The following is a 72089-nucleotide window of genomic DNA, read 5'->3' as shown; positions in this document are numbered from 1 at the left end:
GCAGGCTGCCTCAACGACATCCTCGTTATGCTTTTCCAGTGCCTTACGAGTAGCAGTAGTGTTACTTTCAAGCTCAGTAGGGATTGGGCCATCTAAGATATATAGCTTTTTCGCCATCTTGAGAACTATTCTCAGATTTCGGTGCCATTCGAGAAAGTTGGTGTTATTCAGTTTTTCCTTTTCAAGTATAGACTTGAGAACGAAGGAGTTGTTTTCATTAGACATCTGTTACATAAGCAGAGAGATTTTAATTAGTATTTTCGATGTATATTTCCTTATTTAATTAGTGACCCATTACAGTAATTAGAACAAGGAATGAGAATCTGGCTATGTCAGTAGTAAAGGAAGCTGTGGCATGCACTTTAGTAAGTGACTAGGCAGACTGACAACGAGTGTCAATTGTGAGAATTGCACAACTCTCGAGTATGAGGCCGCTAAGACAACTCTTGTCTATGCATTGATACGTTTAGACTCATCTATGCCGACTTTCTACTTTTGAGACAGCTGGAGCATGTGGTGAGAAAAGAAAAAGTAATAGTCGTCCTAAAAGAGGTACGTGTGGAAGGGTCGGATGTGTCAACGAAACCCTTGCACCTTGGAAGGATATGCTAGACATCAAGTGTGGTGTTGTGGCTCCAAACACTGATGGTTCACTTTTACGTTCCAAGTGTAGCTTGTGATAGGATGGCACAGACTATTGATTTTAATTATGGGTTAATTTAATATTTACCAAATGGGTCGTCAGAGCCAATTTTAGTACATATTTAGTCGTAACATCTTGGTGAACCCTTTCATCTCTCAGGACACTTAATTTTAAATAACCTATTAAAACTAAGTTTGTCGCGACTTATATAACCATATAAAAGTTAATAGTTTTAAAACTATTAAGTTATGAGTTTTAGAAAGTAAAAAACTTGTTAAATTTCAAAAACTCTAATGGTTATTATTTATTTTAAAATAAGCTATTTGTTTTATAACAAAGGAAAATTGGTATTTAATAAACCAACCTTTGCCCAGTTGGTAAATAATAATCCAACCTACAGAATTGGTATATAATAATCCTACCTATCAATATGTTGGTACTCAATGAACCTCCGTTAGTTTTTTTTAACTGAAGTTAGTTTTTAAGTTTTATTTATTACACAAACAGTCCCTGTAGTTGTAATTTACTAGTTTTAACTATGAGTTAATAGCCAAAATGGTCCCTGAGGTTATTAGCCACATCACCGCCACCACCACCGCCACCACCACCGCCACCAACACCACCGCCACAACACCGCCACCACCGCACCGCCACCACCACCACCACCATCGCCACAGCACCTCCACCACCGTAACCATCGCCACATCACCACCGCCACCACCGCACCGCCACCACCACCACCACCGTCGCTAGAGCTGTTGGATCTGTGATGTTTTTGGTCAGTCATCGTCTGTTGCTGCATCTGAATTCAAACCCCTTAGGCGTCGATGATCAAAGACAGAGATGGTGGTGGTGGCGGTGCGGTGGTGGTGGTGGTGGCGGTGCGGTGGTGGTGGTGGCGGTGCTGTGGCGATGGTAGTGGTGGTGGTGGTGGCGGCGGTGCGGTGGTGGTGGTGGCGGCGGCGGCGGTGGTAGTGGTGGTGGTGGTGGCGGTGGTGGTGGTGGCGGTGGTGGTGGTGGCGGTGGCGGTGGTGGTGGTGGTGGCGGTGGCGGTGCTGTGGCTATTAACCTCAGGGACCATTTTGGCTATTAACTCATAGTTAAAACTAGTAAATTACAACTACAGGGACTGTTTATGTAATAAATAAAACTTAAAAACTAACTTCAGTTAAAAAAAACTAACGGAGGTTCATTGAGTACCAACATATTGATAGGTAGGATTATTATATACCAATTCTGTAGGTTGGATTATTATTTACCAACTGGGAAAAGGTTGGTTTATTAAATACCAATTTTCCTATAACAAATATTTACAAGTTGTAAATCAACTTAGAACTTGTTATAACTGATTGTGAACATTTTAAAACACCTTTTAAAAGTTTGGTATTAGGTTGGTATGTTACATAACAACTTATATGATAAAAGCGACCATAATAGAAAAAATAAATATGTAAATCTTTAGGACATTTCGTTTGATCTTGCTAGAGCCAAATAGCAAGACCAAACTGGGTCACGGGGTAACAAACAACCACAAGGATGGACCTAGTGCATCTAGTTGTCATTAGCACCTCCTTGATTCCTGTAATGTCTTCTGTTTTGTCTTCGGGTCTTCAACTTTATATTATAATATAAAATATAACAAAATTGAAACTCTAATCTATTACAACTTTGAGCCACAAAGTGGGCCAAAACCATAAAACAAAACAATAACAAAAATACAAGTACAAGGTCGGCCAGATTTACATATTCAACATAATCATATTGAAGTGAGCAATCTTTTGGTCAAACAAAACAAATAAAACTTTTTACCAAATAACTTTTTGCCCAAGAAATATTTAGATCTGAAACTTTAAACAAGTTAAAGTTTGAGATCTATAACCGGTTAAAAGGACTGGTTCCGATTTGCATGTTGTAAACCTGGCTCTGATACCACTGTTGTGATTCATTGGTGTCAATTTTACTTTTTATCAAAACGGGTTTGACATATTTTATTAATTAAATATATAATTAATAAAAACGCAATGGAATAAATATAAATAATTAACACCAAAAATGAATCAAACAGGATCATGGTTACAAACATGCAAATACGAAATATAAAATAACTAATCTACCCTGAGATTAAATATACCTTGTGGTTAATAATTAACCGTGTGAGACACCAAGGTACAACGAACTAGTGCTAGACACGAACACGAACCGAGCGGCATAGCTTGCCGGTCGTAATAACACAAAACCACAAAAGGGGGCGGCACTTTATTTATTCTGTGAGTGGCGGCACCTTTTCTTCTTTTTGTGATGATCTCACAAAACAAAAAGGATTTCTTTTGATTTGGTTTCTGCTTATGGCAGAAGTGTGTACCAAATTAGATGTAATTAAAACAATATACATGATAGTATATATTGAGGTTAACTACAATAACCCTAATTATCTCTTAGGGGCTGTTTGGTAGCCTCTTAATGATCATTCAGATGCTACATCTTAATGGTTTAAAACCTCTGAATGAATAAAAGGTAACCTCAAGTCTGAATGGTTAAGAGGTAACCTCTGAATGGTAAATCATCACATGTCACATTCTTCTACCTTCTCATTGGTAAAATTCTTAATGGTTCCATTAAGATGTAGCCTCTTAATGACCATTCAGAGGCTACCAAACAGCCCCTTAGGCCACTAAAGCCCAACACGTCTACTACAAGCCCAAATGCGATACGAAGCCCGAAAAACAAAGTTTAATTAAATAAGTAATTAAACATTATATTATTTATAACCCGTATAAATAATAAATTCCGTTTCTCGTGGATATATAATTATTCTAGAGAATTATATATTTCGTTCCGTTAATTGTTCGTGATCACCAGTTAATCGAGTTAAGTGGATTTAATGTTCGTTGCCCAAGATGTAACTCTTACGGGTCATAGCTCGGTCAGCAGCGTTGGCTTATCGAACCGGTACATATAAATCCAACACATGTTCGCTGCTACTTCTCCAAGTCAAATAATTTTAATCTTGAAAATAGATTCCATGATCTTTTCAAACAATTTTGAAGTAATCTACTTCTTATACAAATCCATGTAACAGAAACAAATAAAGTGTGATTCAGTGGTCAGGTGGTAATTTGACTTGATAAATGCATAGGTTGTATAGTGCATGTAATCACCATAAATGCACTGAACATCAACGTTTGTCTTATGAGAAGTCTTGTGTGCACTGGAGACATCATTGAAAGGCCTTACACGTATCAAAACATAAACCCCATAAAGAAATGCTAAAGAACTGGTATACGTAGCACACACTAAATGTTTGATAAAAGACAAAATTTTCGTTCATGCGTAAACACAAATAGTTGGCGTGCATGTTATAATCCAAAACTTGAAAGGCCAAAGCTATAACAAACGTTCATTCACTATTCAACAACTAACCAGTTGTCGTGCAAGCTGTAATCCAATCCATCAAAGAATTACAAAAATAAAACACTTTTGAGTCAAGCAAATAAAAAAACAGTTGGAGTGCATACACTAACCCAATCCCCTAAAGGCAAAATCAAGATATTTCAACTCTCATGCATCAGAGAACGTTCAATTAGAACCTACCTCCAACAAACAAATTAAGAAAGCACTAAAAAGATCAAGAACATACCACTGGCTAAACCAACAAAAAGCGGTAAAAAACACATTATGTGCGATTGACCGAAGAAGAAGAAGAAGCGGATGACGGGGAATTTCAAGCGATTCGTTGGGTCAAAGTCGAGCATTCATTAATGATCTTCTTCAGTTAGTGGAATTATTAAGAGAAACAGAGGCCAAGGGACTAAAGTGTATTTTAGTGGAATTATTAAGGGTTGCCAGTGGAAAAGCCACCGACATTCCTATTTAAGATAGTACTAGCAATAAGACTTGCGCGCATTGCGGCGCGAGTACAGTGCAAACGTCGAATGGATTAGTCCAAACTGTACCCCGAAAACGAGTGTTGGTGCATATTTGTGACAACAGCTTAGATTTGGTCTTTGGATATCTTGTAATTAGTTTAACGATAAACGGTTAGCGGGTTTAGCTTTGTATTAGTGAGATTATAGAGTTTGGGCTAAACTAAACCCATTTGGGTCAAGGTGAAACGAATTGGGCTTGCCCATGTTGCAAACCCTAGCCCAAATAGTAAACCTTGTGTTATATAAACAAGGTTAGGGTTTAGGGTTTAAGTTAGTCAGTCAATAAGCCAAAACAGAGTTTGTGAGAATTTCGTGAGAGCATTACTAGCTTGGACGAAATTAGGGTTAGGGATCTTGATTGATTGTAATTCTTATTTGATAGATAATCAATAAAGATCCGGTTTGAAAGTGAATTGTTGTTTCTGTTTCTACACGTTTTCTGCTAATTCTGATCAAGAGGATTCCGCACTCTTGATTGGAAAGACGATTCTGTGAAGATCCATAACATCAAGGGGACTTACAATTGGTATCAGAGCGTTAGGCTCTTGAAGAAGGCTCGGTTCAGAATTTGTTGCTGCAGAAAAGGGAGGATTTTCGGTTTGTTTTGAAAATTTTCGAAAATTTTGAGTTTTGTTCTTGGGATTTTCGAATTTTTTGGCCTGTTTGATCTGTTTGCATATTTAATTTTGCTGTTTAAGTGTTTCTGATTTCAGGTTTGGTTGACTTTTGAAGGATTTTGGCAAGAAAGTCTTGAAGATTCGAAGATTGTTCTTCGTGTTCTTCGTGTTTTCTTCAAAAAAATTGGCTGATTTGGTGTTTAATTTTGCAGGAAACTGTTAGAAGAATCTGGAAAATCTTTAGAAATTTCGAACAGATTGAGTTTCCAAAATTTTCTAGCAAATTTGCTGAATTCGGATAAATACTCTGACAGACCAGCAAATTTAACCTCGGTGACCGGTGAAATTAAATTTCCCAATCATCTGATCCAGCGTATTTAACTTCGGTGACCGGCGAAATTAAATCCAAAGGCGACTTTGGTAACCGTATAATTTTCCTCAGCGAAATTATTACGGTGATCGGTGAAATTAACCGTCGTGCCAGCGAAATTGACTTGCCAGCGAAGTTATCTAGAGAAATTAACCAGCAAAATTAATTTGATCAGCTAGCATATTTATTCCAGCGAATTTAAAAATCTAGCATATTTATAATTCCTCTACCAGCGAAATTAACTTGGTTTGCCAGAAAATTTAGCGTGACACGGTGAAATTAACTTGGTTTGCCAGCAAAATTAGCGTGACACGGTGAAATTAACTTGGTTTGCCAGCATAATTAGCGAGACACGGTGAAATTAAGTTGGTTTGCCAGCAAAATTAAAAGGTGGAGTGGAGTAACTAGATACGCATAGAGGAATTAATGTTTTCGTGAATAGAAAGTGATCCATAGCTCGTTTGACGAAACCGTCTACACCGTTGGACTCGGTTGATTTTTAGGACCAAAAAAAAAAAAAAAACTCTGGAAAATCCCGAAATCGGTTTTTGACATTATATATCATTGGACTCATCTTTTCGAGACGATTCTAAAGGTGTAATTTGGTAACCACTGTTTTCGGAAATATTTTGTACGGTTTTCTCAGTCTGCAACGTTTAAAACGTCGAACATGACCAACTTGAATGCTCCAAAGATGATGAAGGTGGAGAATTATCTTACATGGAAGGACAACTTCAAATCCTTCATTAAATCTCAGGATGCACGAATGTGGATATGTATTGAAGATGGGTACATAAACCCAGTACATGATTTTGAGGGCAGACGACGTAGAACAGACTACGTGAACATGAATGAGGCTGATAAGAAAGTGTATGAAGCTGAAAAGAGAGCTTTAGCTGCAATAAAGTCATCCTTACCTGATAGCATCAAGTATACCTTCACAAAGTACACAAATTCAAAGGATATGTGGGATGCATTACAAAAGCGATATCAGGGAAATGAATGCGCCACTCAGGCCTTCATGGCAGAGATAGTGCCAGTTGATGAGGCTGAAACTAGTGTGAGTGATGCTGAATCTCAAGTGGAGAATGCTGAAGCAAAAGTGGATGCTGAAGTAGAGAAAGAGAGTGAAGCTGAACAGGTTGTTGCTGATCAAACCACAGAAGTTCATGAGAAAGAGGTACAATCTAATTCTGTGTGTTTGAGGTGTCGTGAACTACAGGGTGAGGTTGACAGGTTGTCAACTCAAAATCAAAGTCTGGTGAGTGAGATGTCTAGTATAAAAGAGTCAAACTTTTTTGCTAAAAGAAATGAATCTCTATACTTGAAGAAGATAAAAGGTTATGAAAGTGAAATCGAAGCCTTAACATGCAAATTAAACGAAAAACTTCAATTAATAGACTTAGCTCACGAAATGATGGCTGAGAAAACAAAAGAGATTTATGAAAAATGCAAAGAGTTGTCAGATGCACAACTCAAAATCATTGAACTTGAAGAAATTAAGTCAATTCAGAGATTCGTCTTTTGTTATGAAACACATGATGGGTGGGTTAAAGAAGAGTAATGACAAGACTAGTGTGGGATATAATGAAGTCCCACCTCCTCTTAGTCATGACTATTCTTTCCTCCCGGATGAAAATGAGCTAGCAGCCTGTATGTCAACTGCACCAAGTAGTTTCGCATCTACATCAAGTCAAGGTGAAGGGTCTGAGAGTGGTGATGCTAAGAAGAACAATAACAGGGAATCTTTGAAAAAGAAATATTCACCTCCTAAGAGCAAAAATCAAACTTTTGTTAAAAAGATTAATTTTGTTCAAGGTAGTGATATGAAAAATGAAACCGCTGTTATTGAAAAAGAATCAAATGTAGAGTTTGCTAAAAATAAAAACAAAGAAAAATCTGAATCAAAGCAAACTGAACAAAATTCTTCCAAGGCATCATCACCATCTGATAAGGGATCTACCTTAGAGACTCCTGCTAAGAAGTCTTTGAAAAGGAGATCGTGCTTCCGGTGTCACATAAAGGGACATGTAGCTAGCTGCTGTCCTAACAAAAATGTTGAAGCACAAATGAGTGACAAACAGAAAGGGAAATTACCAGAGAAGAGTGGTGATAGTGAGGAGAAAGGTTCAAATTCTCCAAAGAAATCGGCTCCTAAGCAAACACAAAATGTTGCTGTTGGTGTAGATAAGGCTGGAACAGGAACTCCACAAGTTCCACGTTTTCAAAGAAATCAACAAAGATTTCAGCCTAGATCTCCACCAGGCAGATATCAGAGACCTAGAAGCAGTTCACCTAGAATGAACAATTTTAATTCAAATAATTTCAGAGGTCAAAGTCAATATCAAAATCGATACCAAAATTATGGTGGTCGAACTTTTTATAACAATGGCTTTCGAAATTATAACAATCAAGCTTCTTGGAATCAAAATTTAAGGTTTCAAAATCAAATTTTCCAAAGGTCTTGTCCAAATGTATATAGGAACCCTCAGGACCAAAGGCCTAGTGGAAATCAAAATCAAATTCCAACAGGTCTGAGATCCAAGACTCCAGTTAGGAGTAATGGATATTGGATGGATGTTCCGGTGGTTGGTGAATTTGGACGACCCAAGACCATTAAGGCTTGGGTCCCCCAATCTAACTAATTTTTTAAGTTAGTGTGTGCAGGAGCTGCTAAGGAGGATTATCAACTTATGTTGATAGTGGCTGCTCTAGGCACATGACGGGGGGTGTGAGATTGATGATTTATATATATTAAATGATTTAAATTTGAAGTTCAAAGTGTTGAGTCGACACAGAAGAAAACCTGGCAGATCTTTATACTAAAGCATTTGACAGGGCTCGCTTTGAACATTTAGTCGAACTCAACGGGATGAGGAATCCTGAATAACTGGTTTTTCATAAGAATTTTTTTAAATAGTTTACTGCTTTTCTTAAAAAATCAAAAACACAAAAAAATTGAAAAAATAAAAAACATAAAAAAAAATAGAAAATCAAAAATGAGTTATCACTGTGTGAAAAGAAGAAATGATAGTACATCAGCAAGTTAGACTGTCACACTGAAATTGAACCTAAATTGCTTAAGTGTGATAGCAGCTTCATCATATGATGTACCAGTAGGCGAAAAGCATGAACTAATCAACTTACCAATGTGATATAAACTTAAGTGAACTGAATATGAGTGGGGAACACATTAGTGGTGTATGGTTTAATGACCTTAATTCTTGCGTTCATAGATTGCCAAAATCTGAAGTTTTGGGTCTTTATACTGTTATTTCATCTAGGGATATCTTGGCTGTCTGTCTGTTAGAACTAAAATTGTACATGACCCCAGGAAAGATAGTCACTTGGAATTAGCTCATTTCTATTTGAATGTCTGTATATTTCCCGATACACACAATTTTGATCTGATTCTGAAATCTTCTCTGAAAAAAGTCGTGTACCTCCTCTGCTGCATCCAGATATATGCTGACCTGGAGGTGCTAGGCAACGACAGCTTCTGCTGCATCCAGATACATGCTGACCTAGCTGTACGTTGTCGCGCTATAGATCTAATACACCCGAAAGAGGCCCTCAAGTGCCCAAAAGAAACCCAAGAAACCTATATCAAATTGAGAAAATCTCATTTGATTTGTATATTATACCATCTCTACTAAAGATCTATTCTGTTCTCTTCTCAACCTATTCCCAGTTAAGATTTCAGAAATCTGGATTGGACTTGTGAAATATGTGGTAGGGAAGATACTTGCATGATAGAGTGTGTTGTTTATATTTCCAGGATTTGATTTGTATTTATTTGGGTGTTCATAGTTAAGAAATCAAAACATGATAACACATATTATATGCAGATCTAGACACCGTCATGATATCTTAAAGGATGACATCAGTATACTCACCTACTACGATGAATCTTTGTGCATACCTTGATCGCGGGGGTATATCCTGAAGTGGGACACACTAATATATCAGTAATTAAAATTACCTTAACGTATCATATGGTAATGGTACTTTAAATGTTCATGCATTTTGTTTACATGGACAAACATACTGGTAATCGTCTTGAACTGCTTTTCACGAAAAATTAAATAAAGAATTATCTAAATTTTGTGAAACAGTTTGATTGTGCTGATATGATCTTCTTACCAGTGATTCTCACAAAAATAGAGTGTTTATTGCTTTTATATTTACTTGCTTTCAGAAAAATATAAAAAAAAATCCAAAAATAGTGTCATTTTCTGTTTAAAATTCTTAACGTACGGAAAACTGTTATTCATGGAGGAATTGTTACCGATAGGGGGAGACGGTGTTGTAAAGTGAGTTCAAAATTTTCAATCAGGCAGGTTCTTGTGTGTTGAACAAAAAGTTTTGCGTGTTGGTGATGAAATTGAAAATGCTTAATCTGTCATACAGTTTAACTAATCTCTTGAAAAATAATCATTTATTTAACTTATGTTAAAAAATTCTTATGGTTTTTCGAGATGTTTATTTTATAGTATACAGATTGAAGCCGTTTGTTGCTGAGAAGTTGCTGTGAAGTGTGAAGATGAGAGTTTGATTGGATGCATGGTAGAACCTCCTTTCTATAGTGTAGACAAGATTGAAGAGTGTGAAGATTGCTGTGCAAATGCTAAACTGGAGTTTACTCAAGTGCTAACATGTTGAAGATTTGGTGATTGGATGCATCAGCTTAGGGGGAGTCTGTTGCTGACAGAAGCTATTGAAGCTGAAGCTATCCAAAGACCAAAGACAGTGCAAGACTACTTGAAGATTGCAAGAAGACTGAAGACAAAGTTTTTATGAAGCTATTGTCAAGGGGGAGTTTGTTGGTGCATGTTTGTGACAACAGCTTAGATTTGGTCTTTGGATATCTTGTAATTAGTTAAACGATAAACAGTTAGCGGGTTTAGCTTTGTAATAGTTAGTTGTAATGTTTGGGCTAACTAAACCCAAAGGTTTGGGTGATGGGGGGCGAATTGGGCCTGTCCAATTCGCAGCCCAGGAGTCTTTAACCTAGCCCAGTTGTAAACCTTGTGTTATATAAACAAGGTTAGGCTTTAGGGTTTAGGTTAGTCAGTCAATCAGCCAAAACAGAGTTTGTGAGAATTTCGTGAGAGCATTACTAGCTTGGACGAAATTAGGGTTAGGGATCTTGATTGATTGTAATTCTTGTTTGATAGATAATCAATAAAGATCCGGTTTGAAAGTGAATTGTTGTTTCTGTTTCTACACGTTTTCTGCTAATTCTGATCAAGAGGATTCCGCACTCTTGATTGGAAAGACGATTCTGTGAAGATCCATAACATCAAGGGGACTTACAATTCTTGTTTGACAGAAGCTATTGAAGCTGAAGCTATCCAAAGACCAAAGACAGTGCAAGACTACTTGAAGATTGCAAGAAGACCGAAGACAAAATTTTGACAAAGTTTTGACTCAAGACAAAGTTTTTATGAAGCTATTGTCAAGGGGGAGTTTGTTGGTGCATGTTTGTGACAACAGCTTAGATTTGGTCTTTGGATATCTTGTAATTAGTTAAACGATAAACAGTTAGCGGGTTTAGCTTTGTAATAGTTAGTTGTAATGTTTGGGCTAACTAAACCCAAAGGTTTGGGTGATGGGGGGCGAATTGGGCCTGTCCAATTCGCAGCCCAGGAGTCTTTAACCTAGCCCAGTTGTAAACCTTGTGTTATATAAACAAGGTTAGGCTTTAGGGTTTAGGTTAGTCAGTCAATCAGCCAAAACAGAGTTTGTGAGAATTTCGTGAGAGCATTACTAGCTTGGACGAAATTAGGGTTAGGGATCTTGATTGATTGTAATTCTTGTTTGATAGATAATCAATAAAGATCCGATTTGAAAGTGAATTGTTGTTTCTGTTTCTACACGTTTTCTGCTAATTCTGATCAAGAGGATTCCGCACTCTTGATTGGAAAGACGATTCTGTGAAGATCCATAACATCAAGGGGACTTACAATTGGTATCAGAGCATTAGGCTCTTGAAGAGGCTCGGTTCAGAATTGGCTGCTACAGAAAACTAGGGTTTTGAAGGATTTCGAATTTTTTGGATATTGTTCTTGAGATTTTCGAAAATTTTAGGGTATTTTGATCTTGTTTGGTATTTAATTTTGCTGTTTAAGTGTTTTTGGTTGCAGGTTTGGTTGACTTTTGAAGGATTTTGGCAAGAAAGTCTTGAAGATCCGAAGATTGTTCTTCGTGTTCTTCGTGTTCTTCGTATTTTCTTCAAAAAGTTTGGCTGATTTGGTGTTTAATTTTGCAGGAAACTGTTAGAAGAATCTGGAAAATCTTTAGAAATTTCGAACAGATTGAGTTTCCAAAATTTTCTTGCAAATTTGCTGAATTCGGATAAATACTCTGACAGACCAGCAAATTTAACCTCGGTGACTGGTGAAATTAAATTTCCCAATCATCTGATCCAGCGTATTTAACTTCGGTGACCGGCGAAATTAAATCCAAAGGCGACTTTGGTAACCGTATAATTTTCCTCAGCGAAATTATTACGGTGATCGGTGAAATTAACCGTCGTGCCAGCGAAATTGACTTGCCAGCGAAGTTATCTAGAGAAATTAACCAGCAAAATTAATTTGATCAGCTAGCATATTTATTCCAGCGAATTTAAAAATCTAGCATATTTATAATTCCTCTACCAGCGAAATTAACTTGGTTTGCCAGAAAATTTAGCGTGACACGGTGAAATTAACTTGGTTTGCCAGCAAAATTAGCGTGACACGGTGAAATTAACTTGGTTTGCCAGCATAATTAGCGAGACACGGTGAAATTAAGTTGGTTTGCCAGCAAAATTAAAAGGTGGAGTGGAGTAACTAGATACGCATAGAGGAATTAACGTTTTCGTGAATAGAAAGTGATCCATAGCTCGTTTGACGAAACCGTCTACACCGTTGGACTCGGTTGATTTTTAGGACCAAAAAAAAAAAAAAACTCTGGAAAATCCCGAAATCGGTTTTTGACATTATATATCATTGGACTCGTCTTTTCGAGACGATTCTAAAGGTGTAATTTGGTAACCACTGTTTTCGGAAATATTTTGTACGGTTTTCTCAGTCTGCAACGTTTAAAACGTCGAACATGACCAACTTGAATGCTCAAAAGATGATGAAGGTGGAGAATTATCTTACATGGAAGGACAACTTCAAATCCTTCATTAAATCTCAGGATGCACGAATGTGGATATGTATTGAAGATGGGTACATAAACCCAGTACATGATTTTGAGGGCAGACGACATAGAACAGACTATGTGAACATGAATGAGGCTGATAAGAAAGTGTATGAAGCTGAAAAGAGAGCTTTAGCTGCAATAAAGTCATCCTTACCTGATAGCATCAAGCATACCTTCACAAAGTACACAAATTCAAAGGATATGTGGGATGCATTACAAAAGCGATATCAGGGAAATGAATGCACAGAGATAGTGCCAGTTGATGAGGCTGAAACTAGTGTGAGTGATGCTGAATCTCAAGTGGAGAATGCTGAAGCAAAAGTGGATGCTGAAGTAGAGAAAGAGAGTGAAGCTGAACAGGTTGTTGCTGATCAAACCACAGAAGTTCATGAGAAAGAGGTACAATCTAATTCTGTGTGTTTGAGGTGTCGTGAACTACAGGGTGAGGTTGACAGGTTGTCAACTCAAAATCAAAGTCTGGTGAGTGAGATGTCTAGTATAAAAGAGTCAAACTTTTTTGCTAAAAGAAATGAATCTCTATACTTGAAGAAGATAAAAGGTTATGAAAGTGAAATCGAAGCCTTAACATGCAAATTAAACGAAAAACTTCAAGTAATAGACTTAGCTCACGAAATGATGGCTGAGAAAACAAAAGAGAATTCTGAAAAATGCAAAGAATTGTCAGATGCACAACTCAAAATCATTGAACTTGAACAGAAATTAAGTCAATTCAGAGATTCGTCTTTTGTTATGAAACACATGATGGGTGGGTTAAAGAAGAGTAATGACAAGACTAGTGTGAGATATAATGAAGTCCCACCTCCTCTTAGTCATGACTATTCTTTCCTCCCTGATGAAGATGAGCTAGCAGCCTATATGTCAACTGCACCAAGTAGTTTCGGATCTACATCAAGTCAAGGTGAGGGGTCTGAGAGTGGTGATGCTAAGAAGAACAATAACAGGGAATCTTTGAAAAAGAAAAATTCACCTCCAAAGGGCAAAAATCAAACTTTTGTTAAAAAGATTAATTTTGTTCAAGTAAGTGATATGAAAAATGAAACTGCTGTTATTGAAAAAGAATCAAATGTAGAGTTTGTTAAAAATAAGAACAAAGAAAAATCTGAAATTAAGCAAACTGAACAAAATTCTTCAAAGGCATCATCACCATCTGATAAGGGATCTACCTCAGAGACTCCTGCTAAGAAGTCTTTGAAAAGGAGATCGTGCTTCCGGTGTCACGTAAAGGGACATGTAGCTAGCTGCTGTCCTAACAAAAATAGTGAAGCACAAATGAGTGACAAACAGAGAGGGAAATTACTAGAGAAGAGTGGTGATAGTGAGGAGAAATGTTCAAATTCTCCAAAGAAATCTGCTCCTAAGCAACCACAAAATGTTGCTGTTGGTGTAGATAGGGCTGAAAAAGGAACTCCACAAGTTCCTCGTTTTCAAAGAAATCAACCCAGATTTCAGCCTAGATCTCCACCAGGCAGATATCAGAGACCTAGAAGCAGTTCACCTAGAATGAACAATTTTAATGGTAATACAAGTAATTTCAGAAGTCAAAGTCAATATCAAAATCGATACCAAAATAATGGTGGTCGAACTTTTTATAACAATGGCTTTAGAAATTATAACAATCAAGCTTTTTGGAATCAAAATTTAAGGTTTCAAAATCAAAATTTCCAAAGGTCAAATTGTCCAAATGTATATAGGAACCCTCAGGACCAAAGACCTAGTGGAAATTCAAACCCATTTCCATCAACAGGTCTAAGATCCAAGACTCCAGTTAGGAGTAATGGATATTGGATGGATGTTCTGGTGGTTGGTGAATTTGGACGACCCAAGACCATTAAGGCTTGGGTCCCTCAATCTAACTAATTTCTTAAGTTAGTGTGTGCAGGAGCTGCTAAGGAGGATTATCAACTTATGTTGATAGTGGCTGCTTCAGGCACATGACGGGGGATGTGAGATTGTTGATATATATGTATATTAAATGATTTAAATTGAAGTTCAAAGTGTTGAGTCGACACAGAAGATAACCTGGCAGATCTTTATACTAAAGCATTTGACAGGGCTCGCTTTGAACATTTAGTCGAACTCAACGGGATGAGGAATCCTGAATAACTGGTTTTTCATTAGAATTTTGTAAATAGTTTACTACTTTTCTTAAAAATCAAAAACAAAAAAAATTGAAAAATCAAAAACATAAAACAAAATAGAAAAATCAAAAATGAGTTATCACTGTGTGAAAAGGAGAAATGATAGTACATCAGCAAGTTAGACTGTCACACTGAACTTGAACTATAAATTTGCTTAAGTGTGTTAGCAGCTTCATTATATGATGTACCAGTAGGCAAAAGCATGAAATAATAATCAACTTACCAATGTGATATAAACATAAATGAACTGAATATGAGTGGGGAACACATCAGTGGTGTATGGTTTAATGACCTTAATTCTTGCGTTGATAGATTGCCAAAATCTGAAGTTTTGGGTCTTTATACTGTTATTTTATCTAGGGATATCTTGGCTGTCTGTCTGTTAGAACTAAAATTGTACATGACCCCAGGAAAGATAGTCACTTGGAATTAGCTCATTTCTATTTGAATGTCTGTATATTTCCCGATACACACAATTTTGATCTGATTCTGAAATCTTCTCTGAAAAAAGTCGCGTACCTCCTCTGATGCATCCAGATATATGCTGACCTGGAGGTGCTAGGCAACGACAGCTTCTTCTGCATCCAGATACATGCTGACCTAGCTGTACGTTGTCGCACTATAGATCTAATACACCCGAAAGAGGCCCTCAAGTGCCCAAAAGAAACCCAAGAAACCTATATCAAACTGAGAAAATCTCATTTGATCTGTATATTATACCATCTCTACTAAAGATCTATTCTGTTCTCTTCTCAACCTATTCCCAGTTAAGATTTCAGAAATCTGGATTGGACTTGTGAAAATATGTGGTAGGGAAGATACTTGCATGATAGAGTGTGTTGTTTATATTTCCAGGATTTGATTTGTATTTATTTGGGTGTTCATGGTTACGAAATCAAAACATAATATTATATGCAGACCTAGATACAGTCAGGATATCTTAAAGGATGACATTAGTATACTCACCTACTACGATGAATCTTTGTGCATACCTTGATCGTGGGGGTATATCCTGAAGTGGGACACGCTTGTATTTCATAAAATAAAATTACCTTAACGTATCATATGGTAATGGTACTTGAAATGTTCATGCATTTTGTTTAAGAGGACAAACATACTGGTAATCTTCTTGAACTGCTTTTCATGAAAAATTAAATAAAGAATTATATGATTGTGTGAAACAGTTTGCTTGTGCTGATATGATAGTACATCAGCAAGTTAGACTGTCACACTGAAATTGAACCTAAATTGCTTAAGTGTGATAGCAGCTTCATCATATGATGTACTAGTAGGCGAAAAGCATGAACTAATCAACTTACCAATGTGATATAAACTTAAATGAACTGAATATGAGTGGGGAACACATTAGTGGTGTATGGTTTAATGACCTTAATTCTTGCGTTCATAGATTGCCAAAATCTGAAGTTTTGGGTCTTTATACTGTTATTTCATCTAGGGATATCTTGGATGTCTGTCTGTTAGAACTAAAATTGTACATGACCCCAGGAAAGATAGTCACTTGGAATTAGCTCATTTCTATTTGAATGTCTGTATATTTCCCGATACACACAATTTTGATCTGATTCTGAAATCTTCTCTGAAAAAAGTCGTGTACCTCCTCTGCTGCATCCAGATATATGCTGACCTGGAGGTGCTAGGCAACGACAGCTTCTGCTGCATCCAGATACATGCTGACCTAGCTGTACGTTGTCGCACTATAGATCTAATACACCCGAAAGAGGCCCTCAAGTGCCCAAAAGAAACCCAAGAAACCTATATCAAACTGAGAAAATCTCATTTGATCTGTATATTATACCATCTCTACTAAAGATCTATTCTGTTCTCTTCTCAACCTATTCCCAGTTAAGATTTCAGAACTCTGGATTGGACTTGTGAAATATGTGGTAGGGAAGATACTTGCATGATAGAGTGTGCTGTTTATATTTCCAGGATTTGATTTGTATTTATTTGGGTGTTCATAGTTAAGCAATCAAAACATGATAAAACAGATTATAAGCAGACCTAGACACAGTCAGGATATCTTAAAGGATGACATCAGTATACTCACCTACTACGATGAATCTTTGTGCATACCTTGATCGTGGGGGTATATCCTGAAGTGGGACACGCTAATATTTCAGTAAATAAAATTACTTTAACGTATCATACGGTAATGGTACTTGAAATGTTCATGCATTTTGTTTAGGTGGACAAACATACTGGTAATCGTCTTGAACTGCTTTTCACGAAAAATTGAATAAAGAATTATCTAATTGTGTGAAACAGTTTGATTGTGCTGATATGATATTCTTACCAGTGATTCTCACAAAAATAGAGTGTTTATTGTTTTTGTTATTTACTTGCTTTCAGAAAAATATAAAAATCCAAAAATAGTGTCATTTTCTGTTTAAAATTCTTAACGTACGGAAAACTATTATTCTTGGAGGAATTGTTACTGAAAGGGGAGACGGTGTTAGAAAGTGAGTTCAATTTTTTTTTTCAATCAAGCAGGTTCTTCTGTGTTGAATAAAAAGTTTTGCGTGTTGGTGATAAGTTGAAAAAGCTTAATCTGTTATATAGTTTAACTGTCTCTTGAAAAATAATAATTTATTTAACTTTGTTGAAAAATTCTTATGGTTTCTCGAGATGTTTGTTTTATAGTAAATAGATTGAAGCAGTTTGTTGCTGAGAAGTTGCTGTGAAGTGTGAAGATGAGAGTTTGATTGGATGCATGGTAGAACCTCCTTTCTATATTGCAGACAAGATTGAAGAGTTTGAAGATTGCTGTGCAAATGCTGAACTGGAGTTTACTCAAACGCTAACGTGTTGAAGTTTTGGTGATTGGATGCATCAGCTTAGGGGGAGTCTGTTGCTGACAGAAGCTGTTGAAGCTGAAGCTATCCAAAGACCAAAGACAGTGCAAGGTTTCTTGAAGATTGCAAGAAGACTGAAGACAAAGTTTTGACTCAAGACAAAGTTTTTATGAAGCTATTGTCAAGGGGGAGTTTGTTGGTGCATATTTGTGACAACAGCTTAGATTTGGTCTTTGGATATCTTGTAATTAGTTTAACGATAAACGGTTAGCGGGTTTAGCTTTGTATTAGTGAGATTATAGAGTTTGGGCTAAACTAAACCCATTTGGGTCAAGGGGAAACGAATTGGGCTTGCCCATGTTGCAAACCCTAGCCCAAATAGTAAACCTTGTGTTATATAAACAAGGTTAGGCTTTAGGGTTTAAGTTAGTCAGTCAATCAGCCAAAACAGAGTTTGTGAGAATTTCGTGAGAGCATTACTAGCTTGGACGAAATTAGGGTTAGGGATCTTGATTGATTGTAATTCTTGTTTGATAGATAATCAATAAAGATCCGGTTTGAAAGTGAATTGTTGTTTCTGTTTCTACACGTTTTCTGCTAATTCTGATCAAGAGGATTCCGCACTCTTGATTGGAAAGACAATTCTGTGAAGATCCATAACATCAAGGGGACTTACAACGGGTTTGGTAATCAAACCACGTTAATACTAAAAGACGGGTAAAGTATCGTTAGTGGTAAAATTAACCCGGTGAATATTAGGATTTTAAATAAATAAACCTAATATTGAATGAAAGTTAAATGAAAGCTTCTGAAGAAATAAAGTTTATAAAAGGCCTGAGTTAACGAGACTTAAAATAAACTTAGTCATGAATTCCCCGAACCCACTAATTTAACTAGGAATGTTTAACCTGGTTAATAAGTGGGACAACTGTTAAAAATAAGTAGGTTGTGGCCTACTTAATAACTAACCAAACAAGAGTGGCTAAATCTGGATAAGTGTAAACTTAAATTATAAATAAAGAAATCAAAACAAAACACACACTCAGTGTGTGTGTTCTGTTCGACTAGGAGAGCTCCCCAGGAGCCAAAACCCTAACTTTCAACAAAATCATCCAATTGAAGGGCCAAAGGAAGTCTAAATTCACAATTGAACATGAATTAATGATCACCCAAGCTAGGGGATCATGAGGTATGTCAAATTTTGATGATTTGAGAAGTTGTGAAATTTGAATAATCATCATAATCGCGAATTATGAATGAATTATTGAAGCTATGATTGAATTAGGGATGTATACTTGCTTAGGAACAAAACCCTAAGTGAAAATTATACATATGATGTTATGAATTGAATGATTTGATGAATTACCACACTAGGATAAGTGGGTATTAATCATAAGATGAATTTGATGATATAATTATGATTAGAATCATCATACATGATAGTAATCAAGAAATACTTGAACAAATTGTGTGTTTAAGTATATAATCATATTTACTATGATATGAGTTTAGTATGATATGATAAAAATTGATGATATGTTCATGTTAAATGATGTTTAATATCATCAGGTATCAATTCGGTAACTTATAGTTACAAGAACTTGTTAAATAAAACGGTAAAAAACAGTAGCATAAGAATGACGCTTACCGGATAATTGACCAATGATATGATCGAATGATAAATTCGACATAAGAATCGTAGGATGGAATAGTCGTAAATGATTATGACTAATCTAACCATCTTAAAAATTTCAATGATAGTTTGACACTTGACAAGCTAGGTGGAAGCTTGGGAATGAAGCGGGTCAAACGGATCAAGAAAGAAGGAAAAGCATAATCAGGATGCAAGGTAAGTAAAGCTTACACCCTATCTATTTAATACCTATTGGTTTTATAGGTTATGAATAACATAAAGTCTTGTTTGAATTATGATGTTCCGACATGACATGTGTTGTTCGGAACAAAAGACAATGATAATAAACCATGTTAATGGTTAAAAAGAACACAATCAGGATTCAAGCTTCCGCGAAATGATTCGTCGTCACGTTTTTAAACAGCGAATGTTTTATAAAATTTTGAATTGTTTTATTCTTAAAAGTTTTAAGAAATACGTATTTTGTAAAGTATGTGTAAGCATAATTAAATAATTATAGTCGAAAACGATATGAAAGTCGTATAATTGGACTAAGGGTCTTACAAGTTGGTAATCAGAGCTCCAGGTTAAGGAGTAAAGTGTTCGGTTCGAGACTTGATCGCAAAATCCGGTAAGTTATTCTGTACATTAACGGTCTAGCATGTGAAGTGTTGAAAACAACATATAGGGTTATCGTGTAAAACACGTTACCCCAAATAAAGCAATAAAAGACCGATATAGTTAAACGAATTACGTGTGTTAACACGTGTCGTAGAAATCCTTGTATTATAATACAGGTGCTTGTTAATGTTAACGTTACTAATATTTGTAGACATTTTAAATTAAAGGATCCTCGCATCTGAAATGATGAGAGTCTAAGGATCTATCGATATGATGAAGATATGGTCTGAAGTATGACAAGTAAATCAAACAACATGGAAAGTTTATCAGGGCAAGTATCTATAAGGTACACGTCTTAAACTTATAGTATAATTAGAAATATGCAATAAACATATAGTGAATGACAGTTGCATATACAATATGAAACTTGGAAAACCTGGATAGGTTACCTATCTAGGATGACATTTTCAAGAGAAATTCAATAGAGATTATTCACAGTCGTGAATAATAAGACAATAACTGAATTTAGTGTAAATATAAACTTGGACGAAAGTAATCATCCAAGTAAGTATTCTCAATATAGATATTATTGAGAAAAGTAATGATCACATCAACGAATGTGATTGTATAAATGGTTATAAAAAGGAACATTTTATTTGTTCAAGGATAAAACGGGTAAAACTAATAATTGTTAGTGACAATTAAATAAAGTTTTACCAAATGAAATTATAAAATGGAAATGAATAGAGAGGTTACTTACATGGGACGTGATGTGGTAATTATAATAAGGTCATGCGTACCATGTGTTAATCGCTTACTCTGGCCAAGTAAGTAGTGAACACACGATACCATGAGCTTCTTATAATGAGCACAGTTATGTCCGATGTGGTAAGGTCTAGACGAATGAAAAAGTTAAAAGAACCTATGGGTCAAGAAATCTTATGGGCATACTCGTATAAATGGTTTTCGAGGGAACCTGTTAGTGCACTATGTCTATTGACTTCGTCTTGTATCGAGTCGTGTAATGAGATAGGATAGGATAACCAGTGTTCGGGTTGCGAGAAACTGTTTTTAGAGAAAATGGTAGTGATTCCGCTTGAAATGAACAAGGACCATTTCAAGCGAAATCAAGAAACAAGTGATTCCGCTTGAAATTGCTTTGTCCATTTCAAGCGAAATCTCACTAGTATAAATAGTGTCACTTGGTTATTCAGTTGTAACTTTCGGACTTGAGTAGCGAAGCTCTGCCGGATTGTCTCCAGGTTATAAATCAGTGTTAGATCAATAACAGAGACTTTATAATTACATCGAGCGTCCGTTTCATTGATTCCGCCTTTGACACGGATAAACAACTCTTTTGATCGACTTAGTCAGGTCGCACAACGATCCTACAAGTGGTATCAGAGCTCAGGAAGAAGAGTTCAGCTTGATATCATCTATTTTCTGACTTCTACACCTTCTTTTTCAAATTGGATAAGATTTCACGGTAAAAATGGATTGAATTTTTCACAGTACATGCGAAATAGTGTTTTAACAAAGCCTTGAGAATATCAGACCTAAATTCGGATTAAAAATAAGAAAAACAGGCCAAATACATGATTCCGCTTGAACGAACAATTCAGATTCCACTTGAAAAATTTAGTTAATTTCGCTTGAATCAGCTATTCCGCTTGAAATTAGCACTTGATTCCGCTTGAATCTGTTATTTCGCCTGAAAGTTTATCAGATTCTGCTTCAAAGTGGTATTCCACTTGAAAGACTAGTTTTAATTTCGCTTGAACTTGTTATTCAAGTGATTTCGCTTGAAAGTATTATCTAGGGATTCCGCTTGAAGTCTGATCTCACTTGAACAAGTGATTCCGCACCAAAAGTGATTTCACTTGAAATCACTATTTCGCTTAAAAGAGGATTTTTGTGTCGAGATCATTTCACGTCAACGAGTGTCAGTCTATTTCAGGACATTTGATATTGTTTGTACTGATTGTGTTTGTTTGATTGTTTGTCTCCAGGTTATTCAAGAATTTCAAACCATGGCTGAAGAATTCTACAACACGTTTTTCAACGCGTTTACATCCGAATCTTCCGAGATTACAACCGTTACCCCAAAAACCATCACAAAAGCGATTAATATCAAGCATGATAATTTCTATGGGACACACTCAAAGCCACCAAGTCTGGAAAGATTGAGGATTATACTGGGTGGAAAGAACAGTTTCTTAACTGGGCAAAAGCGTATGCACATGAGAGCTGGTTCTGTCTGGAGTTTGGATATGAAAGACCAAAGGATGATAAAGGAGAAGATCTTTCATTCAAGAAGTTATCCAGAGAAGATAAATCTGAATTTGCAGCTGAACAGAGGATGATTGATTTGATCCAGTCGGCCATTAGAAATGATATTTTTGCATTACTTAATCATGATGGGTCATCGAAATCTATTTGGGAAGCTTTACGAATTAAAGCTGAGGGGGGTAAACAGATTAAAAAGAACAAAATTGCTTTGCTAAAGAAAGAATTTGATTTGTTTGATAGCATTAAAGGAGAGTCTGTGAGGCAAATGATAGAAAGATCCTGTCACCTAAAAATTGAACTAGAACGTTTTGAGATTGTGAAAACAAGAGAGGAAATTATTGACAAAGTGATTGAAGCGTTACCACGAGCTGTTCAGTGGCAAACGTTTGTTTTTATTTTGAAAAATGATGCTTTGTATGAAACAATTTCTCTTGATACATTATTTGAAAAGATTGAAACTCATGAGCTTGAATTGCAGAAACAGAACAAGATGAGCAGTTCTTCGCATCAACAGAATGTTGGTCTGTACTACAAAGGAAGTTTACCTTCGGTGAAAGTGATAGTTCACCAAAGACAGCATTCAGTGGTGAGAGGACGAAAGAGCCAGGGAAGAGCTCATCAAGTTATGATCTGGGTTATCATTCATCGGCTTCAAAAGCTAGTTATGAAGAAGCAGAGGAGATTCTGTGTCATGTGCGTTAGGTGTAATATGTTTTAGGTATATAATTTAAGCCCTTTTTACACTTTAGCCAAGTTTTAAATTTATAAAACACGATATTTACTAACACTAAACACACATATGGGCAAGTGCACCCATCGTGGACGTAGTATAGTGTTGGTAAGATACTGAGGTCGTCCAAGGACACAAGAGCTTTTAGTACCGGTTTATCCTCAACGTCTAATCAAATCAAAATGTTAGAAAAAGATTTTTAAACTAAGAAAATAAAACTAACTAAATGCTGAAAAATAAAATAAAAATAAAAACAGATAGACAAGATGAATCACTTGGATCCGACTCGTGTGCTAGTATAACCTTTGATTATTTTCGCACTTTTGCACTTGTTTAAGAGATTATCTTAGTTATTGTAGTAGGCCCCTCTTTTGAAGGCGACGTTACCCTCAACCCAGTAGTTTGAGTCAGCAAGGATACAATCCTAAAGGGTCAGATTATTGAATGATAATTAATTAAGTTATTAATGCAAATTATGGTCGGCCCATCTTTTGGAGGTGACGTTACCCTCGACTAAGTAGTCTGAGTCAGCAGGGATATTGTGACAACTGTGTTCTGTAAGCATCGTACAATGTAAAACAATGGTGATTATCAATAAAACAATGTGTTTTAGTGTTATTATATGTGTATTTGTGTTTGACAATTTTACAATTTGATTCGATTCTGATTTCAAGCTTTAGATCACCTTCTGGAAGGTTATACGCAAACTGGTGCTTAAACGCAATCAGTTTAACGCAACATACACTCCGGAACTGTGACGTAAGCTAAACATACCCTAAATATCCCTTTCATAACTTAGAAATAAGTTTCGAAGGATTCGGTATGGCGAAAACATGTTTATTTGAACTAAAGAACTAATTACGACAAAACTGCGAAACGAACGTTGGTGACCGCCCGGATAATATTTAAATCCCAAAAATATTCTGTTATGATTAAAAATTTATTTTTAATCAGGTCCAAGTTGAAAAATAAATCGAAATGCCTAAAAACGTTATTTTTCAAGTTTAAACGCGTACCGTGTGTTTCTACGCGACACAGTGCTTCTACTGCGAAACGCGGACAACGCATCCAATCTTGACAACTGAAATTTGTTTCAGTAATATTTTGGCAAGATTATTTTTATAGAAAAATAAAAATAATTTAGAACGCCATAAACCGGGATTTAAACGCTAGATAAAATACCCGGTACCCAGTTAAACACCTACTTCTATCCTATTTACCAACAAAATTACATTTAAACCCCCCATATACAAACTTACGGATTCAATATATGGGGACCCCACCAAAAATATTTGCTAGATCCTCCATATCCTATCTTGATTTTCTTTTGGCCAAGTGTTAGTGTATACTTCATTCCATATCTTGCAAATATCCTTATATATCTTCCAAGATCATAAGCAATCCTACAAGATCACACAAATCCCTCACTCTCTCTCTCCTCCCAACCGTACACCCCCTCTTCTCTCTCTACCTTCATCTTTTTGCAACTTTGTTCTTATGAATCAAGTCCCTTTCCAAGCATATTTCAAGTGTTTGTGAAGAATCAAAGGTGATTCCAAGGTGCATTCAAGTGATTTCAAGCTTCTATCATTAAAATCTCATCCCATAACCTACTTAAATCTTGAAGGTATAACATTTTCTTTAGTCATACTTTCGATTCTTGGTTGTTCTTGATGATTTGAAGCTCTCTTGAATCTTGGAATTTTCACCAAACTTGAGAACTAAAATGAAATGGGTCTTGATACTAATAAAAATGGTGGAGTGTATATATGTATGTGACCGTACATATATATATGTGTGTATGAGTCTTGAAGTTTGATTTTCTTGTTAAGTACTTGTTTATGTTGTTGCATGTTCTTGAATATAGTTAAAAATGCAAGTATTTGATGATTTGTGCAAGATATGATAAATGATCAATTAAATCAGCAAGTAAACATGAATAAATCACATGTTTGATGCATCTAAACTCATATGAAAAGATGATGATATGATAGTGTGCTTTAGACACTTGTACATGAAGGACTATGTTGATTTAAAGCTCAAGAAGTGATAAAAAATGGTTGTATGACAAAAGTGATTTTGAACAGATTATAAACACTAAAAATAACATTATTTGGTGTAATATAATGGTATGAAACTTTGACATAGGGTTGATAGCTTTGCATGTTGTACATATAGCTTAAAAAGTGGTAAAATATGCGAAATTTGCATGATTTATATGCTCTATTTAAGACCTGCACTATTGTGAGTATAACCATTATTTTATTCAGTAAATAACATGGGTTGTGTCAAAATTTCAAGTCGTTTCGATTTGGGATGGTTCGGGTAACGTTTGATGCAAAACTATGCGGTAAAACGGTTAAAAATCGCCTTTTCGGAGGATTTTTATTAAACTATTTTAGATCAGTAACCAAACTGATATTTTTAGTATAAAAATAAGTATTTTAACTTATATTAAGTTTACTTGGTGTTTGGTTAGTCATGCGTGACTTCCGACGCCCAAAAATGTTACCGGAACGCTAAAATAAGTGTTTTTCGACATAACTATAATGGGTTGTTCATGAGTAAATTTAATGTGTCACAATGTGCTATGTGTTTTACAATATGTGTATGATGACGTGTTAGTGTTGACAAGATTATGCGTGTTACGCTTGAGTATATGTATATATACAAATACACCAAAATAATCAAAAATAATAACTTTTCGAGAAAACTCAAAGTTATGTGAAAATTCTAAGTATCGGAGAAACTTCGGTATTTATGTGAATTTTGATTATTAAAAATCATCCTTACTTTATTTAGGACGCATAAACAATTTGAGGGATTGTGTTAACATTTAAAAACGCACCCAAGGTGAGTACATAGTTCCCCTATTTTACTATTTTCAATTGTTTTGGGGTGATTCATATGTACCAAACGAATTTCAAAGTTTAAACGATGATTTCAAAAACGATAAAGGTGGTTTATGCAAAACTAATAACGATTTCGATAAGGTGTACACGACTTGTTGGTTGTAATTACATAACGAATGACATTCATTAGCATTGATCAAGCCGACCAGTATTAGGTTATGGTACCATAGGATCTGACAAATCCCGTTATTGCACTGCACCCATGGTTATGTGTGGGGGTTGTGGGTAACGACTGAATCTGATGATTGTTAACTTACCCTTTGGTGGTTTGTTAATACGAAACGAGTTGAACAATAAACGAGTCACACAGGTTTGAATGTTGTTAACGAGACGACCAAAAGTAGTTTCACTATTAAAACAAATACGATTTTGAGACGAGTTAAACAATTTGAAACGAGATACATGAGGTGAAACGAGTAAACGATTTGGGAACGACGTGGAAACGATGTTAAACGATTTCGATAAGCGATTGGTTTTTGGTTAAGTGTTTAGATAACGAGACGGGTGTAATGTGGTGAAAACATGGTAGATACGCCGATGGTACTTCTTATATATAAGTGTTTTCATCAAATTACATATCGTGGCGTTATTTAGTTCACTTGGGTAAACGATTTTGAAACGATATCACACAACGATGTTTTTCTAAGAGATATACACTATACGAGTTTTTACAAGATGTTTTACAAGTTGGTGTTCTAAAGCAAAGGTTTTTGGGTTAAGAATCATGGCTACGAGGTTTTATAAACTATAACCCGCTTGATTCGAGTTGGTTAATTAAGTTGCAATATTATACTCTTTTCAAAACAAAGTTTTTAATAAAGTATTGCAACACTTAAACTAGCCATGAATTCGACACTCCTTTAAAACCTATGTACTCGCCAGCATTTCTTTGCTGACTAAGTTTTTACATATGTTTCAGGTGTTGATGCTTGAATGACTGCTAGGATGCATGCGTCACATAGGATCTGGACGAGGCCTTAGTGACATAATAACTATGATAGACAATATAAAACTTGTTTATTCTATGTTAAGACATTGCAATGCTTAATATTATCAATAAAACGAAACACTTTTTGTATCCATGGTTGTGAAACGATTGCTTCTGTTACAACACTCCCCGATGTTTCCGCCACGGTTTGTTGTCCTACGTGGTCGGGGTTTGACAGAAGAAAGTTGGTATCAGAGCCAATGGTTATAGGGAATTAGGTTATTAGTAATGCTTGACCTAGACTATAACTTTAGGACCCTAACACAAGTTTACTTGTGTTTAGATTTTAAAACAATACCGTCACCTATCCTTAGGTGATAACCACAACGAGAACACAAATCCGAATCTGCTTCGAAAATTAATCATCCGTTCTAGGATGATTGATTACTAGGTTTTGAACCCTCTGTTTTATGGTTTTAAACCCTTCCAATTTGATTCATATTTGGCTTAGTGCCTTTTGAATTTTCAAAATCTCGTCAAAGTTTGGGTTAAAATAATGTGAACACGTGCAAACTGGAAGAGTGAATGCCTGTACCCTGAGTTTTCTGTCTAAGGCTAGAGTGTTCGTACAAATCCACATAATCGGACCAGTCACTCTTACCTGGGAACTCTCGGGGTGAGTGTTCACTTATAGGCGAGCATGTCTTCGTGATGCATTATTTTGATTCATTTACTTTGATTAGTCACTGCGTGTCGTTTGTTAGTTCGAGGTAACGAACAAATGATCGCATTCCTTGTGTTTTTTCGATACGTCTTTTGCTTTTCCTAATTATCAACCTTACTCGTTTCTCATACTTCCTTGTTAGACAATGCCTCCACGACGTGAAGCACAGTCTTTCACCATTGAAGAAATCGCAGCCCTGGTCTCTCAGCAAGTAGCTGCTGTGCTTCCCGGTGTTGTAACACAAGTTCACGAGATATACAACAATAACAATAATGACAACAACAATGCGCAGTGTAATTTCAAGAACTTCAATTCCGCTAAACCTCTAAAGTTTTCTGGGTCGCAAGGAGCAACTGCGCTCCTACAGTGGTTCGAGAGTATTGAGAACACATTCAGGCATGTGCAGTGTCCGAATGCACGTAAGGTTGAATTTGCTTCAAGCGTGTTTGAGAAGCGAGCGCTTACCTGGTGGAATGGTATTATGCGCGATAGGGGTGCCAAAGTGGCGTTGGCACAAACATGGGATGAGCTTCGGGCTCTCATGATGAGAGAGTTCTGTCCCCGTCACGAGATTCGAGCTTTGGAGCGAGAGTTTGACGATTTAAAACAAGATGGGGCTGAGCATCGTGCGTACACGGATCGCTTTGAGGAACTCAGTCTATTGTGTCCCACCATGGTTACCCCACCAGACAAAGCAATCGAAAGATATATCGATGGTCTACCCGATTCTATGCTGGATATTGTGACCGCTGTTAAACCCACTACCATTCGTCAAGCGATCGAGTTATCTGCTACCTTGACTGAATCCCAAGTCAGAAAGGGTAAACTCACCCGCAAGGGTGACAAGAAGAAATCATCTGATTCTGCTAAAGACAATAAGAAGGGTAAAGGTAAAGAAGGTGAGTCGTCGAAGAAATCAAGAAAGCGAAAGGGTGCACATAACTTTGCTGTTACGACACAGACTGAACAGAATGCGCCGGCTCAACCTCCTGCGAAAAAGGCGTATGCTGGTACCGCACCTCATTGTGCTTGCTGCAACGGTCATCATGTTGCACAACAGGCTTGCAAGAAATGCACGACGTGTGGTAGATTTGGGCATTTAGCCAATGTTTGTCGTTCAGGGGAAAATCAGGTTGCCCAGGTTCAAGCTCCGGTTCAGGGGAATGCTGCAAGATTCCCACCAGGTTCATGTTTTAATTGTGGAGAATTTGGTCACTTCCGCAACAACTGTCCGAGGCTGGCAAATGCTAATGCGAATCCGAATGCGAACGTCAACGCCAATGTGAATCCTGCTCGAGGGCGAGCATACAATTTGAATGCAAACGAAGCGAGGGCCGACAACGAGGTTGTCAACGGTACGTTTCTTGTTAATAATCAACCCGCATCTATTCTTTTTGATTCTGGTGCCGATTGAAGTTTTGTTTCTTTATCTTTTGAACCTTTGCTTGCGATACCTAGAACTAAATTAAGGAAACCCTTATCTGTCGAAGTTGCTACTGGTAAACCTCTTGTTCTCAATTCTGTTATTCGTGATTGTCAGTTAAACCTTGATAGCCATCTTTTTCCTATCGACCTCACGCCAATGCAACTTGGAAGCTTCGACATCATCATTGGAATGGATTGGTTAACCAAACACCACGCTGAGGTGGTTTGTTTCGATAAGATTGTTCGTATTCCTCTTCCGTCTGGCGATGTTTTGGAAGTTCGTGGAGAGAAGCCATCTGGCGGTTTGAAGCTTATGTCGTGTACAAAGGCCCAAAGATATTTAAGAAAGGGATATGTTGCTTTTCTAGCACATGTCACCGAGGAGAGAAGCAAAAGTAAGAGTATCCAGGATATTCCGATTGTTCGGGATTATCCAGAGGTGTTTCCCGATGAACTGCCTGGTTTGCCTCCAGTTCGTCAAGTTGAGTTTCATATCGACCTTGTACCTAATGCCAACCCGATTGCGAAAGCACCTTATCGTCTTGCACCGTCAGAGATGCAAGAGTTATCGAAACAGCTTCAAGAGTTATCTGATAAAGGATTCATCCGTCCGAGTTATTCACCTTGGGGAGCTCCTGTCCTCTTCGTGAAAAAGAAAGATGGGTCTTTTCGAATGTGTATCGATTATCGTGAGCTTAATAAGCTTACCATCAAGAATCGATATCCCCTACCTCGAATTGATGATCTCTTTGACCAGCTGCAAGGTGCTTCATGTTTTTCTAAGATCGATCTACGTTCTGGGTATCATCAACTTCGTGTTCTCGAAGAAGATATTCCCAAAACTGCTTTCCGTACGAGATATGGGCATTACGAGTTCACAGTCATGCCTTTTGGCTTGACGAATGCTCCAGCTATCTTTATGGACTTAATGAATAGGGTCTGTAAACCTTATTTAGATAAGTTCATTATTGTGTTCATCGACGATATCCTCATTTATTCGAAGACTCGAGCCGATCACGAGCAACACCTTCGCTTAACGTTGGAACTCCTTAAGAAGGAACAACTTTTCGCTAAATTCTCCAAGTGTGAATTCTGGCTTAAAGAAGTGCAGTTTCTAGGTCATATAGTCAACGAGCAGGGTATTCATGTGGATCCATCCAAGATTGCTGCTATTAAGGAGTGGAATACACCGACAACGCCGACAGAGATTCGATCTTTTCTTGGTCTTGCCGGTTATTATCGTCGATTCATTTCTAATTTCTCGAAGATTGCGGTTCCACTCACAGCTTTGACTCAGAAGAATAAGCCTTTTGAGTGGGGACCCAAGCAAGAAGAAGCGTTCCAAACACTGAAGCAGAAGTTATGTAATGCTCCTGTTCTATCTCTGCCCGAGGGAAACGATGATTTCGTTGTCTATTGCGATGCATCCAACTTAGGCCTTGGTTGCGTCCTCATGCAACGAGGTAAAGTTATTGCATATGCATCTCGACAGCTGAAAATCCACGAGAAGAACTACACGACTCATGATCTCGAGTTAGGAGCTGTGGTTTTCGCGCTTAAGATTTGGAGACACTACCTCTATGGAACGAAGTGTGTGGTTTTCACAGACCACAAAAGTCTTCAGCATATTCTTAATCAGAAAGAGCTGAACATGAGGCAACAACATTGGGTGGAACTCTTGAACGACTACGATTGCGAAATTCGCTACCATCCTGGTAAGGCGAATGTCGTGGCCGATGCGCTTAGTCGAAAAGAGCGAGTCAAGCTTCATTCCATTCAAACTCTATCAGATCTTCAATCTCGTGTTCTTCAAGCTCAGCAATTTTGTGTTTCACAGAATTTGATGAGTATGGAATTACCACATCAGCTTGAGCTTAAACTCGAAGCAAAAAGCGATGGTTTGCTTTATTTCAAGGATCGTTTGTGGGTCCCGAAACAAGACGATCTCCGCACCCTAGTGATGGACGAATCTCACAAGTCCCGATATTCTATCCATCCTGGTGCTGATAAGATGTACAAAGATCTTCGTACTAAGTTCTGGTGGCCTGGTATGAAGAAAGATGTCGCCTTGTACGTATCGAAATGCCTAACTTGTCTTAAAGTTAAGGCTGAACATCAACGACCTTCTGGTTTGCTCGTACAACCAGAGATACCGGTTTGGAAGTGGGAAAGCATTGCGATGGATCTCATCACTAAGCTACCGCGTACTTCTAAAGGTCATGATGCTATCTGGGTTGTTATCGATCGATTAACGAAATCAGCTCACTTCTTACCAATCCGTGAGGATTTATCTGCTGAGAAGCTTGCCAAGATCTATGTAGACGAGATTGTATCACGACATGGTGTTCCTTTGGATATCATTTCGGATCGTGATGCTCGATTTTCATCTCATTTTTGGAAGGCCATGCAATCTGCTTTGGGAACCCAACTGAACCTAAGCACTGCCTATCATCCCCAAACAGATGGTCAATCTGAGAGGACGATTCAAACTTTGGAGGATATGCTTAGAGCATGCGTGATAGACTTTGGTGGTAATTGGGATTCTCATTTACCATTGATCGAGTTCTCATACAATAATAGTTATCATGCTAGCATTAAGATGGCACCATTCGAAGCTCTCTACGGTCGAAAATGTCGTTCACCTGTCTGTTGGGATGAGACCGGTGAAGCTCAGCTTACTGGACCTGAGATCATTCTGGAAGCAACAGACAAAATCAAGAAAATTCGCGATAATCTTGTGACAGCTAGAAGCCGTCAAAAGAGTTATGCGGATTCGAAACGCAAGCCTGTAGAATTTCAAGTCGGAGACCGTGTCCTACTCAAGGTGTCACCTTGGAAGGGAGTGGTAAGATTTGGAAGGAAAGGAAAACTTGCACCACGATACGTTGGACCATTTAAGATTGTGGAAAGAGTTGGGAAAGTTGCCTATCGACTAGAGCTACCTCCAGAGCTTGGAAATATTCATCCGACTTTTCACGTGTCCAATCTGCGAAAGTGTTTAGCTGACGCTGATCTTCACGTCCCTCTCGACGAGATTCAAATCGATGAAACGATGCACTTTATCGAGAAACCCGTGGAGATAGTGGACCGTTCATTCAAACAGTTGAAAGGCAAGCAGATTCATTTGGTCAAGGTTCGCTGGGAATCCAAACGTGGCCCCGAGTTTACTTGGGAACATAAGGACCAGATGAAGGAGAAATATCCGCATTTGTTTCCACAAGATTCCTCTAAGTAAAATTTCGGGACGAAATTTCCTAAAGTAGGGGAGACTGTGACAACTGTGTTCTGTAAGCATCGTACAATGTAAAACAATGGTGATTATCAATAAAACAATGTGTTTTAGTGTTATTATATGTGTATTTGTGTTTGACAATTTTACAATTTGATTCGATTCCGATTTCAAGCTTTAGATCACCTTCTGGAAGGTTATACGCAAACTGGTGCTTAAACGCAATCAGTTTAACGCAACGTACACTCCGGAACTGTGACGTAAGCTAAACATACCCTAAATATCCCTTTCATAACTTAGAAATAAGTTTCGAAGGATTCGGTATGGCGAAAACATGTTTATTTGAACTAAAGAACTAATTACGACAAAACTGCGAAACGAACGTTGGTGACCGCCCGGATAATATTTAAATCCCAAAAATATTCTGTTATGATTAAAAATTTATTTTTAATCAGGTCCAAGTTGAAAAATAAATCGAAATGCCTAAAAACGTTATTTTTCAAGTTTAAACGCGTACCGTGTGTTTCTACGCGACACAGTGCTTCTACTGCGAAACGCGGACAACGCATCCAATCTTGACAACTGAAATTTATTTCAGTAATATTTTGGCAAGATTATTTTCATAGAAAAATAAAAATAATTTAGAACGCCATAAACCGGGATTTAAACGCTAGATAAAATACCCGGTACCTAGTTAAACACCTACTTCTATCCTATTTACCAACAAAATTACATTTAAACCCCCCCCCCATATACAAACTTACGGATTCAATATATGGGGACCCCACCAAAAATATTTGCTAGATCCTCCATATCCTATCTTGATTTTCTTTTGGCCAAGTGTTAGTGCATACTTCATTCCATATCTTGCAAATATCCTTATATATCTTCCAAGATCATAAGCAATCCTACAAGATCACACAAATCCCTCACTCTCTCTCTCCTCCCAACCGTACACCCCCTCTTCTCTCTACCTTCATCTTTTTGCAACTTTGTTCTTATGAATCAAGTCCCTTTCCAAGCATATTTCAAGTGTTTGTGAAGAATCAAAGGTGATTCCAAGGTGCATTCAAGTGATTTCAAGCTTCTATCATTAAAATCTCATCCCATAACCTACTTGAATCTTGAAGGTATAACATTTTTTTTAGTCATACTTTCAATTCTTGGTTGTTCTTGATGATTTGAGGCTCTCTTGAATCTTGGAATTTTCACCAAACTTGAGAACTAAAATGAAATGGGTCTTGATACTAATAAAAATGGTGGAGTGTATATATGTATGTGACCGTACATATATATATGTGTGTATGAGTCTTGAAGTTTGATTTTCTTGTTAAGTACTTGTTTATGTTGTTGCATGTTCTTGAATATAGTTAAAAATGCAAGTATTTGATGATTTGTGCAAGATATGATAAATGATCAATTAAATCAGCAAGTAAACATGAATAAATCACATGTTTGATGCATCTAAACTCATATGAAAAGATGATGATATGATAGTGTGCTTTAGACACTTGTACATGAAGGAATATGTTGATTTAAAGCTCAAGAAGTGATAAAAAAATGGTTGTATGACAAAAGTGATTTTGAACAGATTATAAACACTAAAAATAACATTATTTGGTGTAATATAATGGTATGAAACTTTGACATAGGGTTGATAGCTTTGCATGTTGTACATATAGCTTAAAAAGTGGTAAAATATGCGAAATTTGCATGATTTATATGCTCTATTTAAGACCTGCACTATTGTGAGTATAACCATTATTTTATTCAGTAAATAACATGGGTTGTGTCAAAATTTCAAGTCGTTTCGATTTGGGATGGTTCGGGTAACGTTTGATGCAAAACTATGCGGTAAAACTGTTAAAAATCGCCTTTTCGGAGGATTTTTATTAAACTATTTTAGATCAGTAACCAAACTGATATTTTTAGTATAAAAATAAGTATTTTAACTTATATTAAGTTTACTTGGTGTTTGGTTAGTCATGCGTGACTTCCGACGCCCAAAAATGTTACCGGAACGCTAAAATAAGTGTTTTTCGACATAACTATAATGGGTTGTTCATGAGTAAATTTAATGTGTCACAATGTGCTATGTGTTTTACAATATGTGTATGATGACGTGTTAGTGTTGACAAGATTATGCGTGTTACGCTTGAGTATATGTATATATACAAATACACCAAAATAATCAAAAATAATAACTTTTCGAGAAAACTCAAAGTTATGTGAAAATTCTAAGTATCGGAGAAACTTCGGTATTTATGTGAATTTTGATTATTAAAAATCATCCTTACTTTATTTAGGACGCATAAACAATTTGAGGGATTGTGTTAACATTTAAAAACGCACCCAAGGTGAGTACATAGTTCCCCTATTTTACTATTTTCAATTGTTTTGGGGTGATTCATATGTACCAAACGAATTTCAAAGTTTAAACGATGATTTCAAAAACGATTAAGGTGGTTTATGCAAAACTAATAACGATTTCGATAAGGTGTACACGACTTGTTGGTTGTAATTACATAACGAATGACATTCATTAGCATTGATCAAGCCGACCAGTATTAGGTTATGGTACCATAGGATCTGACAAATCCCGTTATTGCACTGCACCCATGGTTATGTGTTGGGGTTGTGGGTAACGACTGAATCTGATGATTGTTAACTTACCCTTTGGTGGTTTGTTAATACGAAACGAGTTGAACAATAAACGAGTCACACAGGTTTGAATGTTGTTAACGAGACGACCAAAAGTAGTTTCACTATTAAAACAAATACGATTTTGAGACGAGTTAAACAATTTGAAACGAGATACACGAGGTGAAACGAGTAAACGATTTGGGAACGACGTGGAAACGATGTTAAACGATTTCGATAAGCGATTGGTTTTTGGTTAAGTGTTTAGATAACGAGACGGGTGTAATGTGGTGAAAACATGGTAGATACGCCGATGGTACTTCTTATATATAAGTGTTTTCATCATATTACATATCGTGGCGTTATTTAGTTCACTTGGGTAAACGATATCACACAACGATGTTTTTCTAAGAGATATACACTATACGAGTTTTTACAAGATGTTTTACAAGTTGATGTTCTAAAGCAAAGGTTTTTGGGTTAAGAATCATGGCTACGAGGTTTTATAAACTATAACCCGCTTGATTCGAGTTGGTTAATTAAGTTGCAATATTATACTCTTTTCAAAACAAAGTTTTTAATAAAGTATTGCAACACTTAAACAAGCCATGAATTCGACACTCCTTTAAAACCTATGTACTCGCCAGCATTTCTTTGCTGACTAAGTTTTTACATATGTTTCAGGTGTTGATGCTTGAATGACTGCTAGGATGCATGCGTCACATAGGATCTGGACGAGGCCTTAGTGACATAATAACTATGATAGACAATATAAAACTTGTTTATTCTATGTTAAGACATTGCAATGCTTAATATTATCAATAAAACGAAACACTTTTTGTATCCATGGTTGTGAAACGATTGCTTCTGTTACAACACTCCCCGATGTTTCCGCCACGGTTTGTTGTCCTACGTGGTCGGGGTGTGACAGATATAGTCCTAAATAGCCGGGTTATAGTATTAATAGTAGTTAACTTATGAGGGGATCAAAGAGTTTGGACCCCCGCCATCCAATACCTTTGGGTATTGAAGGATGTCCTACTAAATTTGACCCAGGTCCCTTGCAGGACCTCTAAACGCTGAACAAGGGCAAGACCCTTACCAAACCGTTCTCTTAACCCCCGACCAGGTAGCCAACATACCTCCATATAGACCGTGGAGATATGAATGGTGAAAATCTTTTATTTTATATAGACAATAAAATAATGCCAAGACACCACGGACAAACGATAAGGAAGAATCACCTTCAACATAAGAAACTAGTTATTAAAGTCATTAATACAAAACCAATTAAGAAGTGCAAAAGATTAAAAATAAAAAGTATTATACTAAACACTTGTCTTCACCAAGTGATGTAAGAGACTTAGGCAAATATGGCCTTGATTGTCAAGAACTCTTACGATCAATCTTGGATCCCGAGACGACTCACACACTCTATGATGGAAAATGGATGATGGTGGTAGATGATGGTGTTATGGTGGTGGTGGGTGGTGGGTGAAGTGTGAGAGAGGTGGTGTGCCAAGGGATGAGTTGAAATGGCTCCAAGCACTCCTATTTATAGGCTGAACAGAAGCCTGGACACGGCCCTGTGCCCGCTGGGCACGGCCCCGTGCCCGTCTGACACTCTTTTTCTTCATTAATTGTAATTCGCAATTACAATAAATGCGCCTGCAGTACTTTGGGCACGCCCCCGTGTTCACTGGGCACGGCCCCGTGGTGAGCAATAGAAGCTTCTACAGATTTGTCTTTTCTGCTGCTTCTTGGGCACGGCCCCGTGCTCGCTGAGCACGGGGCATGTTCAGTCTTCTGCCTTCTCTGTTTTGCTTGGGAGGATGCTGTCAAGGGGTCGGGCATTCCAGTTTTGTTCCCTTTCTTGTATTTATGTTAGATTTAGCTGTCTTTTTGCTTCTTTTGTTAATATGAGCTCATTTAATCCTGAAAATACAAAAGGAAGACAAAAACACACTTTTTCCAACATTAGTACTAAAAAAGGGTTAGTTTTACGCCATAATTGATATAATTTATACGTTGCATTTTGCGCGTATCAAACACCCCCACACTTGAATCTTTGCTTGTCCTCAAGCAAAACTCTTTATAATGTGGCTTTATTCACTCCCAAATGGAATGGGTAGAAGAGAAGGTTTTTGAGCTTGTCATAGAGTGTCGGGATTTTCCAAGATCGTTTAGGTTTTACTTTTATTTATTTACAATCCTATTCGTCATGATTTATTAAAAACATTTCATAAGATAAATTATTTATTAGGGCATAACATACCTTTTTAAAATTTCATTTATATACAAGTTCACATACCACACGGGGGGAAATCACTCACACTCGGTCGAAGGTGTATTTTTAGTGAATCACTCGAGAGCGGCATGGAACTTATTCCTACCATAAGCTTGTCAAGCAATCAATCCTCCTCCTTTTTAACTTTATACCTTTGTAAATATCAAGAGGACTTTTTGGGTGAAGGGTTAGGCTTGGGCTAAAGGTGGGTAGTTGGGTTAGTGGTTAGTTGAAAAGGGCGAAAAGGCGTAAAAAGCGTCGGTTTTCGTAAAACATTTTGTTTTTGTGACTTTTTATTTTTAATGAAGTATTTATTCAAACAAGCTTTTGTTTGAGGAGCTTTGTTTGTTTATTTCCAACTTCATAAATTTTTTTTTTTTAACTTTTTTTTTTTGGGAATAGTCACACGAAAACCAAGCTTTGTTACTAAAATAAAAAAATGAAAATGGGTTTTGGTGGGTAAAAGGATTTTGGGTTAAGAAATAAAAAGGTTCAGGCTCAAAGGGGTTAACTAGGGGGAAGTTTGGGTAGGTAAAAAGAAAAATAAAAATAATGGTGTTGAAAGAAAAAGGGTTAGTCCTAATGCCTCCATCATTTACTTACTTGGGTTTAAGTTGGTAAGGACCGGGAATGAATTATCGTGGCAAGTTCTAGAGTCGTAAGAACCAAGCGGCTATTCACACAAGAAACGAAAAATGAGCATTTAGCGTAAAGATGTATATTTGTATGCTCAATAAAGGCTCAAAACTCACTTTTGTGGGAATGGGTTTTTATGTGATCAAGTATATATAATCAAATTTTAACTAAGCTTGTCATGCCGTTTCATAATTTTCTTATGTTGGTTCTTTTTAGCACGACGCTATCGGTTGTAAACGTATAAAAATATAACCTTGTTAGACTTAGAATTCCCAACTTAAACTTAGACAAGTAAAAAAATGAAAATTCTGAAAAAAGTTGGGGTGATTAGCGGTTCCAATAGAGTTTTGTATAAGGCTTGTTATAAGGACTTGCAAAATTCAAGGTTTTAGCATCCCCCCACACTTAAATTACACATTGTCCTCAATGTGTCCCAAAAATAATTTTTTTAGGTTGATTGAATGTGTAAAATGGTGTTAAAAGCAAAATTTTATGTTACTGGCAGTTTAGACACGGCCCCGTGTTCGTTGGACATGACCCCGTGTTCAACTGCCAGTAATGAAAACTTACAGAAGATGGACACGGGGGCGTGTTGGCTGGGCACGACCCCGTGTCTGGCAAAAATCTGCAGAAAAACAAACAAACAGCATGTCTGGGAGGTGGGCACGGGGGCGTGTCGGCTGGACACGACCCCGTGTGGACTGTCTGTAGGGCCGAAAAACAGGTCTCTCTCTCCGTTTTTCTGTCCCGGCTTTTATTAGTGCTAATGTTTAGCACTATAAGCCTCCTTTGTACCTGGTTTATCAGTAAACACCACACCAAGCAATACCGAACGCCCTAAATTATCAAGTTAATCATCCAAACCATAAAGTAAAAAGAAAAATAAATCAGAAAATAAAAAGGAGTTAAGGAAAGTAAATTGTCTAACACTCGGCACGCAGGCCATCAATTGTTTCGATAGATAAAAAGGGACTTTAACCTGTGGGTTCACCATCAACCCGCTCCTGCTCCTTCTTCAACCTCCTAGTCCATATCCTCATCGCTGTCATCACCTCCGTCCCCATGACCCGCCATATACTCCCGGATGTTCCCGATGTCGTCTTGTATATCGGTGATGCTTCGCTCAATAGCTCCGACCCGGTGATATGTGTTGTTGGCAAGGTTGTAGGTGTTCCTGGTGCACATGAGGTTTTCTTGCAGAAGATCATGTAAACTTTGAAGGTTAGGAAAACCGCCTCCTTGGGAGGAGGATTGGCCCGGATCACCATGGGGTTGATACTGGTAGTGGGGAGGTGGAGCGTGAAGGACTAGGGCCTCCTGTGGGTTCCATGCATGGCCTTGCATCCTTTGAAAGCTTACTGATCTGTCTTCCGCCTCATAAATTAGGTTCATGGCGCGGCAAATGTGTATATCAACTCGTCCCGACCATGGGCTCCTTTCAAAGGACCTAGGAATGCGCGTGAAGTGCTTGAAGAGGCGGTACACCCATCCTCCAAAGAAGATAGGGGTTGGTGTACGAGCAAGACGGTTCAGATGCATGTTTCGAAGCAGGAGATATGGAACATCGAGGGGCCTCCGGTTGTGGATGCAGTGAAGGACTACCAAATCTTTTAACCCAACAACGCCGCTACTGTCATGTCTTTGGCTAAGAGAGTAAGTGAGGAGCCTATGAATGTAGCGATAAAGCGGATCCCTCAGCTTAGTACTCTTTGTGCTGCTGGGGTTGTAGTGTCCTTCACCAATTTGGGCCCATGCGGCTTGGCGCTCATTTTCATCCAGATCTCGCAATACCCCGGTGTTTTCCTCATTTCCCAAATCTTCTTCCGTATACAGGTTTGCCCCAAATTGCGCCATAGAGATCGAGTACCTTGTCCCACCACATCGAAATGCAACCCCCTCATTGTCAAACGGGTCACACCTTGAAGTGAAGGTGAAAGTACTGTAGAATTCCATAGTGCATTGATGTACCGAACGAAGTCGATTGGTCAAGGCAACCCTTAGTGGTCCGGTAACAAGGTTGTTGAATTGGTCGAGCTGGTTCACCAAGGTTCATAGTGTCACACCCCCAAAATCCACCATGCGGAGTACCACCGCTTGGAGGCGTGACGTGACCAGGATCGAGCCACCAATCATACTGAACAACGTATTTAAGTAAATCAAGCCAACCACAATACGATTGGTGACCAAAAGCAAGTTAACCAAGTTTTAATTTAGACAACGGAAGCATAAACATAAAGTTCAAAACATAAGTTCGCAGTTCATAAGTTTAAAGTCCAAAAGTAGGTTTAATAAGTTCATAAAGTTTATTCATTAAGTACGGGACATATCAGTTCGCATCCCACAACGACCACCTCCATATGCAAGTTCCATGGCTTCTAATGACCTACAAAGCATGTAATAACGAGTCAACAACAAAGTTGAGTGAGTTCACGGTTGGTTGTCCATTTTAGAGTTGTTTCCAAAAACATAGTTTAATCTCATTCGGCTATCCAGCCGTGGGGGTTACCCCATAGTTCAAAAACGTTTATTTGTTAACCATCCCATGTCCACCTTCCCTGGCTATCCAGCCCGGCACTTTGGCCGTGGGGAGCTACCCCAGTATTTTAAACTACCAGACTTGTTTATCATATCGACTACTAACAAAAATCAATTGTGCCCTAGCGTCGGTGTTCTATCCCCACCGACGTGCCATAGTCCATTAGTACACGCCCGTCCGACTGGCACGGTGTGAGGTTTGTTAAACCTAATAGCGCTATTAACTAATGACCCGCTCGCCATAGCCTCGACGATTAAGTCGATACAAAAAGGGAGGGACTTCGCTGATAGAGTTCTAGTCAAGTAAGTCTAACACGTCCCAACAGGACGAGGAATTTACATTCCTGAACACGTCTCAAAAGACGAGGAATCCCTATTCCTGTACCCATTCCCATTCCCACCGGGAATTTACCATGCTTTGTAGAAAAGCGTGAACTCACCTTGGTTTGCTCGGTTAGATTCTCAAATATAGCGAACAGTCAAGGTCGGTCAATCACGTCCTAGTATGATTTACCGGTTAGTCATTTAGTGGCTTACAAATAGAGCACAAAGTTCCTACACGTATCTATCACATAGCAAGCATTACTTTAACTGTTTATGCCTGTATATATACTTCCCATCCATCCCCTACTCATAAGCAAACATACGATAGTGCACGTAACACATATAACATGTTAGATCAGTCACAGATAGCATATTCGACATTTAGACACGCGAGTCACAACTTATGTCATTTCAACATTTATATTCAAAACCGGCTGTTTTCGGACATTTAAATAAAATAGTTAAATTATTCCAAAAATTCCCAAATTTTTACAGAATGTCTTAAACGTTCCAAATTTTATTGTGTAAAAATATCGGGGTCCGGTTCATTACCAATATTTTATAAAGTTTCATTTTCCGGGCTGAACTCAGATTTATATTTTTCTGACCACAGTCCACGAGATAATTTATTTAAAATTCATCGAGTGTCCGATTTACGAAATTCCAGTGGGGTAATTACAAATGCATCGGTTTTCATCTACTGTACAAATTTCATGGTCCGATTCATCACAAAACTCAGGTTATGACTGAAAGTATAACACCCATTTATTGCTGTCAAAATTCAGCTTAAGTTGTTGTTACAAATCGACACTTTAAAAATAGTAAACGAAGTCCAAAAATTACGATTCCGGTGCCATTAGAACCATATTTCATAATAACATATTTTAGATTCAAAATATCGGTTTTTCGTTGAGTTTATGACCTGTTTACAGCCAACTGAAGTTGGCTGTAAAACTTGGACAGAATTCTGTTTTCATTCTTTAACTCACTAACTTGTGCTCGATTAGCGATCACAATAACATCAAACATCAATATTAATCAGCAACAAATCAGATAATCAACCAAGAATCATAACAAAACAAGTTTCATAAGTTTTACACTAATATTTACTCTTTAACCACCATGTTCATCATTTTTACTAGACTTTAAGTTTTGTTCTCTAGTGTTTATAATTTTTATCCGACAAATCTCTTATTAAACACATCAAACATGAACAAGAAGTTGATTAGAAGCACTTACAACTAGCTCAAGGCTAGGGAAGAAACTAGACGGAAAATGAGTGGTTAATAGCGTTGTGGTGAGGTCCTCGCGATTCCGTAAGCATCGGGTCTCCTTGTACGCGATCCGTCACACTTGAGTGTATGTAGAGTAATAAGATTGGAAATGAAAAGTGGTGGTGGGTGTGGCTATGGTTTCGGCCGAAGGTACCAAGGAGAAGGGAAAGAATGAAATTTTTGTAAAGTGGTGATGAAATGAGTTAGTGACCTCACATGTAAATATAATATCCATCTCCCACCATTGTCCATTAGTGTTGGTGCAGTCATCTGTCGTCTTCATTTAATGTCGAGTCTCGGGTTCGTTGCGGATTTGATCAAGGTTTATGTCATCATCTTTTGATGATGACATCATAGAGATGACATCATCAATGTGCAACATCACAAAAGTCAAAGCTATACAATATCAGAATGTGTTTAAGTTTAATTGGTCGTTTAAAAGGGTCCAATTAGATAGTGTCATTTGATGGTCCAATGGTTTGAAGTCAACCGTTTGAAATGTTGTAACATTTTGTAATTGTTGTCCGTTTGAAGGCTGGCAGTTTGAAAGCTTGGCCGTTTGAGGCCCTCCGTTTAAGATAGGTATCCGTTTGAAGCATGTTTCAAACGGAAGTATCTAGCACTATAAATAGGATTCAAACTGTCAACATTTGTAACGATAGGGTCAATTGATACCGAAGTGCTGTCGGTATCTCCTCTCACTGTAAACATTGTTAATTGAATATAAAAGAGGATTAAAGTGATTTTCTAGCTGTTTTCAAGTTCCTTTCTTAGTTTCCGCCTCTGAAACGTACGAGAGCTCTTCCGAACGACTCATTCAGGTCGACTTGAAAATTACATCGAATTGTGTGATACTTTGCATGTGAACTTATCTAGTTGTGTGTCAGTTTGCATGTGAACTGATTATATCTTGTCAACCTTTTTGATACAAGTTTTAAAGACCATCACGTGACTTCATTTGTTTAAACAACCCAATCACTAAAAGACATCAGCCCACTACATAAAATTGGGCCAATAGGATTGATGTGAATTTGATAAGTGACGGCTCTTGTTCATGCAGTGCATGTGAAGTGAAAGGTTAATAGTTAGTGTAGTTGAAAGGGTCCAATCATATGTTGGCTAAATGGAATTTACGGTCAAATTAAAATAAAATGTCACAAAGTGTTGTCTGACATATGTTTTGGGGCCCAATTAAGTGAAGTCTGCCCCATTTCATTTCATCGTCCACTAATCAAGATATATTGTTAATGTGTTTCAAGGGAGAGCATAAATCACCAGCCCATGTGTATTAATCAGTTTGCGGTCCAATAGATATTAAGGAGTGTCAGCATTTTTTTTAAGTCAAAGTTGCATGTGAGTTGGTCTGTTTACATGTGATAATACTCAATTCATTGTGTCAGCCCATTACATTGTATCGACCAATTAATTGTGTTGTCAGTCTATTAAAGTCAGTGGACAATGTGAAAAGAATTAAGAGAGTATCGGTTCAATCTTATTTGTTTGAAAAATTGTTGTTGCCGACACAGTTTTCGAAAGTGTCTACAGTCCAAGTTTTGAAGATTCAAACAGTATGGTCAGGTTGTGTGAAGTGGGTATAGATATTCAAGGTCGTTTGAAAGGGTCTAGTCCACTTGAACTTTGAACCAGGTCATTTAAAAGGGAATCCAGTTTGCATGAAATAGGGTTAGATCGTTTGAAAAGATCACTTGATTTCGGTTCAGATCGTTTGAAACTGAATTTGTTCATATGAATTGAAAGTCTCCAGGTCGATTGTTTTTGGTCCGGGTCATAGTAGTCCGCAAAGTTTGTCAACATTCAGTCCGCACAAGTGTGTCAAACTTCAGTCTACACAGAATATTCATCAGTTCGAGTGATTCAGTTCGTATAGAGTATCAGTTTGATTCAGTTGCTTTGATAAGTGTTTTAAACTGATTGTGTTTTATTTGTTTGTTTCAGGTGTTTCACGAGGTGAATCATTTCATTCGAAAGGGGATCTAGTTTGAATTTGACATTTCATTTTAAGTGACTGTCTTGATAAACGTGTTTCCGAATCATGGACTTAAAATTCTTTAATATGACTAGCGAAACAGTTAATAGAATAAATGTATTAAAGAAAGAATTTGATTTGTTTTCAGGCTATCCAGGAGAAAGTACAAAGAGTATCATTGAGAGGTATAGTCATCTTGTTCGCTTAATGTCTGAGAAGGGTATTTAGAAAAAACCAAATGAATGGGTTAAGAGATTAGCCAATTCCATACCTCAACAAGAATGGGGTACATATCTGTTGGATTTAAAAAGAAATGGAGAATACTCTAGATTGTCAATTTGTCAATTTATTAAGAAGCTTGAAGAACAAATGGAGAACAATGACGTAAATCAGAAGAATCAAGAAGAAAAATCCGTTTCATCCGATGAAAGTTCAGAAGAATCAATTGTTGTTGATCAAACATCAACTGATTCTGGTTCTTCAGATGAAAGTTCCGAAAGAGCATTCGTTTTTGATCAAACATCATCTAACTCTGGTTCTTTGGATGATAGTTCTGACAAATCAGTAGAGTTTGACAAATCACCAACTGATAATAGTAGTATTAATGAGAAGATTATTGAAGCAGAAAAGGTGACTGAAGCTGAGAAAGTTGTTGAAGTTGAAAAAATCATAGAAGTCGAGAAGATTGTTGAAGTCACAAAACCCTGTCTTACATGTTTAGAGGCTTGTAAACAATGTATAGAAAAAGATGAGAGGTTTAGTGAGTTAGAAAAGTTGAAAGAAAAATGGTTGTTTGATGTAAAGAACTTGAAAAAGTCATATGATGTATTGAACAGGCATGTAAATAGTCTGGAGAAGACTAACTCTGAAAGAGAGAAAGCTTTGAAAATGATGAACGCAACAATGATGACAAAGCAGAAAGAGATCAACATGTACATAGAAGAATGTGCAAAGTGGAAGAAAGAGTTGGATAATGAAGCAGCTGAGAATGAAAGAATCAGAAGACTGCTGCAAAGTTACAAAGGCCGTGACTACATAATTGATAGAATTTATCCGACAGTTGAAGGTTTTGAGGCATTTAAAGATGAACAGCCAAAGAAGAAGAAGGATACTGGTAAGAAACAGGGTGTCTGTTATAATAAGTGTCCGCCTCCGATTTGGGAAGGGTATTCGCCTAGAAAACCTAATGAGGAAGAACTAAAACAGGCGATCAATATTAAGCTAGAATCCGAGATAACCGATATTTTACCGGACAATATTGATGTCACGTTCACAGCGTTCGACACAGATCATGAGTCCGAACTGATAAAACGAGTGGTCAATCAGGTGTTGGATAAGGATGAGGAGTCAGAGTTAAAGTCCGAGTCCGAAAGTTCGTGTCAGTCAGTCAGGAGTTCGAGTTCGTCTGAAAAGAGTTCTAAATCATCGGGAAAACGGGTTTACAGTAAAGAGTTTTTATTGTCAAAATCTAATTCGAATGATGAAACATTTGAACTTGTGTATACTTTGAATGGTTCTGACAAATTATATTTTGATAAAGAGTTTCCAATAAGAGGTGTCAAAACTGATTTGATAAGAAAGGTTTTCAAACTAACAGAAATTAATATTTCTGAAATAAAAGATTTAAATCTTAATGGTAAACCTAAATTTTACACCTCAAGAGTTCAACAAAGGTTAAACAAAAAAAAAGGTTACAATTCTGGTTCTGGTTTTCAAAATAAACCAAACCAAAATCGTAGCTACAAAAAGAAAGGACTTGGTTTTACTCCATCAGAAAACTATAAAAATGAAAATTTTTCTAAAAATACAAAATTTGTTTCAGGTACAAGCTCAGAAGAGGAAGCAAAAAGTCCATTCTGGAAACAATCTAACCAAGAATTTCTTGCCGAGAAGAGAAAGAATGGAGCTTATGTGAAGAAAGAAACCAGAACCTGTTTCCGATGCAATGAAGCCGGTCACATTGCATGGAACTGTCCAAAAGCGACAAACACAAAACAGGAAGTTTCTGGAAAACTGAAACAAGTTGTTGTGTTGATAAAACCGAACCACCAACTGAACAATTTAAAGTTTTCAAAAATTCAACATTTGAAGTTGGTGAGTGTTCGAAGAGATTTTACAGACGAAGTGTAAAACTTGACAACCAAAAATGGGTTGTTAAGAAATCTGAGGTAAAATCTAGCGATGAATCTGATTCCACAAAATCAGAGGAGCCACAGTTTGATGAGAGTGATGAAAACTCAGTTCCTTCAATGGATGATGAGAACTTTCCACCATTGAGGACTGAGAATTTTAAAAGAAAAGTTGGGAAAACTGAAATCTCAAATCAGGATTATTCTGAAAAGGATAATTTTGATGTTGAGAAAGCATTTAATGGGAAAGTAAAGAAGATTTTCGGAAAGATGGTCGATGGGAAGGTGAAAGGGGTAAAAGATTTCTACACTAAAAAGAAAGCAACTTACACCCCAACAAAATCTGAATTGAAATCACCCAAGGCTGGTCAGGCTTGGGTGGACATTTTCTTTGCTTGAAAATCCTGACTTGCCGGAGATCCCAAGTTTGTAATCGTGGATCAGGAATCGGCATCATTCATGTATTATGAGTTTGTATGAAAAATTCTTAAAATTGTTAAAAATTTACAGGTTAAAGGACTACGCCGGAGCTTCCAGGTTGGTAAGTGCGAAGCAGGAATCGGCACTCTGATTGGTAAAATGGTTTGTGTAGAAGTGACATACCTACAAGTGGTTATTCTTACAAGTGGTTTAGAGGTTGCTTGATTGCAATCAGTGAATCAAGGACATTAAGTTGTACTTGATTTACTATATTTGATAACACAAAGAACAAGATGATGAACCACATCCCCGAACTTAGTATTGATATACTTACAAGTGGTAAAATCAACCAAACTTATTTTCCGGAAAAATCATTTTGATTAAAACAAACTTAAGTGTTTTGAAATCTAAATGAGAAAATAGTTTGTTGATAGGGGGAGTTCTGATTGTTTACGCCTAGTGAATGGCGAATTGAGGCGATTTGATATCGGTTGTCATATTTCTGTACAGTTTGTTTTCAATTTTCTTTAATGTGTTTGCATTTTAGGGGGAGTAGAAAATTTTCAGAAAATCCAAAAACATTAGAAAATTTGAAAAAGCCAAAAACATGATAAAATCAAAAATGAGTTTTGTTGTGAAAAAGAGGAAATGATAGTACATCAGTAGACTATCACAACATGCTAAAGATTTGGAAAGTTTAAAAGTGATAAACAATCTTACTGAGGATATGCCAGTAGGTTTTTACACATTTAGTAGATTGTGACGAGATATAAACCTAAAAATCAAACTTGCTTATTCTGTGGGTTAACAAAACTTCTTGGATATATAGGTAACCCCTGAAATCTTGTTTGAAAGGTCCCTTATTCTGAGATACTAGGTCTTTATGCTCAGTGATATCTGGGGTATTATCCCGGGACTTCTGCTGTATGGAAGTACTGACCTAGTCCCCGGATAATACTTTCTGCAAATGCTTGAAAAAGCGTCGCCCTCAGCAAGCTGATGAAACAATAAAATTGATAGTCGCTGCTGTTGAAATCAAAAGATCCTCTAAAGGGGACACACCGAAAAGTCGAAGCCGTCATCTCTCTGCGTATACGAAAGTATCGACCTGAGCTCTCACGGCCCTCGCATTTAACCCCTGAACAGATATCATCTGTGGTATACTCACCTGTAAGACTGAATATTGGGATCTGGATACGGGAGTATATTCAAGCAGTGGGACACACGGATAAGTTTAAGTTCTTAAAACATTAATATAGTATCTCGGAACAGTTGAAATTTGTGTGAAAATTTAAGTGGACAGATATACTGACAATCTAAGTGAATTGTTTAGAACTTAAAATGAAATGAAGCTTAACGGTGTTGGTGACATGTCTCATAAACTGATATGATCCTCTTACACGAACTCACAAAAATATTGTTTGTAAATATTTCTTTACTGCATTACATGTTTTCTTTATTCCAAAGTCCAAAAAGATTTTGTGTGTGTTTTAGCATAAACTTTTGAAAAATTCAAAAAGATTTTCGACAACTGGTATTGAAAAGCAGATTTTCAAAATTCCGAGTGCTAAACATGATGAGTACTATTTGAGGGGGAGTGTATGTTTGGAATTAAATGTTTTCATAATCTAACCTTATAGTGGTTCATCAGATTGGAAAATCTGTGTTTGTTTTGAAGGAGAATCTGAATTAGTGCGAGTGTTTATGTTTGAGATATGTATGTAAGAGAAATTTACTTTGGGGTAGAGTTTTTGCAGGATAAGATGAAAAGCTGTTAGCCAGAAAGCCAGACAACGATCCTAATGCTGATGATCTGAAGAAATGCCAGCATATCACAAGGGGGAGTCTAAAGTCCTGCAAGAAAAGACTGAGAGTGAAGTCCAGAGACTGATAAAGACTGAAGTCGTTGAAGACTCGACACTTAAGACTCGTCAACATCTGAGGGGGAGTCTGTTGGTGCAGTCATCTGTCGTCTTCGTTTAATGTCGAGTCTCGGGTTCATTGCGGATTTGATCAAGGTTTATGTCATCATCTTTTGATGATGACATCATAGAGATGACATCATCAATGTGCAACATCACAAAAGCCAAAGCTATACAATATCAGAATGTGTTTAAGTTTGATTGGTCGTTTGAAAGGGTCCAATTAGATAGTGTCATTTGATGGTCCAATGGTTTGAAGTCAACCGTTTGAAATGTTGTAACATTTTGTAATTGTTGTCCGTTTGAAGGCTGGCAGTTTGAAAGCTTGGCCGTTTGAGGTCCTCCGTTTGAGATAGGTATCCGTTTGAAGCATGTTTCAAACGGAAGTATCTAGCACTATAAATAGGATTCAAACTGTCAACATTTGTAACGATAGGGTCAATTGATACCGAAGTGTTGTCGTTATCTCCTCTCACTGTAAACATTGTTAATTGAATATAAAAGAGGATTAAAGTGATTTTCTAGCTGTTTTCAAGTTCGTTTCTTAGTTTCCGCCTCTGAAACGTACGAGAGCTCTTCCGAACGACTCATTCAATCGAAACCGATCCTACAATTAGATTTTGTGTTGTTTAGATATTAGACATTTGATTAAAAATATTCAAAGTTGGTGGAAGGGTGTCCCCCTTGGGGAACCGTCATTTTGAGGGGGTTAGGGGTTTGGTTGGGATTTAACTAGAGAGTTAAGGTTATATGTGAGGTTAGTTAGATAACTATATTAGTGTATTAGTGTGTAGTAATTATAGCGGGTGTTAGGGAATTCGGGGACCCTAACTGGCTCAGAAAAGGAAAAACATGTCAATGACAATATTTTTATGTCCCGGGTTAAGTCCGGTTGTTCGGTTCAATACTGTTCCGTTAAAGTGCCTAATTAATTCGTAACGTGTCCTATGTATATATTTTTGTAACGTTTTTAATTTCTAACACTTAGGAAATCATAACGGACTATTTAATGACTTTCCTGTACATTACTAGTGTGTTAACAGGCGCATGTAAATATAACACAGATATCAGAAAGCAGTTACGTAATTCCACACAGTCGTCAAGCACATTAATTATTATTAATAAACTGTACGATTACATGTAAATTTGAGGGTTGTCACATTCTCCCCCTATTAAGAGAATTTCGTCCCGAAATTTAGCGCGTGGTTACTGAGGAAGCTAGTTAAGTTGCGTTGTTTTCCTGATTTTCCTGGGGTGTCACATCATCCCCCCGTTGATTTGGAACTTCGTCCCGAAATTCTGCAGTAGCTTCAGCCTCAGTAGTGGTTGCGTTTTTCTTAAACAGTTGGGGATACTTGAGTTTCATTTGGTCCTCTCGTTCCCAGGTATACTCTGGGCCACGACGAGCATTCCAACGAACTCGGACCAGAGGTATCCTGGTATGCTTGAGGATCTTAACATCTCGATCCGTAATCTCTACTGGTTTCTCGACGAATCGCAGCTGGTCGTCAATAGTGAGTTCTTTGAGAGGAACTATGAGGGTCTCATCTGACAGACACTTCTTTAGATTCGACACATGGAATACGTTGTGAACTCCACTGAGTTCTTTAGGTAGGTTCAGCCTGTAAGCGACTTTTCCAATTCTCTCAATGATCTCGAATGGTGCGACATAACACGGGTTGAGCTTGCCTAGTTTGCCAAATCGGACTACACTTTTCGAAGGTGAGACTTTGAGCAGCACTCGATCCCCAACCTGGAACTCGAGTGGCTTTCTTCGCTTATCAGCATAGCTTTTCTGATGGTCATGAGCTGCCGCCATTCGTTGTCGTATCTGAGCAATCTTCTCGGTTGTATCTACACAAGTTCTGGACCAGTGATTTGACTGTCACCAACTTCTGCCCAACAAAGAGGTGATCGGCATTTACGTCTGTATAATGCCTCAAATGGAGCAGCCTGAATGCTGGTGTGGTAGGTGTTGTTATACGAAAACTCCACTAACGGGAGATGCTTTTCCCAGCCGTTACCAAAATCGATTACACATGCCTTAAGCATGTCTTCAAGAGTTTGGATGGTGCGTTCTGATTGTCCATCCGTCTGTGGATGATAAGCGGTGCTCATATCTAATCGTGAGCCAAAAGACTTGTGCATAGCTTGCCACAGCTTAGAGGTGAAACGCGCGTCACGATCAGAAATGATGGAGGTTGGCACTCCGTGCCTTGATACTACTTCTTTTAAGTAGATGTCTGCTAGAGTAGAAAACTTATCCGTTTCTTTGATGGGTAGAAAATGTGCAGACTTGGTCAGTCGATCCACGATCACCCAAATGGTATTGTTTCCGCGTTGAGACCTGGGCAGGCCAGTAACGAAATCCATGGAAATTTGCTCCCACTTCCATTTAGGTATCTCTGGTTGTTGGAGTGGGCCTGATGGTTTCTGGTATTCGACCTTGACCCTGGCACAAGTCAAGCATTTACCGACGTAGGTTGCTATGCTGGCTTTCATACCAGGCCACCAGCATGTAGTCCTGAGATCCTGGTACATCTTATCCGAACCAGGATGTACTGAATAACGAGACTTATGTGCTTCATCCATCAAAAGCTCGCGTAAGTCTCAATAAAGTGGAACCCAGATACGTCCGTTAACATAGCAGGCGCCGTTTCCCTTTTGTTCTAGTCGTTGCCTCGATCCTTGTAGGGACTGAGCCCTGATGTTCTTTGCTTTCAATGCTTCAACCTGAGCATCACGAATCTGAGCTGGAAGGTTGGATTGGATGGTAAGCTGTAACGCACGTACACGCCTAGGTATAGTATCTTTCCGGCTGAGGGCGTCGGCCACAACATTGGCTTTGCCCGGATGATACTTGATAGCGCATTCGTAATCATTCAAGAGCTCAACCCATCGGTGTTGTCGCATGTTTAACTCCTTTTGCTTGAAGATATGCTCGAGACTTCTGTGTTCGGTGTAAATGGTGCACTTGGTACCGTACAGGTAATGTCTCCATATCTTAAGCGCGAAAACAACTGCTCCCAGCTCCATGTCATGCGTAGTGTAGTTCCTTTCGTGAACTTTAAGTTGGCGCGATGCATAGGCAATGACCTTGTCACGTTGCATCAATACGCAACCAAGTCCTTGGATGGAAGCGTCGCAATAAACCACAAAATCTTATGTGCCTTCAGGCCATGAGAGGATAGGCGCGATACAAAGTCTATCCTTCAAGTGCTGAAACGCAGATTCCTGTGCATCACCCCAGCGATAGGTGACACCCTTCTGAGTCAGTGAAGTGAGGGGTTGCGCAATCTTGGAGAAATCCTTTATAAACCTTCTGTAGTATCCTGCCAAACCCAAGAATTGGCGGATCTCTGTTGGTGTGCGGGGTGCAGGCCAATTCTTGATCGATTCAACCTTAGATGGATCCACATGAATCCCATCCTTGTTTACCACATGGCCTAGAAAGTGGACTTCGCGAAGCCAGAAGTCACATTTTGAAAACTTGGCATACAATTGCTCTTTTCGAAGAAGTTCCAGCATAAGTCGTAGATGCTGCTCGTGTTCCTCCTGACTCTTAGAATAGATCAGGATATCGTCGATGAACACAATAACGAACTTATCCAGGTAAGGCTTGCACACTCGGTTCATGAGATCCATGAAGACCGCTGGTGCATTCGTCAGCCCGAATGGCATAACCAGAAACTCGTAATGGCCGTAACGAGTTCTGAATGCTGTTTTGGAGACGTCCACCTCTCGGACTCTCAGCTGATGGTATCCCGATCTCAAATCAATCTTAGAGTAATAGCTCGACCCTTGCAACTGGTCGAACAAGTCGTCAATACGTGGGAGAGGATAACGATTCTTCACGGTCACCTTGTTAAGTTCGCGGTAGTCAATACACATCCTGAAGGTACCGTCTTTCTTCTTCACGAACAAGACTGGAGCTCCCCAGGGCGAAGAGCTAGGACGTATAAAACCCTTTTCCAAGAGTTCTTGTAGTTGTGTGGACAGTTCTTCGAGTTCTGATGGAGCTAGGTGATATGGTGGTCGAGCTACTGGCGCTGCTCCAGGAGCTAGCTCGATTTGAAATTCAACTTGGCGGTGAGGCAGAAGACCAGGCAATTCCTCAGGAAATACCTCAGGAAAGTCGTGCACTATAGGAATGTCTTCAATTCTCTTCTCTTCCGTGGATGTATCAGTAACGAGTGCCAGAATGGCAGTGTGGCCCTTTCGCAAACATTTCTGGGCCTTAAGGAAAGAGATGATGCCTTCGATAGCACCACTCTTGTCACCACGAATCACGAGGGTTTCTTTATCAGAACGAGGAATGCGGACGATTTTCTCCTTGCAAACAATCTCCGCTTGATGATGAGATAGCCAATCCATCCCATTAACGACGTCGAAACTACCCAGTGTAATAGGAATAAGATCGATAGAGAAAGTCTGACCAGCTAAGACGAGGTTACAACCTTTTACTACGTGTGTGGCTTCAAGACTTTTACCGTTAGCTAGTTCTACCGTGTGTTTGGTGTTCAGAAGTGTTGGAGTGCGCTTAAGCATTTGGCTAACTTTTACGGACACATAGCTAGTATCGGCACCTGAATCGAATAAAACAGTAACAAAGAAGTCATCCAGAAGAAACTTACCCATCACAATGTTGGGATCGTTCCTTGCTTCTCCCTGACCAATCACGAACACACGACCCCTTGCCCCATTGCCATTGTTGTTTCCCCCATTGCCACCTCCATAGTTGCCTCCATTGTTTCCTCCATTATTGTTGTTGTTCTTGTTCTGATTTAACTGGGGGCAGTCTTTCTTGAAATGGCCCTCAGCACCACATTGAAAGCACCCTTTGTTGTTACCTTGTTGTTGCCACTGCTGGCGTTGATTGGGTGGGGCTTGCTGTTGCCGCCGGTTTTGATTTGCCGGATGCTGACTCCTGCAGTCCCTTGCCATGTGACCAGGCTTGTTGCATCGATGAAAGTTGCTTTTACCACATGGCCCACTGTGGTGCAAGTTACAGCGATTACATTTGGGGTGATTTCCCTTGTATCCACCCTGACCTTGATTCCCAGAAGACTGCTGACAGGGGCTCCTGTACTCATCTGTCTTTCGCTGCTGGGACTGAGCTGAAGTAGAACCTTTACCTAAATTCCCATCCCATTTTCATTTGTTATCATTGGGTGTGTCAGCAATAGCAGCACCAATACGCTTGGGCAGTTTGTTTTGTTCCACAGCTTGATCGGTGAGACGATGGGCTAACTTAATGATCTGCTGAATGGTACCCAGGTTAGCCGAAGTCACATGACTCTGAATCTTGGGTACAAGGCCCTTGAGGTAAAGCTCAATAAGTTTGATGGGAGGGTCCACCATAGTAGGGCACAGGATGGTCAGTTCATTCGACCTCTTGGTATACGCCTCAATCTCAGACCCTGTCATCTTCAGATTGAAAAATTCCACCTCCAGTTTGTGGATGTCATCCCGACTGCAGTACTCTTCCTTGATCAGTTCCTTGAAACCGTTCCATGGGGTGGCATTAGCAGCAACCAACCCCAGCAGCTGAACCTGAGCATTCCACCATGTGAGCGCTACCCCTTCAAGTGTTCCTGTAGCATATTTCACCCTACGGTCTTCGGGCCATTCGCATATCTCGAAAACTGACTCAAGCTTTTCAAACCAGTGAAGAAGGCCTACAGCACCTTCTGTGCCACTGAAAGTGCTTGGTCGGCAATCCATGAAGGTTTTGAACGTGCACACAGGAGGCTGAGCATGTTGACCTGTGGTGCGGGAAGAAAAGACAAGGTTAAGCACGAGGGTTGATTCACGAATGTAACATTTGTAACATTTGTGTTTGTAATCATTATGAACAGTTCAATTATCAATAAAACAATGTTATTTTATCCCAATGATTGTTTGATTGTGTTTTACATTTTTCATATTTTAACTTTTATTCAATTTCAAACTCTACATCACTTTCTGGAGAATTATACGCAAACTAGTACGTAAACGTACTCAGTTTAATGCGACAAATACTCCGGAACATCAACATATACTCAACATACCTTAAATAACCTTTACATAACTTAGAAATAAGTTTTGAAGGCTTTGGTATGGCAAAAACAAGTTAATTCGCTTACAGGGACTAAACTTGACAAACTGTGAAAGTATGCCAATTTAAACTGTAACGAACATTCCGGAACATGTCCATAAGTTAGACATACCATAAATATCCTTTACATAGCTTAGAAATAGGCTTTGAGGGGTTTGGTATGGTAAAACAAACTTTTGGATCATTCAGGGGCTAAAAGTGTCAAAAAGTGCACAAGTTTGCACTTTCGCGCATAACTTATGTTCTGAATACATCCGGACATCCAAAAATTTATGTAAGCATCCTTATATTATGCCTTAGTGTATGGCATGAGAAAAATCCATTCGTCGCGCAATTTGGATCGTCTTTCGCGCTTATGTGCATTCCGTCGTAATTAACCGAACATCGCGATCGTACGGCCAAACGAACCGACATCCGACATATTTTTGAACACATTTTATGTTCCCTATACTTTAACATCATTTTAGAGCTTTGAAATGAGGTTAACGGGGCTTAAACGTGCCAAAAACGCATCAAATACCAAGTTTTGGTGCTGTAGGGACCAAAACTGCAATTCTGCCAAACTAGGGGCTTACGGACCGTAAGCCATAAGCCATACGGTCCGTAAGGAGTCCCCAGTATAGCAGAACCCACATTAAATGCTGATTGGCTCTTCAAGTTTCGAAAGACCAAATGGCCCTTGCCTCTTCCAGCAAATGAGGGGCAACCTCTGACTTACCACAACATTGTGACAAGTGGACGGACAAGATCGTGGCACGAAATCCAAGAAACGATCCTAACGGTTCCACTTTTCCTATAAATACCCCCCCCATTTTGCTCAAAACCCACACAATCTGATCTTAAGGCTCTAAGTTGGAACCATTGTTTCATACCTGAGCCATTTTGGTCTAGATTAGCATTCGGGGACCCTCCGTAAGTATTCTTTCGTTCTTTTATTCGCTTTTTCGAGTCCGAAAGTCAACGTTTTGTTGACTTTCTGCATTGACCAGCTTATGGTCGATGCGAAGTTCAAGGAACTTCATAACGTGAGCGTGATCACGATGGTTATAGTCCGTAGTGACTATACCTACTGATCACCACGTTATCTAGGCTCAGTGACGAGTCGTAGTTTCGGCCAAAATGTGCATTGTTGCATATTGTTGTAACCAAACTACTCGTAGGCATCAAAGCCGTTTGTTTTGATGTCAAACCTGTTTTCAAACTTAGTTAAGCATGTTCTAACATGCTTAGCTCGTCACTTTTAGTTTAGTGCTTATATAGGGTCGTAAGGTAAGCGATCTAAACCATCGCTTATACTTTCGAACCCGACCCATTTGGTCGATCATTAGGATCCGACCAAACATATTAGGTGACCATAGCTATAACCTTCCGAGGTTATACCTTGTGGTCACGATGTTAGGCGTTCCAGACGCGTTCTACGCGAACGACGCGTAAGGTAGCATAAGCTACCTAAACGGGTCGTGATGGGTCGCAAGCACTTAGGATAGGTTTCATTTTAGTATGTAGGCTTTGTTAAACCATATTACACGAGTCTCTATACTCGTTTGGTTTACGAACCCGCATACTATCCGATCCTTCCGATTTGGTCCGGTATATTGACATAGCTACCTATTAGGTGTCGTTTGATATTCCGTGATCTCTAGCATTATTTGGTTATTATACAAGAACTACAAAGCAATCTCAGGTGAGTACATAGAACCCCTCTTTTACTGTTTTCCAACTGTTTTGGGGTGAAACACATGTGCCTATCTGTTACTTTCATGCTTTTCATGTTTTCACATCGTATATCTGCTTCGTATATCTGCTATGCTCATTAGTACATCATAGTACATGATTTCATTACATTTCATGCTATGTATGCCCATTGTGTGCGTACTTAGTACATTGATTTACATTACATTTTTGTTGCATATGTTTACTCAGCATATGGACACATTGATTTACATGAACATTTCTGTTGCATATGTTTACTCAGCATATGGACACATTGATTTACATGAACATTTCTGCTGCATATGTTTACTCAGCATATGGGCACATTGATTTACATGAACATTTCTGCTTCGTATGTTTACTTAGCATACTTAGTACAATTGTTTACATCACATGCCTTCATTTCGTTATGACATTTGGTTTGTTCAACATGGGACAATACATTCATTAACATTAGCTACGCCGTTCGTTAGTAGGTAGTGGTACCATAGGAATTGACAACTCCCGTTTCTGAAATCCTGGGTTTGATAGGATTGGAAGGAATGACCGAATTCGATATACATAACTTAGATAAACCTTTTATTTGTTTGAGGGTTTATCGCCGCAGTCTCAAGGCTTGGATGTATGCATAGTTTACAATACCGCATAAATTTTAATATCAATAGAGCATGCATTTTTCCACAGAACATAACGTTGATTTAAACCACGTTTTACTTCAACAACTTGTTTTGTGCATTTTACATATGGTTTAAGTTGATACATTTCGCTTACCATACATGATACATTTTGGGATACACATTACATGGTTTACATTGAACATAAACATTTGACATGGTTTACACAATAACACTTGACATTTGGTTTATACATGAACAATTTACATGGTGGATTGGTTTGGGTAAATGATTTGAGTAACGTGGCATATGTAATATGATACGAACATGGTGGATACGCCGCTGGTACTTCCTATATATAAATGTTTGTATAATATTACATATCGTGGCGTTATCTAAGTCATTTCAGTTTAGACACATTACATATTACACAAATAACATATTCTTTACAAGACATTATTTTCACAAACAACTTATCTTATTCAATTCACTTTACTTGGTTACTCGTTTAACCTTACACTTATCTATACATATCATCTTATGTTATCGTTTTTCAAATGGTTTACAAAGCAAGACAAATTACAAGGTTCATGACTGAATGTTATTAAAACATTTCTTTAAACTCAAGTCATGAATCCCATTTTCACAAAACCTATGTATCTCACAAGCATTTTTATGCTGACGTACCTACTTTCACATGTGTTTTCAGGAGCTGTTCCATAGGATGTTGATCACGATACTAGGGCGGACCTGTGCCTTAGGGACTAAAAGTGAAGATAGAACTAGTATAACTATGTTTTGAATTCTGTACTTCCTTTTAAGACAATGTAACACCCGTGTTTGATAAATAAAATGTAACTTTAATTTCCATTGTTGTATAACAATTAATTCTGTCCACAACACTCCCCGACGTTTTCCGCCGCGGTTACATGTTATACGCGGTCGGGGTGTGACAGAAGAGTTGGTATCAGAGCCAATGGTTATAGGGAATTAAGTTATTAGTAATGCTTTGACCTAGACTATAACTTTCTAGGACCCTAACACAAGTTATCTTGTGTTTAGAGTTTAAAACATGCACATCACCTATCCTTAGGTGATAACCACAACGAGAACTTCGGTTCCGAATCCGCTTTGAAAATTAATCATCTGTTCTAGGATGATTGATTACTAGGTTTTGAACCCTATGTTATATGGTTTTGAACCTCTTTGGATTTCAAAAATCCCGTCAAAGTTTTGGGTTAATAGTGTGAACACGTGCGAACTGGAAGAGTGAATGCCTGTACCCTGGGTTTTCTGTCTAAGGCTAGAGTGTTCGTACAAATCCACATAATCGGACCAGTCACTCTTACCTGGGAACTCTTGGGGTGAGTGTTCACTTATAGGCGAGCATGTCTTCGCGATACACTAATTCTGACCCATTTACTTTGACTAGACATTTCATGTCGCTTGTTTGCTGTGCGACGCATAACCGCCATCTTTGCTTTTGTTGATTTTGCTTCATCTCATTCTCTTCATCCAATCATCTCACTCGTTTCATTTCATGTTTTTCTCTTCTAGAATGACTCCTCGACGCGACAACCAGATAGCTACTGCCGAGCTGGCAGAAATTATTGCGCAGCAGATGGCTGCTCAATTCCTAAATCTCTTTGCTCAATGGAACCAGGCCAACAACAACAACAATGGTACATGCAAATACAAGGATTTTAACTCGGCTAAGCCACTCAAGTTTAGTGGTTCTGAGGGAGCAACTGGGCTTCTTTAGTGGTTCGAGAGCATCGAGAACACTTTCCGTCATGTGCAGTGTCCTGACAATCGCAAGGTCGAGTTTTATTCGAGTGTGTTTCAGAAGAGGGCTCTTACGTGGTGGAACGGGGTTATGAGAGATCAAGGTGCAGAAGTTGCTCTAGCTCAGACATGGGCTGAACTGAGAGCTCTAATGATGAGGGAGTTTTGTCCTCGTCATGAACAACGAGCGTTGGAGAAAGAATTTGATGTTTTGAAGCAAGATAGTGGCGAGCACAGAGCTTATACTGATAGGTTTGAGGAGTTGAGTCTGCTTTGCCAGACTATGGTTACCCCACTCGATAAGGCTATCGAAAGGTACATCGACGGCCTCCCTGACTCAGTACAAGACATCCTTACTGGTAGCAACCCTACCACACTCCGTCAGGCGATCGAGTTATCAGCGACGTTGACTGAGTCACAGATTCGAAAGAATAAACTACACAGGAAGGGTGACAAGGGCAAGAAGCAGTCGCCTGACAAGGAAGATGGCAAGAAAGGTCAAAACAAGAATGGAAAGGAGTCTGGTTCATCAAAAAGGGCAAAGAAGCGTAAGGCTTCCCAAAACTATGCTGTCACTGCCCAAGCTAACCAGGCAGCTCCCAACCAGCCTCCAGCAAAGAAGCCCTATTCAGGAAGTGCACCTTTGTGCAATCAATGCAACAGTCACCATCAGCCGCAATATCAGTGCCGTTTCTGTACTAACTGTGGGAAGTCGGGTCATCTTGCCGATGTTTGTCGGTTTGCTCAGAATCGCGCAGTTCAGAACCCTGCTCAACAAGTTGCTCAGCAACAGGGTCAGGCTGCACGACCAAACTACCCACCAGGTGCTTGTTATAACTGTGGGGATCTGACCCACTACAGAAATCGGTGTCCAAGACTAGTCAACCAGAACCAGAATGCAAACCAGAATCAGGCACAGGCTCGAGGTCGAGTCTTCAACATGAATGCACAAGAAGCACAAGCAGACAACGAGGTGGTGAACGGTACGTTCTTTATTAATAATCAGCCAGCATCTGTTCTTTTTGATTCGGGTGCCGACAAGAGCTTTGTGTCATTGTCTTTTGAGACAATGCTTCGCGTGTATAGAACGAAACTAAGTAAACCTTTGACAGTAGAGGTTGCCAATGGTGAACCCATTGTTCTTAATTCTGTTCTATGCAACTGCCAGTTGAACCTTAACGACCGTATTTTTCCTATTGACCTCACGCCAATGCAACTTGGAAGCTTCGACGTTATAGTGGGCATGGATTGGTTATCTAAGCATCGCGCAGAGATAGTTTGTTCTGAGAAGATTGTTCGTGTGCCGCTGTCGACAGGCGAGATCCTACAAGTTCGTGGTGAGAAGCCTGCCGGTGGTCTCAAACTCATGTCTTGTTTTAAAGCTCGGAAATATCTGCGAAAGCACTATGTGGCTTTCTTAGCACATGTTACAGCAGATAAAGGCAAGGGTAAGTCTATTTCAGATATTCCTGTCGTTCGGGATTATTCTGAAGTTTTCCCTGAAGAGTTACCTGGTCTACCTCCAGCACGCCAAGTCGAGTTCTGTATTGATCTCGTACCTGGTGCAAATCCCATAGCCAGAGCTCCATACCGTCTTGCACCGTCTGAGATGCAAGAGTTATCTAAGCAGCTTCAGGAGCTCTCTGACAAAGGTTTTATCTGTCCTAGCTTTTCACCTTGGGGTGCTCCCGTTCTTTTTGTCAAGAAGAAGGATGGATCTTTTAGGATGTGTATCGATTATCGTGAGCTTAACAAGCTCACCATCAAGAATCGATATCCCCTACCTCACATTGATGATCTCTTTGATCAATTGCAAGGCGCTTCTTATTTTTCAAAGATTGATCTGCGATCCGGATATCATCAACTTCAGGTGCATGAAGAGGACATTCCCAAGACAGCGTTCCGCACTCGTTATGGACATTATGAGTTCACAGTCATGCCATTCGGGTTGACTAATGCTCCTGCTGTTTTCATGGACTTGATGAATAGGGTCTGCAAGCCTTATTTAGATAAGTTCATCATCGTTTTCATCGATGACATTTTGATATATTCTAAGACGCGAGCTGATCATGAACAACATCTTCGTCTTACATTGGAACTCCTAAAGAAAGAGCAACTTTTCGCCAAATTCTCCAAGTGTGAATTTTGGCTTAAAGAAGTTCAATTCTTAGGACATATTGTCAACGAACAAGGTATTCATGTAGATCCCTCCAAGATCAGTGCGATTAAGGATTGGGATACGCCTACTACCCCTACTGAGGTTCGTTCTTTTCTTGGTCTAGCGGGTTACTATCGCCGCTTCATTGAGAACTTCTCAAAGATTGTAGTTCCTCTAACAGCTCTAACTCAGAAGAACAAGCCATTTGATTGGGGAGTCAAACAAGAGGAACCATGTCTGACTTTGAAACAAAAGCTTTGCGACGCGCCTGTCCTAACATTGCCTGAGGGCAATGATGATTTCGTCGTTTATTGCGACGCATCTAAATTAGGTCTTGGCTCCGTCCTGATGCAAAGAAACAAAGTCATAGCATACGCATCAAGGCAGTTGAAGATACATGAGAAAAACTACACCACTCATGATCTTGAGTTGGGTGCAGTTGTCTTCGCTCTTAAGATCTGGAGACACTATTTGTACGGTACAAAATGTGTGGTTTTCACTGACCACAAAAGTCTTCAACATATCTTCAATCAAAAGGAACTCAACATGAGGCAAAGACGTTGGGTTGAACTTCTAAACGACTACGACTGCGAGATCCGCTACCATCCTGGTAAGGCGAATGTCGTAGCCGATGCATTGAGTCGCAAGGAACGTACTAAGCTTCATTGTGTACGTGTCCAATCTGTTATTCAAACTGATATCCAAGCCCGTATTTCTCAGGCTCAACAAGCTTGTGTTTCACAAGGTTTAATGGATAAGGAATTTCCTTATCACATAACTCCTGCTCTAGAGCTGAAGGACAATGGATCGTATTACTTCATGGACCGTTTGTGGGTCCCAAGCCAAGATAATCTTCGTACCTTGCTTATGGATGAAGCCCATAAGTCTCGCTATTCTATTCATCCTGGCTCAGATAAGATGTATAAGGATATTCGTATTCAGTATTGGTGGCCTGGTATGAAGAAAGACATTGCCTTATACATATCCAAATGCCTTACGTGTCTTAAGGTTAAGGCTGAACAACAGCGTCCTTCCGGATTATTGGAGCAACCAGAGATCCCAGTTTGGAAATGGGAAAACATTACTATGGATCTCATTACTAAACTCCCGCGCACAAAGAAGGGTCACGATGCCATCTGGGTAGTCGTTGATCGTCTTACCAAGTCAGCGCATTTCTTGCCAATCCGTGAGGATTTCTCTGCTGACAAACTTGCTCAAATCTACGTGGATGAAATTGTAGCTCGACATGGTGTTCCTTTGAACATCATTTCTGACAGAGATGCTCGTTTCACTTCTCATTTTTGGAGAACCATGCAATCTGATATGGGATCTCAACTTAATCTGAGCACAGCTTATCATCCGCAAACGGATGGTCAATCTGAAAGAACAATCCAGACACTGGAGGATATGCTTAGAGCTTGTGTGATCGATTTTGGTGGTCGTTGGGATTCACATCTTCCATTGATTGAATTCTCCTACAACAACAGTTATCACTCCAGCATCAACATGGCTCCTTTCGAGGCTCTCTATGGTCGAAAATGTCGTTCACCAGTCTGCTGGAATGAGATTGGCGAGGCTCAACTTACTGGACCTGCCCTCATTTTAGAGACAACAGATAAGGTAAAGAAAGTTCGTGATAACCTTCAGACAGCTAGAAGCCGTCAGAAGAGTTACGCGGACCTAAAACGTAAACCCTTGGATTTTCAAGTCGGTGATCGTGTATTACTTAAGGTCTCACCTTGGAAAGGTGTGATCAGATTTGGAAAGAAAGGAAAACTTGCACCTAGATACGTTGGACCATTCAAGATCGTCGAAAGAATCGGTAAGGTAGCCTACAGACTTGAGTTACCTCCTGAACTTGGAAATGTTCATCCAACTTTTCACATGTCCAATCTCAAGAGGTGTTTAGCTGATGAGAACCTCCACATACCGCTTGACGAGATTCGTGTTGATAAAACACTGAAATTTGTTGAGAAACCGGTGGAAATCATGGAACGTGAAGTCAAGTGGCTTAAACGCAAGCGCATTCCTTTGGTCAAGGTTCGTTGGGAATCTAAGCGTGGACCCGAGTCTACTTGGGAACGTGAAGATCAAATGAAGGCAAAATATCCGCATCTTTTTCCACGAGTTTCCTCTAAATAAATTTCGGGACGAAATTTCCACAAGTATGGGAGATTGTAACATTTTTGTTTGTAATCATTATGAACAGTTCAATTATCAATAAAACAATGTTATTTTATCCCAATGATTGTTTGATTGTGTTTTACATTTTTCATATTTTAACTTTTATTCAATTTCAAACTCTACATCACTTTCTGGAGAATTATACGCAAACTAGTACGTAAACGTACTCAGTTTAATGCGACAAATACTCCGGAACATCAACATATACTCAACATACCTTAAATAACCTTTACATAACTTAGAAATAAGTTTTGAAGGCTTTGGTATGGCAAAAACAAGTTAATTCGCTTACAGGGACTAAACTTGACAAACTGCGAAAGTATGCCAATTTAAACTGTAACGAACATTCTGGAACATGTCCATGAGTTAGACATACCATAAATATCCTTTACATAGCTTAGAAATAGGCTTTGAGGGGTTTGGTATGCTAAAACAAACTTTTGGATCATTCAGGGGCTAAAAGTGTCAAAAAGTGCACAAGTTTGCACTTTCGCGCATAACTTACGTTCTGAATACATCCGGACATCCAAAAATTTATGTAAGCATCCTTATATTATGCCTTAGTGTATGGCATGAGAAAAATCCGTTCGTCGCGCAATTTGGATCGTCTTTCGCGCTTATGTGCATTCCGTCGTAATTAACCGAACATCGCGACCGTACGGCCAAACGAACCGACATCCGACATATTTTTGAACACATTTTAATTTCCCTATACTTTAACATCATTTTAGAGCTTTGAAATGAGGTTAACGGGGCTTAAACGTGCCAAAAACGCATCAAATACCAAGTTTTGGTGCTGCAGGGACCAAAACTGCAATTTTTTTTTTGGGTAAAGGGATTACCCCAGGTAAATTTTATAAATGCCAAAATAAGAACAAGGGCATGCCCGAAGAGGACACACCAACTAGGCTTGACATACCAACGCCTAGGACACAAGAAAACCACAACCCACAAACACAACCAACAAAGAACAACTAACACAAAATGGCCATCACTACACAAGAACAACTAAACTAACTAAAATCAGCTAGCCCGGATCATTTGCCTCATCATTGGAGCCGATCTTCCATGTCCTTAGAAGACTCTCAATACTCGATTGTCTTCGGAACTTGAACCCCATTAAACGTAAACGAACAGCTTCCTTAATCCTCTGAATCACCACATTCTGATCAGCAAAAGCATTGGAAAATAGACAATTGTTTCTCTCTTGCCATATGAAGTAAGTCGAAGCCGCAATAACCAGCTTGCATATAATATGCCCCGTCTTATTCGAGCTTGCATTTCGTTCCATCCACGTCATAATCGATTGCCAAGTGCTATCAACATTACCCATTTGAACCATATTCTTAACTTCGTTCCACACTTTAGAAGCAAACGAGCACTGAAAGAACAAATGATCTCTAGAGTCCCGATTAGTTCTACACAGCGGACAACACATGAGGTTTAAATTCGTTACACTTCCTACCTCTCACGCAGCAAGCCGGTCTTGGGTTTTAAGTTTATTCTTTATGACTAACCATAAGTGAAATGAATGTCGAGGGATGCATTGAGAAAACCATACCCCATCAACCCAGGAGACCTGATTCTGCCTACACCGAATAGCATGCCACACTTCTGATGAACAAAACGAACATGAGTTCCCATCCAAGTCTCTCCAAACCGTACGGTCCACCATATTTTGTGTCAATTGAGGAGCATTTAACCCAATCAAAACCGGGTATAAATCATACCAAGCTTGCGGCCATCTCCAGTTTCCGTTTTCATCAACTAGATCCAAAATAGAAGAAGAGATGTTGAAGCCAGCATTAGTTATCCTCCGTGGAGATATGAAAGAGCTTAACGGACTAATTTGACACCAATTATCCCACCAGACATTTGTTTGAGCCCCACTTCGAACAACCTTCCATATAAAAGGCCTAACAACACTACGAAGAGATAAGATTTTCCTCCATCCCCAGCTCATATTACCTTTACTATTGATATCCCAAAAACTCCTACCCTTCAATTTGTGTGTATGTATCCATTGAACCCAAAGAGAATTCCTATTAACCAGAATGCTCCAGATATGATTAGTCATAAGTGCCTTATTCACATCCGAAATACACTTTATACCTAAACCACCCTCACTCTTCGGCAAGCAAACATCAGCCCAAGAGACTTTCGCCTTAACTCTACTCAGGTTGTTACCATTCCATAAGAACCATCGCATAAGCTTCTCAAGGTCACTGATGACCCTAGAAGGAATAATAAAAACGGATGCCCAATAGATATGCATGGCTGATAAAACGGAGTTGATAAGTTGTAGTCTACCAGCAAAAGAAAGAGACTTATTCAACCAGCTATTAATTCTCTTCTCCATCCGATCTAGAAGAGGTTTGCAATCTTTACAGGCTAACTTGGTCGAAATTAACGGGACCCCCAGATACCTGACCGACAACGAACCTTCCTGAAAAGGCATGATCCGAAGAATATCTTGTTTAACATTATGCGGCACATTACAGAAGTAAGCCGTGCTTTTTGCTGAACTCGGAACTAATCCAGAAAGATTAGTAAATTTCTCAATTGCATCTCGAACCCTTTTCACCGAAATAACATCCCCGTGCACAAAAATGAATAAATCATCAGCAAAGGAAACGTTAATAATCTTCTGCTTAACACAGTTAGCATGAAATTTGAACATGTTGCTAGGATGGGCCGCTTTTTGTAGAAGCAAAGAAAGAACCTCCATAATCAGTGTGAATAAGTATGGCGACATAGGGTCACCTTGCCTCAAGCCCCTCTTACCCCCGAAAAAGCCATGCAAATTACCATTAATACTTAGAGAATAAGTTGTCGTGGTTACACAAGCCATAATCCACGCAACCATCTTTTGGTGAAACCCAAAGCCACGCAAAACATCCTCCAAAAACGCCCAACTAACGGTATCATAAGCCTTTTGGATATCTATTTTGAACGCACATCTAGCCGGACCCCTATTCAAGTGATAATTGTGCATCAACTCTTGAGTAAGCAGAATGTTATCAGATATTTTCCTCCCCGGAACAAAGGCAGACTGGTTAATACTAACCAAATCCCCCAAACTCCCCTTCAATCTATCTGTTATTATCTTGCTGATACACTTGTATAAGACATTACAGCAAGAAATAGGACGATAATCAAGAACCGAGTCCGGAGTCTCCACTTTTGGAATAAGAGCCAGAATAGTATGATTAAGTTGTTTCAGAATCTTACCATTCTCAAAAAAATCTAAGATAGCCAGAGAGATTTCATCGCCCACAATATCCCAAGTATGTTTAAAAAAAGCCGACGTATAACCATCAGGACCCGGAGCTTTATTCTCGCCAATACTAAACATAGCATTCTTGATTTCATCACGAGTAACCTGTCGAACCATATTATCAGCAGCAGCAGGACTAAGAACATTAACAAAAAAATCCTCCTGATTAAAATGAATAACTTGATCCTCCTTGCCCAGAAAATTCGCATAATGGTTGACTAGAGCAATCGGCACATCTTCACCCTCAAATCGGTTGCCAGCAACATCCTTAATAGATTGAATTTTTGATCTATCATTTCTACATTTCACACTGTTATGGAAGAAAGCAGTATTAGAATCCCCCGCACATAACCATTCCACTTTGGCCTTTTGCTTTAGAAAACATTCCTCATCATACGCCGCTGATTTGAATTCTTTTAAGTATTCAGCTTCCATATTTCTCAGCTCTCTATTAAGAGGATTCACATCAATCATTTTTTGAACTTCATCCAATTTACTTCTCAACTCAGATACTTTATCGTGCAGATTACCTTGTCGAAACAGAATTCTCCGCAAAGACGGCTTCAAATTCTTAAGTCAAAACTGCAATTCTGCCAAACTAGGGGCTTACAGACCATAAGCCATAAGCCATACGGTCCGTAAGGATTCCCAGTACAGCAGAACCCACATTAAATGCTGATTGGCTCTTCAAGTTTCAAAAGACCAAATGGCCCTTGCCTCTTCCAGCAAATGAGGGGCAACCTCTGACTTACCACAACATTGTGACAAGTGGACGGACAAGATCGTGGCACGAAATCCAAGAAACGATCCTAACGGTTCCACTTTTCCTATAAATACCCCCCCCCATTTTGCTCAAAACCCACACAATCTGATCTTAAGGCTCTAAGTTGGAACCATTGTTTCATACCTGAGCCATTTTGGTCTAGATTAGCATTCGGGGACCCTCCGTAAGTATTCTTTCGTTCTTTTATTCGCTTTTTCGAGTCCGAAAGTCAACGTTTTGTTGACTTTCTGCATTGACCAGCTTATGGTCGATGCGAAGTTCATGGAACTTCATAACGTGAGCGTGATCACGATGGTTACAGTCCGTAGTGACTATACCTACTGATCACCACGTTATCTAGGCTTAGTGACGAGTCGTAGTTTCGGCCAAAATGTGCATTCTTGCATATTGTTGTAACCAAACTACTCGTAGGCATCAAAGCCGTTTGTTTTGATGTCAAACCTGTTTTCAAACTTAGTTAAGCATGTTCTAACATGCTTAGCTCGTCACTTTTAGTTTAGTGCTTATATAGGGTCGTAAGGTAAGCGATCTAAACCATCGCTTATACTTTCGAACCCGACCCATTTGGTCGATCATTAGGATCCGACCAAACATATTAGGTGACCATAGCTATAACCTTCCGAGGTTATACCTTGTGGTCATGATGTTAGGCGTTCCAGACGCGTTCTACGCGAACGACGCGTAAGGTAGCATAAGCTACCTAAACGGGTCGTGATGGGACAATACATTCATTAACATTAGCTACGCCGTTCGTTAGTAGGTAGTGGTACCATAGGAATTGACAACTCCCGTTTCTGAAATCCTGGGTTTGATAGGATTGGAAGGAATGACCGAATTCGATATACATAACTTAGATAAACCTTTAATTTGTTTGAGGGTTTATCGCCGCAGTCTCAAGGCTTGGATGTATGCATAGTTTACAATACCGCATAAATGTTAATATCAATAGAGCATGCATTTTTCCACAGAACATAACGTTGATTTAAACCACGTTTTACTTCAACAACTTGTTTTGTGCATTTTACATATGGTTTAAGTTGATACATTTCGCTTACCATACATGATACATTTTGGGATACACATTACATGGTTTACATTGAACATAAACATTTGACATGGTTTACACAATAACACTTGACATTTGGTTTATACATGAACAATTTACATGGTGGATTGGTTTGGGTAAATGATTTGAGTAACGTGGCGTATGTAATATGATACGAACATGGTGGATACGCCGCTGGTACTTCCTATATATAAATGTTTGTATAATATTACATATCGTGGCGTTATCTAAGTCATTTCAGTTTAGACACATTACATATTACACAAATAACATATTCTTTACAAGACATTATTTTCACAAACAACTTATCTTATTCAATTCACTTTACTTGGTTACTCGTTTAACCTTACACTTATCTATACATATCATCTTATGTTATCATTTTTCAAATGGTTTACAAAGCAAGACAAATTACAAGGTTCATGACTGACTGTTATTAAAACATTTCTTTAAACTCAAGTCATGAATCCCATTTTCACAAAACCTATGTATCTCACAGGCATTTTTATGCTGACGTACCTACTTTCACATGTGTTTTCAGGAGCTGTTCCATAGGATGTTGATCACGATACTAGGGCGGACCTGTGCCTTAGGGACTAAAAGTGAAGATAGAACTAGTATAACTATGTTTTGAATTCTGTACTTCCTTTTAAGACAATATAACACCCGTGTTTGATAAATAAAATGTAACTTTAATTTCCATGGTTGTATAACAATTAATTCTGTCCATAAACACTCCCCGACGTTTTCCGCCGCGGTTGCATGTTATACGCGGTCGGGGTGTGACAACATTTGTGCTTGAAATCATTGTGAACAGTTCAGTTATCAATAAAACAATGTTATTTGAACCCAATGTTTGTTTGGTTGTGTTTTACATTTTTCATGTTCTGACTTTTGAGCGATTTTAAACTCTACATCGCTTTCTGGAGAATTATACGCAAACTGGTGCGTAAACGTACTCAGTTTAATGCGAAAAATACTCCGGAACATCAACATATACTCAACATACCTTAAATAACCTATACATAACTTAGAAATAAGTTTTGAAGGCTTTGGTATGGCAAAAACAAGTTAATTCGCTTACAGGGACTAAACTTGACAAACTGCGAAAGTATGTCAATTTGAACTGTAACAAACATTCCGGAATATGACCAAAAGTTAAACACACCTTAAATATCCTTTACATATCTTGGAAATAGGCTTTGAGAGGATCAGTGTGCTAAAATAAACTTTTGGGTCATTCAGGGACTAAAAGTGTCAAAAAGTGCACAAGTTTGCACTTTCGCGCATAACTTACGTTCTGAATACATCCGGACATCCAAAAATTTATGTAAGCATTATAATATTATGTTTTAATGTTTGGCTTGTCAAAAATCCATTCGTCACGCAATTTGGATCGTTTTTCGCGCCTATGCGCATTCCGTCGTAATTAAGCGAACATCGCGATCATACGACCAAACGAACCAACATCCGACATACTTTTGAGCATGTTTCATGTCCCCAATGTTTAAGCATCATTTTAGGGCCTTAAAGATGGCTTAACGGGCCTTAAACATGTCGGAAATGGCCTTAAACCACAACAGGGACCTAAACTGTCATTTTTAAAACTTGTTTTCTGATCTGGACCTCCAGGCGGCCCGCGTAAAGCGAAGATGAACTCTTACATGGGCTGCGTCAGCCCTGCAGATGCAGAAACTCATTTTTCTTGCTGAAAATGGCCTTTCAAGCATCCAAGGGGCAATGCCTCTTCACAATCTCTGGGGTTGGGGTCACTTTTTGATACCACAACATTTTGACAAGTGTACGAATGAGATCGAGGCACGATATTCAAAAAAACGATCCTAACGGTCTTGCTTTTCCTATAAATACCCCCCCCCCCCGCCCCCCTTTTGGTTAAATCCCCACAAAATCTGATCTAAAGCTCTAAGTTGAGGCCTTTGCTTCATACCTGAGTTCCTTGATCGAGATTAGCTTTCGGGGACCCTTCGTAAGTGTTCTTTCGTTCTTTTATCGCTTTTCGAGTGCTAAAGTCCAACTTTGTTTGACTTTCTGTGTTGCCCAGCTTATGGTCAACACGAAGTTCATTGGAACTTCATAACGTGAGCGTGATCACGATGGTTATAGTCCATAGTGACTAAACCTACTGATTACCACGTTATCTAGGCTCAGTGACGAGTCGTAGTTTCGGCCAAAATGCGCATTCTTGCGTATTTTGTAGCCAAACTACTCGTGGGTATCAAAACTGTCACACCCCCAAAATCCACCTGCGGAGTATCACCGCTTGGGAGCGTGACTGACCAGGATCAAGCCACCAATCATACAGAACATTGTATAAAGTAAAAGTAAACACATTATAATCCAAACCATTTCCATATGAAAGGTGTTTCCAAAACATAAGTAAGTTAACATTGTTTAGCGGAAGCGTATTATTGTAAAACCCATAGCAAATAAGTATCAAACATCAAAAGTGTTTAACAAGGTGATCACGATCCAAGCCCCACAACGACCAGCTCCTCCGTGTGCAAGCTCCAAGTACCTAACGATCTGCAAGGCATGTAACAGAATGATCAACAAACTAGTTGAGCGAGTTCACAGAAAGTAAATGCGTAATAGTAAGTTCGTTTGTAACAAGTGGCTCTACTGGGCCGATTGTATGTTCTATTGGTGGTGGTGTTCCACGTTACTGGTGGTGGTGTTCCACGTTACTGGTGGTGGTGTTCCACGTTGTATAACCACTAGACTACTCGTAACTATAGGTATCCTTCACAACCGAGGATAGTGATCAGTATAGGTATCCTTCACAACCGAGGATAGTGATCAGTATAAGTATCCTTCACAGCCGAGGATAGTGATCAGTATAAGTATCCTTCACAACCGAGGATAGTGATCAGTATAAGTATCCTTCACATCCGAGGATAGTAAGGTGGTAGTCTAGTCATAGTGTCAATAATGTATCTAATCAACCTTATCCTTTCAATCCCATTCCCAACACCCCGGGAATCCCATGCCTTGGTAAGAGTGTGAACTCACCTTGGTTTTGCTCGGTATGCTAGGTTATGCACTCACTAGTAATTAATCAAGTCCTATGGTATGCACGTATGACAAATCAGTTCACGTTCGCAATGATACGCAATATCATGTATCAATCATGTATCATATAACAGTTAACCCATTCATACAATTCACATAATTTATATGAACATATACAGGATCATGCATCTCACAATAACTCAGGCAAGTATGGGGGGGGGTCTCCCCTGTTCAAAACTCGGATAGCACATGCAATTCATACAATAAACTCAGACTGTCATGATACACACACAAGCTTGGACCCTTGATACCTTCTATAAACTCGGGCCCAATGTAATAACAAACTCGGTCCATCATTGATCCTTAATAAACTCGGACCAATGATGATCCATTATACTCGGTCCAAAGACAAACTATTATGCTCGGACCACACATGTTCATTAAACTCGGACAAGCAATTGAAGATTATACTCGGACCAAGGGTAGATGATTAAACTCGGACCATTAGCACAATTTATACTCGGACCAAATATACAAATTATACTCGGACCAATCTACATATTATACTCGGACCAATAAGACATCACATATACTCGGACCAATTGAAGTACAATTAAGTTCGGACCACTATACATGAATTATGTTCGGACCAAAGCATACATTAAAGTCGGACCAACTAGTTTCTTATACTCGGACAAGGTTGATTCACTTAAACTCGGACCAAGTGGTCCAATTATACTCGGACCAAAAGTGGTTCAATAAACTCGGACCATAGTGGTCCTAATTAAACTCGGACCAACCAATGTATTATATTCGGACCATGTACCTTCATTAAACTCAGACTTTCATTTAACAATTAAACTCGGACATCTTCTTATTTAGTAAACTCAGACAAATAATCAACCTCAGACTATCAATCATGCGTGAATTTCAAGTTGCACAGAATCAAAAAGATCAGAACAGTTACGTTTATCATTCAATCAACCCTAATTCCAATTGTATTGACGGCAGACAAGT

The sequence above is a fragment of the Helianthus annuus genome, chromosome 5, assembly GCF_002127325.2.
Source record: "Helianthus annuus cultivar XRQ/B chromosome 5, HanXRQr2.0-SUNRISE, whole genome shotgun sequence".
NCBI classification, from domain to species: domain Eukaryota; kingdom Viridiplantae; phylum Streptophyta; class Magnoliopsida; order Asterales; family Asteraceae; genus Helianthus; species Helianthus annuus.
Note: the sequence above shows the minus strand (reverse complement) of the source record.